Source organism: Spinacia oleracea, chromosome 6 (assembly GCF_020520425.1).
Source record: "Spinacia oleracea cultivar Varoflay chromosome 6, BTI_SOV_V1, whole genome shotgun sequence".
Classification (NCBI taxonomy): Eukaryota; Viridiplantae; Streptophyta; class Magnoliopsida; order Caryophyllales; family Amaranthaceae; genus Spinacia; species Spinacia oleracea.
This window is the reverse complement of record NC_079492.1, coordinates 133,604,738-133,676,409: the sequence shown is the minus strand read 5'-3', so window position 1 is coordinate 133,676,409 and position 71,672 is coordinate 133,604,738. Positions and strand designations below refer to the sequence as shown.

The 71,672-nt window shown below is 37.1% G+C and overlaps 3 protein-coding genes and 1 long non-coding RNA gene across 5 annotated transcripts; 2 read left to right on the top strand and 2 right to left on the bottom strand.

Annotated features, from left to right (window-relative positions):
- Positions 1–9,371: 9,371 nt before the first annotated feature.
- Positions 9,372–13,132, bottom strand: LOC110785345 (uncharacterized). Its single transcript, XR_002532595.2, has 4 exons — positions 12,823–13,132; positions 12,593–12,728; positions 12,087–12,185; positions 9,372–9,672 (listed from the first exon to the last, which is right to left on the bottom strand). It is a non-coding gene; the product is annotated as an uncharacterized lncRNA (long non-coding RNA).
- A 4,337-nt stretch (positions 13,133–17,469) lies between these two features.
- On the top strand, positions 17,470–25,486 carry LOC110785346 (protein SUPPRESSOR OF K(+) TRANSPORT GROWTH DEFECT 1). Its single transcript, XM_021989784.2, has 8 exons — positions 17,470–18,327; positions 20,311–20,416; positions 21,353–21,551; positions 23,465–23,533; positions 23,618–23,692; positions 23,818–23,916; positions 24,064–24,219; positions 24,982–25,486. The coding sequence occupies exons 1-8, from the start codon at positions 17,850–17,852 to the stop codon at positions 25,105–25,107; spliced, it is 1,308 nt and encodes a 435-aa protein (XP_021845476.1). The 5' UTR covers positions 17,470–17,849; the 3' UTR covers positions 25,108–25,486.
- Positions 25,487–27,691: 2,205 nt separating this feature from the next.
- On the bottom strand, positions 27,692–30,933 carry LOC110785347 (pentatricopeptide repeat-containing protein At2g27610). The gene has a single exon (XM_021989785.2). It carries the CDS (start codon positions 30,722–30,724, stop codon positions 28,079–28,081), a length of 2,646 nt encoding a protein of 881 aa, XP_021845477.1. The 5' UTR covers positions 30,725–30,933; the 3' UTR covers positions 27,692–28,078.
- A 23,952-nt stretch (positions 30,934–54,885) lies between these two features.
- Positions 54,886–64,328, top strand: LOC110785348 (protein HIRA). 2 transcript variants are annotated; one of them, XM_021989786.2, is made up of 10 exons: positions 54,886–55,442; positions 55,921–56,196; positions 56,318–56,569; positions 56,683–57,080; positions 57,219–58,206; positions 59,641–59,851; positions 60,297–60,537; positions 62,206–62,328; positions 62,940–63,054; positions 63,444–64,328. In XM_021989786.2, exons 1-10 carry the CDS (start codon positions 55,335–55,337, stop codon positions 63,915–63,917), a joined length of 3,186 nt encoding a protein of 1,061 aa, XP_021845478.1. In that variant the 5' UTR covers positions 54,886–55,334; the 3' UTR covers positions 63,918–64,328. The 2 variants fall into 2 exon arrangements, with proteins under 2 accessions (XP_021845478.1, XP_021845479.1); XM_021989787.2 differs by lacking the exon at positions 54,886–55,442 and having other exon boundaries at positions 56,057–56,196; positions 56,315–56,569.
- The last annotated feature ends 7,344 nt before the right edge of the window (positions 64,329–71,672 follow it).

Below are 71,672 nucleotides of genomic sequence, written 5' to 3'. Positions count from 1 at the left end.
TTTCAATGTAGAAAAAGGGCGTGGTAGTGAAATTATGCATGTATCTTTCCGAATGTTCAATCAGAATTACCGCATGTCTATGAGAGATTTTGCCCGAGTGTATGGTATGAATGTAGGCGGACCTAAGGAACCCCCCGCTCCCTACAATGTTTTGGAATTATGGACCGCTTTAACAGGGGAGGTAAAAGAGGATGTGCAACATCTCCATGCCACTTCCTTCCAACACCCCTTGCTTAGGGTAGGCCAACGGTTCTTCGTGTTGACTTTCTTTGGGAGATTTGAGCCTAATAATGTCCGGAGTACTGAGTTGATGATTTTGGGAAGTTGGGTGTACAGGGGAGCTAATTTTTACAAGATCAATGTAGCCCACCACATGGCCCTACATTTTCAGGCTCTCGGGAAGCAGTCATCCACCCGTCCCATTGTGTTAGGAGGCATGATCACACACCTAGCTATGAGTGTGGCAAATTTTATTCAGCCAGAGACTGGGCATGTTGAGGGTGGTAATGCCATGACACTTCTCTATATGGAGAGGCAAGGGTGGATTAGGCCCTTAAACCATAGTCTAGTGCCTGGAGAGATTCAATGGATGTTTAATGGGAGGCCTCTTTTCACACTACCTAATACTGCTCTCACAACTTTTATCCCCGATCAGGCTAGCTATCTTTATGACATCCCCGTTGAGCAGGTTCCTGTTCAGCAACCTATACATGAGCAAGCCTATTTCAGAGATGCAGCACGGGCTGCAGGCCAGCCTGGTGAGCCCGGCCCCCTAGACCCAGAGATCATATATGCTAGATTCCGGCAACTCGAGGTTAACCAAGAGGCTCTCACTTCCCATTTCAATCGATTTGAGAGTCAATTATGGGGCCGATTTGACCGGCTTGAGAGTCACTTCGAGAGCCGGTTCGATCATTTTGAGAGCCAACTGGCGAGTCGATTTGCCCATGATGGTGGGCAAGGGAGTTCTAGTGCGGGTCCGAGTGGTGGACAGGTGGGTGGCGATGATAATGGTGATGATGATGATATTGGTGACGATTCCATACCCCTTTGAGACAATGAGGACATTGTCCGATTTAGCTTGGGGGGGGGGGTATTTGCTTCTTGTACATATTGGTATGTTTTCCCTTCTTCTTTTCTATTATTGTTTGTGTGTGTGTGTTTATTTGCTTCTTTAGGATAATTTTTGTTTGCTTTGAAAAAAAATACAAAAATACGTGTTGATCAATGAGATTTAGACAATTAATTCCCTATGCCCCTTTGGTTCGAAATTGTATTTTGATGATTCAAGCTGATAAGACAGGTGAGCATATTAGATTGACTGTTTGATGTATGAACTACAGTTGTATTGACTCTTGTCAAAGGTCAACTTTGTCCCACTTTTCATATGTATAATGCTGGATTGTGGTTAGCTGTGAGGTCTTGAGCCTTGATTTTTCAGAGTGCTTAATTCCTGGTGTTGCATTGATCTGAGTTTTTGGTTTTCGACTATTAGTATGCTTAACACACTTGCACTTTGCGTATGATGAAAGGCCATTCTTTAGGAAGCTTTCAGACGATCTTAGATACATCTGTTCCTGCTTTTTCTTTCCCATGTTTAGCCTTGATCGTTTTCTTCAATTAACTCCACAAAATAGCCCTTATTAGCCCCGTTGGTTACTTATCCCGAGTCTAGCTTGGGGGAGCTATCATTTGTTAGTATCGGTTTATTTTGTTGAGATGGTTGGCTTTAAAGGCCTATGTTACTCAAGGTTGTGTTTCCGTGTACTCGGGAAGTTAGCAAAGAAAGAGGTGTATTCATTAGTTGGCACCTAAAAGTTTGTGGCTATGGGTATACAGTTTGTACATATCTAGCTGTTTATTTTCGTCGTTATATACAAAAAAAAAAAAAAAAGAACAAAAAAAAAAGAACAAAAAAAAGAAAAAAAAAAAAAAAAAGATCAAAAATATGTCATTTATTTTGTAGTATTAGAAAAGTAAGGAAAAGGGTAGAAGTTGGTTCATACTTCGAAATCTATTGGTTACTTCCTCCCTTATGGTTATGTTTTGGTTATTGATGAGTTAGTTTTCGGAGATGATTTCTTTGGTATCATTGGTTGTTTTTGCTCCCCAAGTTAGACTTTATTACTCACATATCCAGAATATTCCTTACCCCTTGTTTATACCCGGCCAACGTTACAAGCCTATATAAAGACCTTTTTGATCATTGTGCAATGTGTGTATAACAATAGGTTGAAAATAGTCGTTTATCAAGGGCCAAGGAGCATATGCGCATTTTGAGTCGACTCCGGTGTAGGTCGAGTGCTTAGGAGAACCTTCAAACACACTAGTGTTGTGAGTTGGGAGGGGCTACTACTCATTCGGTAGTATGCATGCTCATAATGGGAAGGTGAGTGAACGGGCCACATTTGGTTCGCTTAGCCCGCCACATAACGAGAATAGTGATTCACTTGGTGTGTGATTTTATACGTATGACTTGTGAGCCTTGCTTGAACTTTGTACCGGTTTGATGTGTAACTGTGGGGATTAGAGATTTCGGTCATGATAATTGCTTACCTTGATTTGACTTGTTTTATCATCAATCTTTTTGCATAGATTTTGGGGTGAGTTAATCGTTTATGTCTCATTGATGCTTTTTGCTTAGGGACAAGCAAAGGTTTAGCTTGGGGGAGTTTGATACACTCATATTTTATATAGTTTTTACCCCCGTCCCGTATGCACTTTTCATCTCATTTGAGCTCTTCGGAGCCTATTTTAGTGCTAATGTGTGTTGTGTAGTGTCTGTTAGTTGCAGGGCTGTTTTTGATGATAATTGTTCTTTGGGGGCCCGTTTCTTATCACTCTTGGATGACTACACGGATCCCGAGGCATTACGGGATGATCTAGATAGCTTCAAAGGGGGCACGGGCGTCAAACTTGGCCCAAAGGAGTTGGGCATGGGCCTCAAGTTCAAACTCAAGGCAAATGCGTCAAATTGAGCTCAAAACCTGTGGCCCCGGTTTTCGAAAACCGGCAGGTTTTGAGAATGGAAGGAAATCTCTCTTAGGTGCGAAACCGGCAGGTTTGGAGAAACCTGTGGCCCCGGTTTTCGCTACCTGATACTTTTGGAACGCCTGACTGGGCCGAAAACCGACCGGTTTCTGGAAACCGGGGTGCCCGATTTTCGGTCCCATTACGTTTTCTTTTGCTTAAGTTACTCCGTAGGATTAAGGGGAGGCTTATATATTTATTTAGTGTTTTTTAGTACGTCTCTCTCTTTCCGAAACTTCGTATTATTATTTTGCTTAGCTCAAAACTTTGATTTTTATTCTCCAAACACTCAACTTTAGATTAATTAAAGATTCAAACTTTCAGTTATCGTTCGTTCTTCGTTATTAGGTATTTCTTTATTTCTGATTTTATTATTCAATTTCAATCATGCTTTTATTTAATATGTTTATTTGGTTTAATTTAAATACGTGTGAGTAGTTGATTTTCTAGGGTTTTGGGAATCCACGAACGAATGTGAAGGGATGATTAATTGTTGTTGATTGTTGGTTTAGCTGTTAATTCCTATTTATTGCCCTTAATTACTTTGCAATTAGATTTGCGCAGGTTTGATTGTATTAGTTTCGCAATATCAAATTAAGATTCGAGAGATGCAATTTGATGTTTAGGCTTGTGTCAATAGGTGGAATTGGGATTAATACGTAGCGAGAGCCCGTTAATTCTAAGTCTATGACTAATATCGATTCGAGAGAGCATGCTAGTCTAATTAACTGTTTTATTGATTATTATCGATTGTTGTCATCCTGGAATGTTGTTCATCGGTGAACCTATGCCCTAGACCTTTTAATATCTGAATTTTCCCTATTTTATTATCGTCCTAGTTATATTATACAAATCAATCCATATTCTTGTTTCCCAATAGTCTAAAATTGCCGATTAATAGTAGAAAGAACATTGTTTCCCTGTGGATACGATCCCTGCTTCCCTTGCTATATTTTTAGTTGGTGAACGTTAGGTTTATCTTTGATAGGAGTGCCATTTAGCCTGTCAGTTGTTTGGGCTACGCATTTAATCACAAATCTATGGGTCATAAATTTGTCTCTAGGAGTAGAAAATGTGCATTTGTTGGTTATCCAAATGGGAAAAAGGGATGGAAAATGTACGATATGGAAACGTCTGAAATTTTTGTGTCTCGTGATGTTAAATTTCATGAAAATGAATTTCCGTTTCATAATGAAAATGATGGCACTTTTAAGGATGACACTGTGATATGCAACGAAAATGTTCCTGTTGATGTTGGTTTTTTGGACGACATGGAACAAATCTTGGATGATAGTATTGCACTAACAGAAGGGCCCACGGCAGAGCTGCGGGAAAATGAACATGATCACACCTTGGTTGTGGACCACGCTGTAATTGAACAACAACCCATTTCAGCTCCAGCCGTGGCCCAACCAACTATTGCTCCCCCAGCAAATCCCTCTTTATCTACTCTTGGCCCACCGTGCTCTCCTTTGGCCCAATCCTCATCAACCCAATCTCCTTCTACACAGGAGTTTGGGCCATCTTCACAGCAGGCCCAGCAGCACTCTTATGAGTTGGGCGCTGATTCCTTGCCCACCGACGCCCCTCTTGGTCTAGGCAAAGGTTTGCGCCTTAAACGACCGTCTTTTCTGCTCAAGAATTATGTCGCACACACTATATCATCACCGGGTCCGTCCTCCGTTTCATCGCCCTCCACTAGCTCTTCAGGTACTCCCTATCCTATAACACATTTTGTGAATTGTGATAAATTTTCAATACGACACCGCATATTTCTTGCAGCTGTAATTGCAGGTCTTGAACCTAGAACTTTTAATGAGGCCATGAAAGATGCTGGTTGGAGGGAGGCTATGAAAAAGAAAATTGGGGCTCTGGAGGACAATGAAAATTGAATGGAGGAACTACCACCCGGAAAGAAAGCTCTTAGTTGCAAGTGGGTCTATAAAATCAAGTTTCATGCAAATGGAACAATTGAGCGGTTGAAAGCTCGATTAGTCATCTTTGGGAATCACCAAGTTGAAGGTATTGATTACAATGAAACTTTTGCCCCGTGGAAAAAATGGTTACAGTTCGTGCCTTTCTTGCAGTTGCGGCGGCAAAAAATTGGGAATTGCATCAGATGGATGTTCACAATGCCTTCTTGCACGGTGACCTTGACGAGGAGGTATACATGAAATTGCCACCAGGATTTACTGTGAACAAGCCCGGTATGGTATGTCGTTTGAAGAAGTCTCTCTGTGGTTTGAAACAAGCCCCTCGTTGTTGGTTTGCTAAGTTAGCTGCATCTTTGAGGAATTATGGTTTTCTTCAGTCCTATTCCGATTATTCACTCTTCACTTACACTAAGGGAATTGTTCAGCTCAATGTGCTTGTATACGTCGACGATTTGATCATTGCTGGTAATGACTCTTCCGCTATCTCTTCTTTCAAGCATTATTTGGGCGACTGTTTTCATATGAAGGATTTGGGCGTCTTAAAGTATTTTTTGGGTATTGAGGTGGCTCGTAGCCCGGACGGCATCTTTTTGTGCCAACGAAAATATACTCTTGATATCATCGCAGAGATGGGCTTATTGGATTCAAAACCGGCAGGGTTTCCAATTGAACAAAATCACAACCTCGCTCTTGCGAATGGTCCTCTTCTTGCCGATCCGGAACCTTATAGGCGACTGGTAGGTCGTATCATTTATTTGTCGTTCACACGCCCTGATTTGGCCTACACTGTTCACATCTTGGCCCATTTTATGCAAGACCCTCGACAAGAACATTGGGATGCCGCTATTCGAGTTGTTCGTTATTTGAAAGGGTGTCCAGGCCAAGGTATTCTTCTTCGCTCTGAGTGTGATCTCACTTTATCGGGATGGTGCGACTCTGATTGGGCGAGTTGTCCTTTAATTTGACTCGACGATCTCTCACTGGCTGGCTCGTTTTCCTTGGTTGTTCCCCTGTGTCTTGGAAAACCAAGAAGCAGCACACGGTTTCCCGCTCGTCTGCAGAGGCTGAGTACAGGGCTATGGCAACCATTACTTCGGAGTTGAAGTGGCTTAAGGCATTACTTCGGAGTCTCGAGGTGGATCATCCTACCGCCATGCCCCTTTTTTGTGACAGTAAGTCTGCTCTTCACATTGCTCAAAATCCCGTTTTCCACGAACGCACAAAGCATATTGAGATTGATTGTCACTATGTACGGGATGCGATACAAGAGGGTATCATTACTACTAGTCATGTATCTACGGATGAACAACTTGCCGACATCTTCACGAAAGCATTGGGCAAGCGCAAATTTTTGTATTTACTCCGCAAGTTGGGCATTTGTGATCCGCATGCTCCAACTTGAGGGGGGTATTACGGTTTATATTCTTGTGTAGTTGGGCTCTATTGGCCCACCTTGTATTTAGGCCTAGCAATAGTACGCAGATAGTCACAGTTGTATATAAACCAATTGAGATGGAAATACAAATCAAGAAAACACAAAACCTAATTAAACTTATCATCTATTGTGGGTATTATCACTGATGCAGAAGCCTATTTATGTATATGGCTACTCTTTGTATATTACGCGGAGTTTGTGTTTATTAAAATGTTTGCTTGTCGTTGATACTCTATTTCTTTTGAAATCTTATGGCGTTGATACTCTATTTCTTTTGAAATCTTAAGGTGTATGTTTAGATAACTTGCAGTCTGAAAGAATTAACTAGATTCCTACACACACAATTACACTTCACTCAATGCTTTTATACTTTCAATCCCAAGTTTATAACCCTAATCTTATCCAAAAAATGTTAGACAAAGATCAATCGAGAGGAGCGCCAAGGAATCGACCTCCAGATAAGATATTAAGAATCAACGCAGCTTCTTTATTTTTTCAGATAAAGTTCAAAATATTTTTTTGTTTTAGGAAATGTTACTGAATGATCAAATATTGTGTTTTTCGCATTCTTCAGATAGACATTTTTTCTCCTGAAATCTAGTGCTTTAATGCATTTTTGCATTGTGTTTAATAGCACCCTCCCTTTATATAGAGTTGGTTTTATAGGATATATGTCTGGTTAGATTTGCTTTTTTTGTATCTTTAAGGGCTCGTTTTGTATTTTTAACTCTGACTTTGGCAAGGTTTTGTTTCTGTTTTTTCTCAGTGCAGGGGTTCAAATGTTTGCTTTTAATACCAGTATGAGGGGTTGTTTAGATAGATGGCCACGGGTAATTAATTTTGCTGAGGGTACAGGAGGGGAAAGGATATACCAAGTTATTAATTGTTTGAATTCTTTAAGGCTTTGTTTGGTTGAGGGGATTTGGGAGGAAAAGAAAAGAAAGAAAATGGTTTTATTATGTTCCCCATGTTGGTTAGATAAATTTACAGAAAATAAAATCTCTTTCCCTTCCCGTCTCTTCCTTTCTTTTCCCTTTCTTTCTTTTCTCTTCCTTTCCTTTACTAATAATGAACCAAACAGGGTTTGATGCTTTTGCAGGTATCCAGTGGTATTGTTTCAGCTTATTTTCGCTCTCTATGCTATTTTCGACTACCTAATAATACATGGTAATATATCTACCATTCTTGTATTTTCTTTTTACTGGCATTATTTTATGGTGTTTGTGTTAGAAATTTGGGTGCGAAAAAATTGGTGGGTATTACGTAGTATATGTCTATGTTTAATATGGAGAGCAAGAGTGAGTATAAGACATAATGTTATATTTTTTCATTCCACTCTCTGTGGCAATGCATACAAGAGATATATATAGGAGTGATGTGCTCTAGATTCTTCTACTCCGATCCCCTCATTTATCTAGATTTTTCTTAGGATAATTCTAGTTATTTTAGTTACTAGATTTTTCTAGGCTAGCTCCTAGATATTTCCTAAGATTATTCTAGATTATAATTTACAATCATGTTTCTAGATTTTTCTACACAATACATTTCATTATTAATATTTACAAGTGTATTATCTAGATTTTTCTAGATTAATATTTTAACAGTTTGTAGTGATGTGTTTCTTATTCCCCTAAAGTTATATTTTGCAGTGGGACAGCCAAATTGTCAGCAGAGGAAGAAAGCCATGCGAACCATAGTTCGACGAGCTTTGAATGATGGAATACAACTGTCGTGAATTTCTGCCGGCATTGTGCTCTAGTCAGCGGCGAGCAATGGCGGACCTACCCTATGACTAGGGGTGGCACGTGCCCCCCTCCTCCCGGGAAAAAAAAACTGTTTTTGTATTTTTTTTAAAACGCAGCTATGTGTAATGGTTTTTTATTTAATTTGTAAGTTCTATCATAAATAAGTTGTTGATGCATTGGTAAATTTGCTGCGCTAGCCATCTCCCTTTGGACTTCATCGGTCCAGGGTTCGAGACTTCTCCAATCAAGTTTTGCTTCACATTTTATCATTTTTTCGTTCTATCTATCTTTTCTTTTAATTTTTTTTTCGTTATTTTTATGATAATTCAATTTTTTTTATCAATGAAATAGCATTACTATAAATTAACATTTTACTTGGTTATTTATGTTTTTTTTAACTTTTTCTTATCCCTTTTATGATAATTCAACATTTTTAATCAATAAAATAATTCGTATATAATACGGAGTAATACATTACTACATACAAATTAAATACAATAAAGTTATTTGAAGGGTTTGTTTTTATAATTTACTAGATTTGGACCTGTGTAACGCACAGTTGAGATTAAATTTGTTTACGGAGTATAACTAATTACTCGTAAATAATAATTTATAAATAGAAAATATATTTTAAGTAAATAAAATTGATTTATATTCGCGATGTGTGTTTGAGAAAATATAAGGTACAAATTAAAAATAACGACTTAGTAAAATTTAGAATTTTTGTAAAACATAATTAGTTAAAATTAACCACTTAAGCATGGTGTTATACTACTTACGTAAAATACAAATTTTAAACTTGTTATTTTTCATCTTATTTTCATTCTTCCGGGAGAAATTGAAGAAAAATTATGTTATAAAAAATTAAGTTAAGTTTAAAAAAGAATATGAATTACATGATTTCATCTCGAAAAGAATCTTTTCCAAGATTGTCATGGTAGAAAATTCTCTGTCAACGATGTTACTGTAATAGCCCGCCCTTAACGAGTTGCTTGCAACTTCAAATTTAACTTGCTAAACAGACTTAACTTCTCAAATAACTTCAAAAATAAAGTCACAGGCTTAGTCTGTCTTAAAGACACTAATTAACTTAACTTTAAGCTTTTAACTATTAAAGAAAAATTCGGCAGCACTTCCCCTAAATATGGACAACTTAAAATATTATTTAGGAAATTACGTCAGCTCTTTCTTTTACCTGCTTCAATTACATCATTCTAACATATAATGTTTCCCAAAAGATCACCAGGGTAACATTAACATTCCATACTTAATGAGTTATTTCTAGGCACACTTAACCTTCAGCCAACAAGCTTAACTTAAATACAACTCTAACACGAATATATAATTCATAATTATAAACCAAAAGCTTTAAGAAGAAATTATACAGCCCATTAACAAACCCTAGAAAACTTAATTACATTTGGCGAATCTATAATCCAACCTTGGACATAGAAGGCCCCTGGAGAACTCTACGCACCTTGAACCTGAACTGAGACTCGATTCTTGCTACCTGCAAAATATCTCAACTCTGCCCCCACCAGGACAGGTTTAATAGAACAAAATCAGGGAAAACGAGTACACATTATCCAACCTAAAATGCATTTGATAGGTGGCTCAAAATAGTTTAGTTTTTGTTTCATGTTTATTTTTGAAAGCACTTCATTTATTCAAATCACATTACTTTGAAACATTGTTTGATAAAAACTACCTAATTCCCTTGAAATTCATTTCACAATTGCACAAATTCATTATCATTCAAATAATAGTTTAGAATACGAAATATTCACATATCATAACACTTATTCATTACGACAGCGCATATATTTCTCCAAAAGTAACCCTTCTCATACCATGAATTATTCCACAAGGTAAAACTCATAATATATATATACATTCTTAACTCAATGCAACACTCATTGTCACAACATTGCCAAGTTTTGCTTCCTAAAATTCTTACAGACACAATCCAAGTGCATATCACATATTCATGAGAAATCAATTATTCAACGCGAAAACCATCGCAACAATATTTTGAATTCATAAGGTTTTCTTTAAGGTATTCTCATAGACATAAATTCAAAGTAATTATTCTTTATGATTCAAAGCTAAGATACATATTCCTTTGGGAAAAGAGAACATGGATAGGGTCGGGTTACCGTAACCTCGCTCCCTATCTTGGTGGGGGTCGTCACCCTCCCAGAAATCATATGCTTGCAAGACTTAACCGGGACATGTCCTTATATACAGAGCGCCATGCTCTAAACATACAGTCATACTGAGCGCCATGCTCTAATCATAACACATGTATGTTCATCACTGGTGTATGTGAGTGTCGTACTCAACCCATACACAGCTTCTTTCCCCTTAACTCGGGTAACATAGATATGATAGTTTATTAAATACTTATTGGCAATTTACTTGAATTTCACTCAAAGACATAATATTTCTCACCGAGCCTTGAATATTCATTTAAGACAGTTCATCAGCTTTAAACTCCCAAATATCAGACACTAACGTATGCCTTAAGGTCTTCCATATCTTGATAAATTAACATACTTCTTTACCTTCATTAATCATCCTCGGGACTTGTCTTACACTAGTTGAGGCATACACTCTCATTGACTATTTCCAGATTTAACTCCTTAGGAATGAATTCATTTGACTTTAAGTGAAATATTGATTAAACTCGTCCTATTATTCAAACTTTATTCTCCTTAACTTCTCCTTAACTTAAAATCACTCCTTATCCTTAGTTATACTCTTAGACCATTGACCACTAATTGACTGTTAGTAATTGATACTCATTTAAGATCCTAACGTTATTAATAGATTATACTTTTCTCAAATTCGAATTCATTCTTTTATAACTTAGTGTGCCTGAAATGTATTTTAGAAAATATTTGGATAACTCTTTATATTAAAAGAATCTTTGCTGTATAAGAAAATTAACTATTGGTTTCTCTTAGAATTACTAGTTTCAAATACTCCTTAATTTAATCGCATTTCCAAACTATTTAACATTCTTAAAATCATTTCGTCATTCCTTAAATAGAAATCCTTTCGTGAAACTTTATTGAAAAACTATTTTTCTTTATGAAATCATTATCATTTAATAGAACATGTTCCCGCTAAGATATATATATATATATATATATATATATATATATATATATATATATATATATATATCAATAATCGTTGTTCAAATAAATATGCTCTTTAAAGATCTTTATCGACATTTAAACTATTCTTAATTTGTAATTCAAGATTGTTGGAATACGTTTGTCTTTTAGGAAACTCAAATTTGATGTGGTTTTATAAAATAAACTTTTAAGAACGCTTCCTAAAGGAAATAAGAAATATGTTAAAACATGCTTTTTTTTAGTTCATATTCAAACGACATTTTTAATTCCATCATTATTGACTTGGTTAGAATACAACGACCCACGATAGGAGTTGATGCAACCTCATGACAATTTGAGTTTGACCTCCATCTAAGCTAACCATTAGTATTCTTAATTATAATTTTCTTATTTTCAAAACTCTATTTAGACCTTTTAATTCATTTACATACCCCACGATTAACCTTATCATTAATTTATTCTCAATTTCAACATCAAGAACTCTTGATCAATTTAATTATCTAGTCTCATACCCTCTTGACTTAAACCATATCTCATATGAATTCCCAATCGACGCCAATATTTATTCAAAAGGATAGAGATTCTTAAAACACTACAATCTAACTTGTAAAGCATAGTTCAATTCAAAAAACGTAATTTAATTTGCAACGTAATTCAATTTCCCAAAGCACAATTTGATTTGCGGAGCACACTTCAATTTGCAAAGCACCATTCAGAATTCAAACACATATACATACATAATAGTTAAACACAAAATATAATTTCAAACATTTATAGAAGGTGGTTGGACAATGTGTACCTTCAATAACCATTCATAAATCCTAAGTTACCTATTCAATCATCATTCTTCGCTTAACTTCATGATTCGATTCCCCTTATTCGTTCTCCATCAAATAACCTCAACAAGAAAGATTTGAATCAATAGCTACTCCCTCAAATCATCTAGAACCTTAATATCTTAAAAGATTTATCGAAACTAACATGGAACATATTCTACCTTAAGAAAACCAAATTGGTTACTAGACACGGATTATATTTGAAATCATATTTGTAATATTTATTTGGTTAATAAAATAATTTTAGAAAACTCAATCACATTTCCATACTAGAAACCCTTCTTTGTGGCAACGTTAATTTGACTTACTAAATTACTTTATCAAATCCTGTTTAATTTCAATATCCCAAATCATTTCTATAAAATCAAAATAATTATTACTGACAATTTTATTCTATAAATTCTTACAATCTAATTGAGCTAGGAAACAAAACCATAGGATGAAATAGAATTGGGGGATTGAGTTATACCTAAGGTCTTAGGGAGGAAGGAGTGAGGCAGAGGAGCAGTAACAACACTCGACAACAACATCAATCAACAACAACCACTTGACACAGCGACCTCACGTCGCCGGTTAACAGCCAACCACGGTCCCTGCGGTGGTGGCTACAATTTAGAGGAGGAGAAAGTTAGGGTTTGGAAACTTGGGGATCTTAATTCAATTTGATAAATATTAGTAAATAAGAATTAAAGAGATTACCAATCGAATAATGTAACAAGGAAGTGAATCCCCGAATTTCACCGTCGTTGGCGGCGGCGACGCGAAACACCAAGGGAGGCAAGGAAGGTGGAAGGACAATTCAACACAAACAACACCCACCTTCAGAAACGCGCCGGCGAGGTAGGACGGAGCACGGTGGCGTGTTGGTGATGTGACGGAGCAGAACAGGGCTGGAGGGAGAGAGAAATGTCGAAGGTGAAGAGAGGGACGGTGAGAAGAGAGGGAGGACGGAGTGTGAGGGAGGTCGAGAAAATGAAAGAGAGAGGGGGAGTCTCCAGACTTTTCTGGAGTATTGACTCCAAAAAAAATAAAAATAAAGGTGACTCATAATCCACCTAAGTGGACAAGTGGCACTAGGGACGGAAAGAAGTTGGCACCAATTGACAAATAAATAAAACTTAAAATTCTAAAATTTAGCTTGGTGATTGTTTTATTTGATTAAAAGTATTTCTAATCAAAATAGTTTGAGATGTATTTATTATAAAAAAAAAAAAAAAAATTAGTATTCTTACTTTCTATAACTTTATTTTAGAAACAAAATCTCAACTCTTTGGACATAAATGAAATCTCTAAAACAAAAATGTTATCTTGTGGCAAGACTTCGAGACTCATATAAAGCTAATTTTAGAAGATAATAATAAACCTATAAATTCTCTTGTTATGTTGTTAATAATACCGTAATCTAGATTTAGTCTTAGAAAGAGAATTTTAAGTGCGATTTTAAGAAGATAAATATTTCTAACACGAGGTCAAAAGTAGCTCATAATCGAGACTATTACAGTTACGGAGTATTAAAGAATCAAATGTCATAACAATAGTTTTAAAATGATGTACACGTACATGAAACATGTACATTACAGAGCGCTATTACTCTAATATATACTCGCTCATATCCATGAAAATTTTCCTATTTAATATTCATGCGGCCGTATTTAATATTGAGTGTTAAAGAGGGAGATGAAGTGGAAAATGTTGAATAAATATATGAATTAAATGGTGAATAATAAAATGAAAAATTGTAAATAAAATAAAATTATGCATGGATGAAAGATGGGGTGACACATGTCATTTAATCATCTATGGTTATCCTTTTTAAATACTAGGTATAGATTTGTAGAGGATCACTCTACAAGAAACCTCATGTCCATACTACATTCACCTCCTGTTGAAACTTTTACCAGTTTAACCACGAATTGCCTGCATGAGTCTTCAGACCTTAATTGTCACAAGGTCTATTCAAATCACTATGGCTAGAGTGTTGCCAACATTTCATAAGATTTTGATGAAAACAGGTTGGATTATTTATGACATCAAAATTGCAAGTGTTTGGAGATTTGTGGGTCTATGATTTCCTTCATTTAACAAGAAGGATTTATTAAGAGTATTTATGTTGTGGTTGTAGGCTGTACTTTACGAAAATTAAATCGGGAAGCTTCCTAAGGAGTATCAAGTACAGATTGGTACGGGAAGTGATATTTTGTGGGTCAACTGCGAGTGATCCGGAAAGTGCCCTAAGAAGAGTGGGCTCGAAATATGTTCATCTTATTCATATGTATGTATTTACCAGATTCAAGAACTTGTGTTATCTGTGTTCATGCAATTGCAGCTAAAGATGAATGATTATGACCCGAAGGGTTCAAGTTCAGCGAACTTGGTTAACTATGATGTACCAGGGTACTCAATGTCTCAATCTATGTGGTTGCCAATATGACATGCTTTGTCAATATGAACTTACCTATGGTGATGGGAGCACAACTACTGGATACTTTGTTGAAGATTTTTCAGTATGATAAATCCTCTGGCAATTCGCAACATGGGAATGGTCTATTGTTTTTGGGTAGTAGCTCATTTTGATAAAAATGATATTTTCCTTTGCAGTAAATAAAAAATACTTATATATAAGAAAAAGAATTCACTTTTTTTTGTACGAAGGAGTTGTTTAATCCTAAATCCACGTTTTCCCTTCCTTTCTCTTCCCTTCATTTACTAATGTTGTACCAAAAACGGGATGTTGGAAGTAAAGCTTGAAAAATAAGTCCGCCCGATGGTCTTTGGAGGGTGCCCGATCGAGCGCGCGTATAATGTGAAAATGGGCGAGTAATTCGCCCGATCGGGCATATACCAAAAGACGTCTTTTGGACGTTGGATTTGGTTCCTCGTGATTCCTTTTGTAAATAACTTTTACATATATTAGGGTAACTTTTAAGCATTTTACGTCAACTTTAACTTTGGTGTACAATATTTATCGTACACCTCATGTAAATAAGAATTTGTGATATGTTTATGTGCAAATTTAAAGGCAAATCAGCAGATGTAGAAATATTATTTGGAATTCAATTGATGAATCAAGTTGTACAGAAAAAGTAAGTTGAAACGACCCACAATTGCTTTGTATTAGAAAAGGGCTTCGGTGAGTGCCTGAGTGGTGGACTTGGCCCATGTGGGTTACTGACTTTGGCTTCAAAGAGCCTGAAAGAGTATACTGAAGGAATATGTATCGTTAACTTAGGGAGATGGACAAAAAATATACTTCGTATAACAAATTAAAGTCCACAACAGATTAATATAACAAATTAAAGTCCAGTAATTAATAAACTTGACAATCACATTAGCTATGTAACGTAGGATTCGCTAAGATTAAGGAATACTAGAACCATACATGTAGTTAAGTACATAAATGGCAACAACTAGTAGTTCCTATGCTATAATAATACTTCATCCGTCTTTTAATACTCGCAACGTTTGGACTTTTGCCACTATTCATATAATCTAATTTGACTATTCTTAGTGCTTTTTATATAAGATAAAACATAGTCATGTGGGATCTTGTTAGATTCGTCTCAATATGTATTTTCAAAATATCAACTTTTTATAATTTTTGCATAAAGAGAATTTAAGATATAAATGATCAAAGTTGTGCATTGGCATGCGTGAAACTAACAAACGTTGCGAGTATTAAAAGACGGAGGAAGTATAATACTAGTCGTATATGCACGCGATGCGTGCGAGAGTATAAAAATTAAAAATTGTGTTGTTAGATTTAATTACCACAAATCATAGGTAAGAAAGCTTCCCATAGCCCATCTAAAAAAAATTAAGCGTCGTCTATATTAAAAAAAACATATAAATAGTGCAACAATGTGATACTCATCCATTTACATAATGAAATAAATAAAAATTTACAGTACTAAAGTAAATAAATTAATGTAATAGTTTTGTACTTGCTTATTTTGCTTACAATGTACTTGGGTAATGGTACTAAAGTACTAAAGTAAATAAATTAATGTAATATTTATTTTGCTTACAATGTACGCTTAATTTTTTTGTACTTTGTTAACACGCCCGGGGCTTTGCATAAACAACATGAGACCTGAAGTTGGACAATATGCAACATCGTATATGTCTAGTATATCAGTAATCGTTGTCCACTTTGAATCTTCAGCAATTTGGACAACTCATCATTCTCTTGTACTACCAGTGTTCTTCTTACATAATGATTGCGAAACCATTCAATGTCGTCCCATGGTGATTCAACTTCTATGGTGTGATTTCGTAACCATTCTTCATCTTCTTCAGTAAGTTCTTCACCATCAGATTCTTCATATTCAGGTGGGTAAAGAAGGGTATGGTGGGATGAGAGGGTCAATAAAGGCTGAGTCAGAGGATAAAACAATTGAATTTCCCGATCAAGGTCAACAGTTAAAATCCATTCGCTACCGGTACCATAGCACCTCTTCTTCAAGGTTTCGGGGAGGCTCAAATTGTAGGATATGTTGTTGCTCAAATCGAACAAACTTCTCCTATCAGATTCCTCTTCACCCTCCTTAAGCTTGACAATACTACTATTGTTAGTGTGGTCGTTGGAAAGCACTAACCATGGAATCTGATTTCGTTGCTGAACCACACACGATTTCACCATAGCAGCAGCACGGTGCCATGAACAACAAACACAAGAATACATTACAAAATCCTTCAAATTTCTAACAAGGCACTTCTCTGCAATATTCTCTAACATACCAGCTGGAAGATCTGACCAAATGATTTGTATTGGCAACCATTTTTAGTACCAACATATGATTTGATACCCATTAAACTTAAATTAATGGGTACCAATCGAGTCAGCTTGTGTCCATAGCCACTTGAAACTTAGAGTTTCTCTGCTCAAATGTTGAATCATTAAAACTAATGTTTCCTAAAAGTAATTGAAAAAGTTACTAAATAATATTTCATAATAAACGTTAATGATTCCAAGTTATATATTTAATTATTCGGAATAAAGATCATATCAGAGTAGTTGACTAAGATGTTAAGGACTTGTATCTCTTCGGAGTATCTTATAGCTCTGGTTGCTCTCATGTTTGAGTTTTTACTATACAAATTTTTTGCGTTAGTATAGATAGATAACCACAACGATTATTAGAGGGTTTCTAAACCTCAAGTGGCTTGTGTCCATATGGACACAAGTGAGTACCAATATAGAATATATTTGTACCAATACAAATTATGTGAATACCAATAACACAATACTCACTTGTGACAAAGACTTCCTCACCATTATTACTCCCTAATTGTTTTCAATACATCTAAAGTAACTTAATTATGTTTTGTTCCCAATTCCTACAAGGATTAACAAAAACAAAGGTTACATAATCCAAAAAGTAAAAGACCAAAACCAATCAAATCTTGGTGCAAAAGAAAGAACCTTCCTAAGTTGTCATTCAACTCGACTCTCAGGCTATCTATCCACCACAAGGGTGCGCGTTGCATTGCGCACTTTCCCCTCAATTTGCCAATTCTTCGTCTTCCTCACGCGTCACCCCTTTTGAATCTTCCTTCATCATCAACCCCCAATTTCTCTCTCCTAGGTTTTGCGGAATTCAATTACGAACGAACAATCGATCAACCACAAATCAAATCGAGTCGAATCTAATTTAATAATCGTCTTTATGCATCCCTAACCCTAATTCACTCGATCAAATCAAATCAAAATTCGATAAAATTCAGCTATGTACAGCAATTTCAAAGAACAAGCGATCGAGTACGTAAAACAAGCAGTACAAGAAGACAATGCTGGAAACTACGCGAAAGCTTTCCCTCTTTACATGAATGCGTTGGAGTATTTTAAGACTCACTTGAAGTACGAGAAAAACCCTAAAATTCGCGAAGCAATTACTCAGAAATTTACCGAGTATCTCCGTCGAGCTGAGGAGATTCGAACCGTGCTCGACGAAGGAGGAGGTTCTGGGCCCGCTCCTAATGGCGGTGATGCGGCTGTTGCGGCTCGGCCGAAGGCAAAGACGAAGGATGGGGATAATAAGGACGGGGAGGATGCTGAACAGGCTAAGTTGCGGTCTGGGCTTAACTCGGCGATCATCAGAGAAAAGCCTAATGTAAAGTGGAATGATGTTGCTGGGTTGGAAAGTGCTAAGCAGGCTTTGCAAGAAGCTGTTATTTTGCCTGTTAAATTCCCTCAGTTTTTCACTGGTTAGTTTGGTAATTTTTGTTTTATTTTCCCAATTTGTTTTTGCATTTTGTGCTTTTTTTAATACTGATTTTGTTAGTTTTGGGATGATAATTTTGGGGCTGATATTTGGGGAGGTTTGATTGTTTGGGATTTGATTGGTTACAATTTGAAGGCTTTCATAAATTTGCATGCTCTAGAAGATAAAATTTGACAATTTGTAGAAACTTTTTGGGCGCTTCATGGTTTAATCAAAATTTGGGACCTATTTGCAGTTGTCTCTGGGAAGTTGGGATATGCTTTGGGGTATGGTTTCCTCGATGTAGTAAGTTGTGTATAAGTGAGATTTTGATATATTCACAATTCAGTAGTATTTGCGTAATTGTGTTGATGGGCTTCACTAGTGATCACTGATCACATTGTGGGGATTATTCTGCTTGATTGGGGAATGAAGGGAAATATTAGATTGCATATAGTCTTCATTGGTTTTAGTATCATGTTAATAGATACCAATGCTTGTGTGATAGCCTGATTGCTCTATATGTAGTTCCTTTTGTTTTTCAGTTTGGGATATAACGTGCTTTTATGTGATAACTCCTTTCGAACTTAGGGTGCGTTCTATTTACCTGATTTTCACCTTTTTTATGAAATTATCTTATTGAACTTATCTGAACTCACATGTATCGGAACTTATCTGAACTTATTAGAACTTATTTTAGTTATAAATTGTACTTGGCCAATCCTAATTTTTCTCAAATAAGTGGAAATTAGGTGAATGGAACAAGATCTTAATGAACTTTTCTAAACTTAACCAAACTTATTATTAGTTTGGAATGGTAATCCTCTTATGAAATTACATCAAATTAATCTTTTGAAGGTGAAGAAATGTGCCAGTGTTTGTAGTTTCTGATACTATTGCGTTCCTTGCAACATTAGATTGCATGGTTATTTAATTTAGTGGTTTGATGGATGCTGAGTGTTGTCCTATTGAGCTGTTTAGGTTCTTGAACTATGAGGGGGTCGGGCACTTTATTTATATTTAATATGGGGGGTGGGGGTAGGGGGAGGAAGACATGAAACTGGCTCTTTTATTGTGTAGTTGTGTGTATGAATGGATAGGCTTCTTTGGGTATACACCTCTTGTGTTTACTGTTTTGATTAGTACGGTTTACTGAAACACACTTCAGTTGCTGATCTTAGAGAAGATTGGGGCAAGGATGGTGTTCATGAGAAGTAGTTTGTTGGTTAAGGCATTTGATTCCCAATTGAGTTCATTGTGCTTGTGCATTGGACAGATATTTTCGTTCTCTCAAGTTTAGGCCATTTAGACCTGCTTTTCAAGTAGGTTCTTGAATTTTGACTCTACTCCAGGTCAAAATTAGTGTTTGGTGAAGTAGTGTTCTTAAGTTAGGTTTTAGTTGTTAGGGTAGTTTTTTTGAGCCGCTGGAATTAAGTGGCTCAGAGGTAAAGGAAGCTTTTGGAAGTGGAATATAGTGCATTTAATCTTTTTAATAATCAACAACTATTTTATCAAACACTGATTGCTTAAAATCAATGATACTTGGCCTCTAGCTTATAGGGATTGATTTTTCTGAATAGACCCGTAGTCATACTTGATTTTTAGTTTTGTTTATTTTAAGTTGTTACCTCTTCATTGATATTGGAATCTCATCACCATTCCCATGCGTGTACCAAGTTTGCTTCCGTCTATTTTGGTGATAGACGGATAGCTCGTGAGTTGTCAAAGGCTGCTGACCGATTCTAGATAAATTATCTGTAATGTGTGATAAAAACTTCTTCTTAGCATTAGGTGTGCGTTTTTAGATTATGAAACCTTAGCTTATCTAATGGTAATTCTTATATGAGGTTTAACCGTCGTGTTCTTTCTATGTTATTGTTTGGTGCTTCCCAGCCGATGTAATGAGATCGTCAATCACTCTGTGTTTTGTTGTTGACATATTGTAGTTGTGAACCAATTATTGATAGCATGGTATTACTCTATATAGGTAAGAGGCGGCCATGGAGAGCTTTTCTTCTGTATGGGCCACCTGGAACAGGAAAATCATACTTAGCCAAGGCTGTTGCAACGGAAGCAGACTCAACATTCTACAGGTATCTGTCGTATATTGTGCATGCATATGTATTTCTTCACAAGTGTTTTTGGTTGTTTTATGTCCTTGGATAAAATTTTCCTTGATTAGTTTGAGGTGGAGCCTGGCATGATTGCTTCAATGCTGTACAAATATTTTTTCCTTCATTAGTGGGGGTTTATTTTTCTGCTAAGCGTCTTATCACTCATACCATTTTATCATATATTCTTAGCATTATGCACCATGAAGTACTTAGAAAATAATGTCAAGGAATACTAAAGTTTAGCAATAGCTTGTCAAATATTTGCCCATCGGATATGTTGCTTGTTAGTGGTTTGACGTGTTTCCATATTATTTCTGCATCTGTTCGAAACAGGAAAACAGCCTCTGTAATAATAGTCTTTAGCAAGTTCCCTCAAATAAAATCTAGTAGGGGTAAGGTATCTCCTTCGGCATTGCTATGTGGGATTAATACTGTGTTGTTGTCGTCGTATTCTGTGCTTTTTATGTAACCCTCTCAAGATCGAGCCCCACCTTGTGAGAACGCAATATTATCTTTTAACAAGTAATTGTAATCACATTGCAATTATCCTGGCATGTAAATAGTCCACCCAGATACATTTTAAGAGCTGATGCAGTACCTTGGATAACGTAGCTTTTAGCTTACCAGAAAACAGACTAAAAGACATGGAGGATCTCAGTTTTATTTGCTCATTTATTGCCTATGGTGTTTTATATCTCATTTCCTTGTTGTGATTGTTAATGTTATCCTCTCTTTCTGCCACTATTTTTTAACTGATGTCTGTTTGATAGCTTTTAGGCTATAGAAGTATTACCCCATCTATATTTTGTTATGTGAGTGTGTCAACTGGAGTCTAGAGCTTTGCAGGCACTACTCTTAGTTTTTGTGAATTAAGTTCTAACTCCCTTCTGTTTTTTCTTTTTTTCTTTTGTCCAGTGTATCATCTTCAGATCTTGTATCTAAGTGGATGGGGGAAAGTGAAAAGTTAGTTTCTAACCTTTTCCAAATGGCCCGTGAAAGCGCTCCTTCGATTATCTTTGTTGATGAAATAGACTCGTTATGTGGTCAACGAGGAGAAGGAAATGAAAGCGAAGCTTCTAGACGTATCAAGACAGAACTACTAGTGCAAATGCAGGTGAACTTGCTTTACATTCAGTTGATTAGACTTTTAGACAAGTCTTTCATTTGGTGAGTATTGTTGATTTGTTATGTGAGTGGTACATCTGTTTTTCTGTTCTGGCATGTGCTCCTTTTCCCATTTCTAAACATTTCATCCTTGTTACAGGAAAATCAGTAATTCAGAATTCCATATCTGAGAGTGTGACTCTTTAAGGCTCCCTTTGTTTTGATGAAAGAGATTTTTCCGAAAAATGATTTTCCTATTTTCCTTATGGTTTTGTTAAGGGGTGGAAACCATTTCCCTTCTAAAAAGAAGGAAAGTCATGTTTTTCTCTCATACCCTTGCATTTCTTTGTTCTCATCCCATCCATCTTCTACTTTCCACTTCCGTTCCCTTTTCTCTATAACTTTTCTTGTAAGGAAATAAACAAAGGAAAACTATTTTACAACTGTGTTTTCCCTTGGAAGATCAATGCTTTTCCATTGAAACAAACTTAGTCCAAGTCATTAGTCAGCGCGCTTGTTAATTTTCAGCTGCAAGTTTCCGTTCTGAGCTGTTTTATGGTGTTCTATGCTGATTAAATTCTCCTACCTTTCTCAGAACATTTCCCTAGGTTATCTGTACCTGTTTGCCGTACGCTGTTGTCTCTCATAGAAAACTGCTTCCAAATGCGATCTAGAACCACTAAGTGGTGAAGTATTCTAGTAATAGAAGATCATATCAGAGAGAAGAACTGTAAGCGATCGAAAATAAGAAGAAACCTTAATGTGGAAAACATATTTAGTTTAAAGCTTTAGGCTCTGTTTGTTTTGACGGAAATCTCCTTTTCAGAAAATGATTTTCCCATTTTCCTTTGTTTGTTTAGTTAAGGGTGGAAAACAATTTCCCCAAAGGTGGAAAACAACTTTCTCTAGGGGAAAACCAACTTTCCTTTTGAAAAGAAGGAATGCCACATTTTCCACTCTAACCTTGCATTTCCTTTGCTCTCTTCTCATTTCCACTTCTTTGTTCAATTTCTTTATAATTTTTCTTGTAAGGAAACAAACAAAGGAAAACTATCTTCCCTTGATGTTTTCCCTTTGAAAATGTTTTCCGTTGAAACTTGAAACAAACGGAGTCTTAGATCTGTGTTTATTGAAGATGATCTCTAGCCTTCTAGGAAAGCAAGGTTTATAACATTAGGGATTTTACTTGGTAGGTTGCTATCCTTGCTGGAGGAACTCACATGGAAGCTGAATATCCTTTCTGTTTACTTTTATTCTCTTCTCTAATTCTGATTTTTTTCGTACTGACTAGAAGAAAGCATCTTAGTGGTATCGGCTTTGAGTTAAGGCCCTAAACTAGATCCTACATACTCAATAATGCAGACATACAGATAGGAATGTAGTCCACATATCGGAAATCACTGTAAACTTGAGAATCCTTTCCTTACAAAAAGTTAAGAGAGTAATGCATTTTGACTCAAGAACTACTATCTTCTTTTTAACTTATTTTTGGGTGTGTGCGCGCGTGTTTGTGTGTGTGTGTGTGTGGGGGGGGGGGGGGGGGGGTGGAGGGGGGGGAGTGGGGGAGATGGGACTATGATCAGTACTAGACAAACTATGTCCCAAAAAAATCGGCGAAATACTCGTGTAATTTTCCATTGTGGTGAATTCACCTTGAATTACATATTCTTTTCTATAAGTCTACTAACCAAGCCCACTTTGAGTCTCTGATGCTAATATATTTTATTAATAATGCTTTCTTCCTCTGTCAGTTCTTTTAAGTTTTTACCTTTTTCTTTAAACATGTATGAACTGAACATCTTAGTCAGGGCCTTAATTTTTACTAAAACACGTTCTTAAATATTTTTGCTTGCTGCATGCTATATTACTGTTTTGTTTAACTTTGGAATTTTTACCAAAAGTTTATGATGTTGTATTCCCTAGGGCGTTGGACACAACGATGAAAAAGTTCTTGTTCTTGCTGCAACAAACACACCATATGCTCTAGATCAGGTACTCCCACTTCCATAAGCCACCCTGTCGATCTTGTACTCGGGGACTGTTGCACCGATTTTTCTAAATGGGTGATTTTTGCAGGCTATCCGGCGACGTTTTGACAAGCGTATTTATATTCCTCTACCAGATCAAAAGGCTCGGCAGCATATGTTTAAGGTTCTTAAATGCTTTCATTCTTCTTTCTGCCTTTTGGATTCGCCGCCCTTCCTGTGTTTGGACTTCGGAGACATGTTATGCATTGCATGCTTCTGCTCATTATATCTTTTTCTTTTGTGAACCAGGTTCATCTTGGGGATACCCCACACGACTTGAAGGAGAGTGATCTTGAATTTTTAGGTCGTAAAACAGAGGGCTTCTCTGGTTCAGATATAGCCGTCTGTGTAAGTGTTTATCAATATCCTGGTTCCTATTTCTTAACTATTTTGGATTTGGTGTCCGTTTTTAGTTATACACTTTTCTGTCTGTTTTTTTTTTCTCTTTTAAATTCAAAGTTTTTTTTTGTGACTTTTTTTATTGCCTAATCACAGGTCAAGGATGTACTTTTTGAACCTGTTCGTAAAACTCAAGATGCTATGTTCTTCTATAAGACAAAAGATGATGTTTGGATTCCCTGTGGACCAAGGCATCCAGGTGCTATCCAAACTACCATGCAGGATCTTGCAGCAGAAGGACTTGCTGCTAAGGTATGTGCTAGATTTAAATATCGAGAATGCTGTCATCCTCGCTTGCTTATAGGAAAAGCTGATTACAGCTTACTCAGTCTGTTGTATCAGTGACCACGAAATACTTTTTATTGGCTGTAACTGTTGGTACTTTAGCAAAGTGGACTTCTAAATTGGTGTCTAACCCCTTGATATTAACAGTGTCATTGTCATAACTTCGTATTTCCTTATCCCTTTCACTTCTCCACAAAATAATTAACTTGTAACTTGATTTTCCAACTGGTAATTGTAACTTATAACATAAGATTTTCCAACTGGTAATTATAATATTTTCCGACTGGTAATTATAACATTGTATTTGCTTATCCTCGGTTCCCTTCTCGACAAAATAAATAAATAAATACTAGGTTCTTGTCCCCAAATCAATTGGGTGTTTGAACTTCAAAGAAGACATTGACGATTCAGAGCATGAAGCAATAACTTGAGGTGCAACTTCTTAAGAAAGTAACATGCTAGTTTCTCGAGTTGATTTGAATGTTATGTGAAGTTTTTGATTTATAGGCTGTAGTTCTGAGGATTTGCATCCATTTGTCCCTGCCTATTTGTTTTAATTAAAAATGATATTTTTACTTACTGAAATCCTTGCTTGCTTACCAAAAGAAATAAAAAAAATTGCAAGTCGTGACAGGTTTATGCTCTTATAGTTGGTGCTTAGAAGTTGAGGGTCAGTACTGTCCAGCCTTATCTGGTTTGAGTTTTAATGCACCTTATTGCACTTTACAGATAGTTCCGCCCCCGATTACAAGAACAGATTTTGAAAAAGTACTCGCCCGACAGAGGCCAACTGTGAGCAAAAAAGACCTTGAAGTTCACGAGAGATTCACACAGGAGTTTGGAGAGGAAGGTTAATTTTTCCGATGGAGGAAGGTTAATTTTTCTGATGGAGGAAGGTTGCTATGTCACCACGAGGAGGTCGCATAACTACGACTTAATTATTTGATATTGTTTCTGATGGACTGCTCTTTCCCTACTTCGATAAAGAGTTATGATGTAATGTGCCTCCTCCTGTATTTCAAGTACACTCTACTATTTGATGCTGAAGAAATTGTTTTTTCTGTGGTTGAAACAAAGCCCTATAATTGTGAATTAAGTTGTTGCTCATTTATTGTGTATCAAAACTCAGAAAGTAGCCTGCTTGGCACTTGATGTTTTACCGTCTTTTGTAAGTAATACATGAATATCCAATAGTTGATTACAAATTTATCACAGTTCCGTTCCTTTGCTTTTACTTCAAAATATTTCAAATGCAATGCGTTTGCCTTTGATTCATCAGGATTATTAAAGAAGCGGCAACCATGAGAGGATTATTGCATGAGGTAGATATGGCAAATACAAGTACCTATTCAAAATTGCATGAAAAGATTTTTTATTGGGTTACAATGTAAAATTAAGGCAAATATATTACCCCATCAAATAATCAAAGGCAAAGAAACAAATAATATAAAATAAAACTAAAAAATTCTTAAATAAGAACTATTAAATGAAAGGTCAAGAGAGAATTGTAAATTCGAAAAAGAAAAAATACAAAGTGCAGAGTTATTAAACAATTTATTTTGAATGATCATGTTTCAGACAACTTCGTTACATACTACTCCGTATATTAAAACAAAGGTGAATATTAGTTATACTTATCCGCTTTCAATATGTGACACAAATTCTAAATAAAAATTAATAGTATACACAATTATTCATTAGTATCCACAATAAGAACAATACCCACCCCTCCCAATCCCTTTCTCATGGGGTAAAAAATAAAATGCATCCATGTTCCATCACCAACCCATGTATCCACACCCGTTTCAAACCAACCCAACCATCTAAAACTAACCCACCCTTAGACTCAACATTTTTTTAATAAGAGAGTTTTGAATTTTAAAACTCTAGTGACAATTTGATTATCTGATTAGAATAATTGAGTAAATAAACAAAATATAATAATATGAAGGTTAGTAGTGAAATAAATGTTGATATGTTCATAATCAATTAGATAAACGATATGCGAGGCGGGCAGGTCCAATCTAAAATTCAATTTCACCCCATCACCGGCGACAAACACATTTTGTAATCCCAACGCCCACCAAAGTTTCCTCCATCCCCACCTACTTCGGGCGGAAGTGTGGAGGATCTCCCAAAAATCCCACCCCATTGACAATCTAGTATCCCTATATTCTATTAATAATTCACTTTGCCTTTCAGCTAACTTTCGAATAGTTTAGATAATTATTGTCATATGGTTGTGAATGTTGTGATATTGAAGTAGATTTTTATTTAAAAGATTAAGGAATTATGAAATGAAAGGATAAGAAGAAAATTATAAAGATGGGAAAGAAAAGATATTAAGTAATTAAACAATTTCTTATGAATAAGCATGTTTTAACAACCTTGTTAAAGACTACTTCGTATATTAATAAACGTTTATTATACATATTCGCAATGACATACATTCTAAATAAAAACTGATAATCCATACAGTTAGTCATTTGTAAAAATAAAAAAAATAAAAAATTAAATACTCCGTACATGCTAAAAGATGTTAAATCAGGGACAACAGAGTTCCAAAATTGATGAAAAAAGATTGCATCAAGAAGTACTTTTATTTATATTTTAGATAAATCATTGCCATATGAATGTTGTGAATATTGTCATATTGAATCGAATTTAGTAAAAACCTATTATACTAATAATAAGGTCTTATATCATGTCATTAAACAATAACGACATGAAACATGTGCATAATAATTTGAACAAATTGCCTCAAACAAAATAAATATTTCGTACAAATAGAGAGATAAAAAAATAAGGGCGTAAATTGGGTGCATAATAACTTTTACAAATTGCCTCAAACAAAATAAATACTCCGTACTAATAGAGAGATTTTTTGTATAATTAAAAATTCTACTTTTTATAAGACACCCACGTTGCGTACTTATTTGTTTTACAACCTCATTTAATAAGTTACTTACTCATCATATATTCATTCACGTTGTATATCTATATTGTATAATGTTGTAAACCGTGCATCGCATTGTGGTCTTTGTCATCACCACATCGATTTTCTGATAATTATAGGATTAAATATTTTACTTTTTATAATTATAGAATCAAATAAATATATATACTTCATCTGCTTTTAAATGATAGAGTGATCTTTGTCATCACCACATCCATTTTTTTTTTTTAATATATTATATAGATACATATATTTGCAGGCCAAACACTTGAGTAGGGGAAAGGTAAAGGTAAAGGTAAAGGTAAAGGTAATACCGGTTTTGGAAATGTTGTTTTTAATCAGAAAGTTTCACGAGACTTGGTTCTGAAACTTGTTTGCATCTATTCACTTTGGAACCACCATTATGAGTTTCCCTGGAGAAGTACTCCGTATACGCTAGTCAATATGCGGAACTGCGGACTGAAGAGTCCAATGCACAGTGCATGCGGACTGAAGCGTATTTAGTGAAATCATATTCATTTCAGTGACAGTGTTTGTAAAATGTGAGCTGGGAATATTATGGATTTACTATAAGGGAATTCAGGCTTTTATGAGCAAGCAGCTCTAAAAAATGTCATCTCCTAAGCTCATACATACTCTGAACTCTGAAGGCAGCTTTGTCAGCTATGTTGTCAATTTGTCATGCTCTGTAATCAGCTTTTTAACCATCTCTAGGCCGTTCTTGCACGCAGCCTTCCGTAAAACAGTTGTGTTAGCTGACACTCTCCAGGAGTCAGTGAGAAAATGAATTCCAGATCAGTCTAAACTTTGATTCCTGCAGTCTTACAGCCATTGTGCAACTATGCACATTTCTTCCCCTTTACTGATGAATCACCAAAAGTCACCACATGAACACAATCCTCCTCTGAAGTGATGAAAACGGTTTGAATCCCTAACAGTTATATCTCGATCCTCAATCTTGGATATTATTTTAATAACAGCATGACAATCCCCACAGACTCGCAGATTCTTCACAATTTGTATAGGAGTGCCAGGAGGGGTCGCAATTAGCCCAAAAGCTATAGCTAGTCTTTCACTGTGTTGAGATAAGATAGCTTCCTTATGCTCATCTTCCACATCATGAAGCACATATGTGGTATCTGGACAATACCCTGCATCCTTCAATCGAGTAGACAACTCTTCAAGCTTTGAATATATACTGTCCGACAATGAATGAGAACGATCACCAGCTAAGAACGAGTAAGTCCTGTTCTTAACTTCAATCCAGCTGTAACCAGCTTCCTTTTTCACTTTTCTGTGATCCATCAACTTTCTTACTTTAGCTCTCTCTTTCCAGTCTCCAGTAGCTGCATATATGTTTGATAGTAGAACATAGGCTGATGAATCTTTTGGTTCAATGGATATCAGGTTTTCTGCAGCAACTTTTCCCACCTCTGCATTTCTGCGAACATGGCAGGCACCCAAAAGACTTCGCCACACTGTTGCCCCAGCAGGAAATGGCATCTGAGTAATGAAATTCATGGCTTTTTCAAGCATTCCAGCTCGACTATAAAGGTCCACCATACAAGCATAGTGTTCCATACTTGGATAAACATGATGCTCCTTTACCATTTCGTCAAAGTACTTTTGACCTTCTTCCGATAGTCCAGCATGAGTACAGGCAGAAATCACACCGACAAATGTAATCCCATCCATTCCTATGTTTTCCCTTTGCATTTCATCAAATACCTCAAGCGCCTTGTGTGCATAACCATGTTGTGCATATCCAGAAATCATCGAGTTCCATGAAACTAAATCTCTTTTCCCTTGCCTTTTAAATAACTTACTTGCACTATCAATGTTACCCTTCTTTGAGTACATTGTAACAAGAGCACTACTAACACACAAATAATTGTTGTATGCATATTTTATTGAGAAAGCATGAAGCTGTTTTCCCTGTTCTACTGCTGCTTCAGGGGCAGCACATGAATTGATGACACTACTGAAAGTATACTCATTTGGATAATTGCCTTCCTCTGACAACTGACGGAATACATTAATAGCTCCTTCCGTGTCTCCTACTTGAGCATATCCAGCCAACATCGCAGACCATGCCACAATATCCTTCTGGCTAATATTTTCAAACACTTTGGCAGCTTCAACTACATTTCCAGTCTTGATATAAGCATCCAGAAGAGAAGTCCCAACATTTGGGGAGCTCATATAACGTGTTTTAACTACAAGTGCATGTATCTGATATGGAGATACACAAGAATGAGCAGTAAGGATAGCGGAATAAGTGAAATCGTTTGGTCTAATTCCCATCCTGTTCATATCAAGAAAGATATGAGCTGCCTTTTCCTTACCCCCATTCTGCAAGTACCCACTAATCATGGCTGTCCAGGAGATGACATTTTGACTTTGTTGCATTGTCTTAAACATCTTGAAAGAACCATCCATGTCACCACACTTACTGTAAGCTACCATTAGAGCAGTCCTTATATTAAGATCAAAGTCATATCCACTCTTAATCACTCGACACTGAAGCTGTCTCGTGAAAGAGGATTCCTTTATACTAGCACAAGCTTTAATAACGGTAGCAAAGATCAGCCGTGTCAGCTGTATGCCTTCACATCTCATCTGCTGAAACAGCTCAAGAGCTTCCTTATCAAGCCCATTTGTCACAAGGCCTGCAATCATACCATTCCAAGAAACAACATCCTTGCTTTCCATGATAGCAAAAATATCTCTAGCCTCTCTCACCATTCCAGACTTTGCATACATGTTAATTAAGGAATTCGCCACTGGATTAAAATACTCAAAACCACTCTTTATCACTTCTGCATGAACTTGACTTCCTTTAACAATCATATCATAATCCGATAAAGCCCCAAATACAGCTGCATAAGTAAATGGATTAGGCCTGATCCCTTCCTTTCCCATCCGAGTGAATACCTCTAATGCTTGTTCTACCGATCCATGTTGCACATATCCGGAAAGCAAAGAAGTCCAAGTAACCACATTTTTCACCTCCATTTCATCAAACACACGCTTTCCATCTTTCACATTATCAAACTTCATATGCATATCAACTAAAGAAGTACCCACACTAACATCCACCCCCAAACCCGATTTAATGCAATGGCAATGTAATTGTTTTCCAACAATCCGATTATTCGAAACACCAGACACCTTCAGTGCGCAAGATAGGCTCGACCCATTATTCACCAAACCTAACCTATGCATTTCAAAGAATAAATTCAAAGCTTCCACATTCTTATTACTGCGAGAATATTCAAAGAGCAAGTGATTGTAAGTAACAACATTCGACTCGGACATTTCATCGAACAGTTGGTGTGCATTATGTCCCAATTGAGATTGATGGTCACCAATTGGAATTTGGGGATCATAAGCAATGCCATGTAAGTGGTATGTATTCTGGGTTTCAAACAAAATTTGTGGGTGTCTCAAAAAAATTGAAGCTTGCTTAAATTTGACTTCTGCAAGTCTGTTGTAAGGAGTTCTGAAGAGAAGCATTGTAATGAAGACCACAATTAGCTACCTATTGCACATCATTTCAGAGTAGAGTAATAGATGATGGAAACCCAAGTGGGCAAGAACACACATACAATCTCCAATGAGTTAGTTGTATACATTTTTCAAGCTTACCCTGTTTTTCACCAAATATTCACAGACTCGTACTGAGTGCCACTCAAACAATTTTTTTATTTTTTTTGGTCATCTATTTCTCTCCTACTTTTACCTTTTACTCCAGTACTATATATCTCTTCTAATTTTAGTTCTCAAAAAAAAAATATACGTCTTTTTTTTTTTCTTTACCTTTTGTATTTTGTACGTGTTTTAACGACTAATTAATATACATTAAAATTCTTCTATTTTTTTATTTAAACAAGACAAATTATATTTATTTATAATGTTTTTACTTTTATCAAAATTCGGATATTGGGAAAATGAGAAAAATTAAATGTCCCAATGAAAAAGTGTGAAAGATTAAATGTCCCAATGAATTTAATTGGTTAAAATAATCATTGGACATAAATTTGATAGAATATCAAAGCATTTATGTGATAATATAAAAGGAAATATAAAGAACATTTTGGAACACCCAAAAATGGAAACGTAAAGAACAAAAGGAGACCGAATGAGTATATCTCTTCAAATTTAACTATGCAACTCTCAGAAAAATGTAACTCTAAAGTTATTGTTATTTTTTAAACGTTATTCAAATCGCAACTATTATTGAAGAAAGAAAATTTGGTCAATGGTGACTTAGTGAGAAAGTCAATACAAAAGTCAAGATGCTTGTGGCTTGCGGATTGTGTCTCGTGTCAAACCTGCTTTCTTTTGAGTTAGCTAAGGACCAAGGTAACTCTGCTAAAGACGTGATGACGAATGTTTTCTAAAAACATGCAAGGACACAAGCCTAGCCCACGTGCCACCGTGGCATGCCTTATTGTGCTAGTCAAAAAAATTGTGGTCCTACGCCTGACCTAAGTACCGACAACACTTACACGATTGACGCTATCTTGCTGCTTCGCGTGCCAACAATAGTCAATTTAAATATGAGGGAAAAAAATATGTAGGGGTACTCATCAGAGGATTAGAACGATGCTTCGTGGATTGTACTTGTGATAAGATATCACGGCCAATTTCGCCAGCCTTGCTCTATTGCATTTTCTTTAGCTAGAAACCAAAAAATTCAAAAATTCTACGGTAAATGACTTGTATAATTGCTATGTGCCACCAATTAATAAACGACGTGTATCGCTGTGTACTATAAACCCAATTAATTATTTAATTAAATTTGTGCAACCTTTAAAATTAATGTTTGTGATTAACTAAATTAGTAAGGACTTTATCAAATTTATTGGAAATCTTAGGATCAACTTTTTTTTCCAACATTTATTTTTCCCAACTATTTGCTTCATTTTCCGCTTTTAACAATAATACTAGCTTTAAGCTACAAATACATGTAGAAGAGAACATAGCTTTAAGCTACAAGCCTGGAAGTAGTTTGGGTCAATCTATATTATTAAAGCGGAGTGGTATAGAATGTGATGGCTCCAAACAACCTCAATTTGCATCTCTCATGCACAATTCTTTAAGGCAATGTAATAAATGTTTTGAAAAAAATAATAATAAAATCAACTTAAATGTCTTCAAATTATTAAATTGGAAACTTGAATAACAAAAAATATATGGATTGCTACTTTTAAAACATATTTTAAAACTTTCTAAATTTCAATCATTCTGATAAATAAAGAATTTTTTTATTTCTATAATTAACTTACTTCTACTTTATTCATTTTAATTAAAGTAGAAAATTTTAGTTAAATGGTAGTAAACCATACACTTTATAACTTATAGGGAGTATCAAAAAAATATAAATAGAGTAAAAATAACATTCAAAACTTCTTCTCCCGTTAAAAAAAAAAGTATTGTTGTATTGCCAAAATTACTAGGCACTTCACCAATATTCGACTCATGCCATTTGTAGAATGTAGTATTTTGTTTTAGTTTTTTTTAATAGTATTGTAGAATATATTGTTATAAGAAACACGTAAGAAAATAGATAATATGATATATTTTTTTCATAACTATTTTTTTTTCTAATTTGAATCTTATTTCTGTCAAATTCGGCCTTCACAATTAATCTTTTAGTTAGATCTTTTATGGTCGAATTTGACCATCTAAAGCAAAATTCATGATTCTTTTTGGACTTTAGTGTCCATTTTTTTCGACACGGCCCACGACTCGACCCACCCTATCTTAATTGAGGCAGGTCGTGTGTCAATTATCCCAGATCCACGACCCATCTACGACCCACCCAAACCGCCACATTGGCCATCTCTACCTGTTAGGGATGAAGGAAGGGCTGAAAAAATCTTCAAATGTCATCATCAAGATTGATTTCCAGTCGGCGATACAAAGTATAAGAAACCTAGAGGATAGCAACCCGAATATTCGGCAAATTTTTCGTGAAATTATCTCAGTGGCAAGGGTCGGGCCACCTCTTTTGTTCTTATTCTTAAAGCAAGTAGAAATACAGTCCGCCACGCCCATTGCTTAGCTACAAGGGCGATGACAGGCAATTTAATTATGTAAGTTGTTTTAGTAGCTGCCAAAAAAACATCCCATCCGTTTCTTAAAAAAATACTACTCCCTGCGTCCCTTAATACTCGCATCGATTTCCTTATAAAAAAGTCCCTTAATACTCGCCCCGTTTCTATAAATGGCACACTCTTACTAATATTATACCATCAATCAATACCTAGTATTTAAAAAGCAAAACCAATTACCATTCATTGCCATGTGTCAGTCTGTTAGGTTATGATACATATGACAATACATAAATCATGCGGAAAAACCATAAAGCCAGGAAAGCATATTATTTACACATAATCATTTAGCATAGTATAGATGCATACACTTTGTAGCGTGCCTTCCCTAGCTGCGCACGAACCGAACAAGAACAAGTCTTTAAGACTCCAAGTGTCGTCCCTCCGTAGATAGTCCACATTACGTCCAAATCCGCCTCAAGATTGACCAACTAGAATCGCCCTTAAGGTGCTTAGGAATTTTCGGCTATTAGTGCAAGAGAGTGGCTGAATTTTCTTTCAAAAACTTACCCTTTGAATACTTCAATCGTGCGTATAAATTATGACCCTAGGCCCTTATTTATAGAGGTTTGGAAAGGGAATTGGAATCCTAGTAGGATACGATTTAATTAAACTTAGAATCCTACAAGGACTCTAATTAATTAAATAATCCTAATAGGAATAGAAATTTAATCATACATCAAATCCTAATAGTTTTAGGAATTATGCATGGACACAAACATACACACGAGCATGACCCGCAAGCATGCAGGCCATGCCCGCGCAAAGCCCACACGCCCACGAAGCCCATGCGAGCTACCGCAGCCCACGAGGCTGCCATGGCCTTAGCTGCGCGCTGGGCCTGCCTTGCGGTAGGCCTGCCGCAGCCTTGGGCTGTGTTGTGGCGCGCCATTGCTTGCTTGGCGATGGCCTGGCTTCGTGCTGGGCCTTCGTCCGGCAGGCTTCGTCCGATGCTTATTCGTACGATACGCTTCCGATTAAATTTCCGGTTCCGGAATTCATTTCCGATACGAACAATATTTAATATTTCCGATTCCGGAATTAATTTCCGTTTCGAACAAATATTTAATATTTTCGTTTCCGGAATTATTTTCCGATTCCGATAATATTTCCAATTCTGACAATATTTCCGATTCCAGCAATATTTCCATTTCCGATAATATTCTCTGATACGTACCATGTTTCCGCTTCCGGCAACATCTACGACTTGGATAATATTTATATTTCCGATACGATCCATATTTCCGTTTCCGGCAATATCATCGTTTCCGGAGTATTCATTTTTTGCTTGTGACGATCTCAGCTCCCACTGAAACCAAGATCCGTCGATTCTGAATATCCATAGATAGAGTATTTAATGCCATTAAATACTTGATCCGTTTACGTACTATTTGTGTGACCCTACGGGTTCAGTCAAGAGTAAGCTGTGGATTAATATCATTAATTCCACTTGAACTGAAGCGGCCTCTAGCTAGGCATTCAGCTTACTTGATCTCACTGAATTATTAACTTGTTAATTAATACTGAACCACATTTATTAGAAGTATGCATTCTATGTTAAGTCTAATAAGTGCGGTTCAGTATTAATTAACTAGTTAATAATTCAGTGAGATCAAGTGAGCTGAATGCCTAGCTAGAGGCCGCTTCAGTTCAAGTGGAATTAATGATATTAATCCACACCTTACTCTTGACTAAACCCGTAGGGTCACACAAATAGCACGTAAACGGATCAAGTATTTAATGGGCATTAAATACTCCATCTATGGATATTCGGAAACGACGGATCTTGGTTTTAGTGGGAGCTGAGATCGTCACAGGCAAGAAATGAATACTCCGGAAACGATGATATTGCCGGAAACGGAAATATGGATCGTATCGGAAATATAAATATTATCCAAGTCGTAGATGTTGCCGGAAACGGAAACATGGTACGTATCGGAAAATATTATCGGAAATGGAAATATTGCCGGAATCGGAAATATTGCCGGAAACGGAAATATTGTCAGAATCGGAAATATTGCCGGAAACGGAAATATTGTCAGAATCGGAAATATTATCGGAATCGGAAAATAATTCCGGAAACGGAAATATTAAATATTTGTTCGAAACGGAAATTAATTCCGGAATTGGAAATATTAAATATTGTTCGTATCGGAAATGAATTACGGAATCAGGAAAATAATCGGAAGCGTATCGTACGAATTAGCATCGGACGAGGCCTGCCAGACGAAGGCCCAGCACGAAGCCGGGCCATCGCCCAACAAGCCAGCGCGCCAAAACGCACCAGCCAAGGCTGCGCCAGGCCCACCGCAAGGCAGGCCCAGCGCGCGCCAAGGCTGCGACAGCGTGTGGGCCTCGTGGCAATGGGCTGCGAGCTTGCGGGCTGCGCGCGCGCGCATGGCGCCCCTCGTGGGCTGCTGTGCGTGCGTGTGTGTGTTTGTGTGCTATACGAATCCTAAAGCTATCAGGTTTCGACATATGATTAAATTCCTAAACCTAAAAGGATGAATTAATTAAATAAGAATTCTATTAGGATTCTAGTTTAATTAATTCGTATCCTAATAGGATTACAATTCCTTTTCCATACCTCTATAAATAAGGGCCTAGGGTCATTATTTGTATATACGATTTCAAGTATTCAAAGTGATTTTTGAGAGCAAAAATTCAGTCATACAATTGCCTACATTAGCCGAAAATTCTAAGTACCTTAAGGGCGATTCTAGTTGGTCAAGCTTAAGGCGGATCCGGACGTGCTGTGGACTATCTACGGAGGGACGACACTTGGAGTCCTAAAGACTTGTTCTTGTTCGGTTCGGGCGCAGCTAGGGAGGGCACGCAACAAAGTGTATGCATCTAAACTATGCTAAATGATTATGTGTAAATAATATGCTTTCCTGGCTTTATGGTTTTTCCGCATGATTTATGTTTTGTCATATGAATCATAACCTAACAGTGGTATCACGAGCCTCTTATTATTTTCATAATCTAAATTGCATGAACATGGTTAAATATTACAAATTTGCAAGAATTAAAAGGGGTGATTAATTTTCGTAATTGTTAATTAATTGCAAATTGCGTTTATTTAATTATACGTACGCAGTTTTTCGGCAGTTTCTTCGTTACTCATCCAAATCGAGTGATTTTTGTGTCAATTCCGCATGTAAAAGGCATTCTAAAATTTTGACCAAAATAGTTTTTTTCGGCCGAACCCAGAATTCTCAAATTCGAAGCCTAACTATGACTTTTCGGAGGTTTTAGTTTTTCGAATGCAAAATTTCGTAAATTTAAGATGTTAAATTAAATATTTGCGATTTGTTGATAAATCTTGAATTTTTTATTGACCTACTGTATATGTTTAACAAGTTTGAATGCCTAGCCTTGTTAATTATGCAATCTAATTTGTAATTATGATTAATTTGTTGAAAATTGGAATAATTTAGAATTAATTTGATTTTCATAATTAGTTATAATTTAATTAGATACCTATGATTAAAAACCACCATAAAAATTATAAATTTATGTTAAATTTTAAATTTTTATGACCTAGACTTGAATCCATGTTAATCGGAAATCAATTAGATAATAAATTTTCGATTTTTCGCCCTAAAATTATGAAATTAATATTATTTATTAATTTGTCATTAATTTTGAATATAAAAATTTTAATTTTTATGCGACTCGCTCATATAACTTGCACGCACAAAGCAATGGACGCTACGTGTTACCCTTAAGGGGTGTTGTATAGTGCGGGCATGCGACGACGAGCAAGGGAGCTCGTCGCCCATGCGGTACGAATGCAGCGAGCAAGGGCATGATGCACGAGCACAAGGCAGTAGCCCTGCCTTGTGTCGTGGGCTGTGAGCAATGGGCGTGTGGGCAGGGGCGAGAGCAAGGCACGGGTAGTCGCGTGTGGGCAGCAAGCGTGCTGCGCCACAGCGCGCATTGCCTCGCGCAAGCATGCGGAGCCTCGCGCGCAGCGAGCGCAAGCTCGCGTGCCACGAGCGCTACGCACAGCGTCGATGCCTCGCGCGCAGCGAGCGCCAGCTCGCATACTGCTGCCTCGTGCGATGAGCGCAAGCTCGCGTGCGGGAAAGGCAGACGCGCAGCGAGCGATGGCTCGCATGGATCGAGCGCTGGCAAGCGAGCGCAGCGAGCGATGGCTCGCGTGCATCGAGCGCTGACGCGCGCAGCGAGCACCAGCTCGCGTGATGCCTTGCGATGGTGAGCAGCAGCGATGCGACGCAGCGCATGGGCTGCGCGCACATGGCCAGCAATGGTTGTGTGCGTGTGGCCCATGGGCGTGCGTTGCGTGGATTGTTGCGTTGCGATTAGATCGTTTTGAAATTTTAATTTGAAATTTTCAGTTTACGTAATTTTAATTAATTTTTAAAATTAATAATTTAAATTATTTTCTTGGATTTTAATTTTGAATATTGTAATTATAATAAATTTTATTTATTCTAATTATTTTACTAAAATTAAAATCATGAATTAATTTAAATACGACTGAAATTAAATTAAACTTTTTGGATTCAATTATAAATTTATATGAGCTTTAAATTTTAATTAAATTTGTATGTTTCCGGTTAGACTAGAAATACATTTTTATGTTTAAAATTAGTAAAGCATATGAATTTATTGGTTTAAGTGGGAGCCCTTTTTAGTCATAAACTCTTGATTAGGTCTACAAATCCTTAAGGTTAAAACAACTTGATTAGAATTAATAAGAACTGAATAATTTGTAGATTATTGGTGCCCTTGATTAATTGCTGCAAATGTTTATGTGATGCATAATGTGTTTTTACTAACCAGCTATGTGGGCCATTCATGATAATGAATGGGTGAATGGTATATATTGTATATGTACTGTTTTGCCGGTTATGAAGTGACTAGTATGGCCCAAATAGGATAGAAAATATGGTCTGCGTACCATTAATTTGAATGTAATTGGTCTAAAGTACCAAAGTTGTTTTTCAATTCAAATATGGTCTGCGTACCATCAAATAGTTGTAATTAGTTTTAATTATAGCTTATCCTATTTGAAGAAAATGGTGCCTCCCACGGAGATTTTCAAGACGGACTTTGAAGTTAAAGCTTCAAGATGAAGTCGGGCCATACTAGATCACATTTATCTTATGCATGTTTTAAGTTATTTATTGCTTTTAAATATGTCTTAAAATGCATGAGATTGCGGCTTGATTATGTTGCATGATTAAGGATTTTAGTTCACTTAAAATCTAACCAACATAGTAAGAGCCTTAAGTTCCAAACTTAAAAATTGAGTTAAAAGGTGCCATGCCAAAATATACACTTGCTTGGATATCCTTTACATCAATCTAGTAATAGTTTTCGCTCAGCGAGGTGTTACTTATTGGTCCTAAAGGGGCAAGGTACACAAATAATTGTGAGTACATGTTAGTTTTGGTGAAACTCAACGATATAAGTAAGGAGTCCTTTTATGTCGTGGAAAAATCGATAGGTTTACCTTATAAGTTCTTAGACGTACCTATCAACCAAGAATAGTTTCTAGACTATTAGCAAAAGGCTTTTACTTACCTAAGATGTTTTAGGATTAAGTCGACAAACTGTGCTTAGTTCTTCAATGATTTTAGGATCTTGGAATCATTTTATTCACACCTGCCGGAACACATAACTTGAATAAAATGCTTAATGAACATTGAATTATGCATGTATGCTAGAATTTAAGTTTATTAAGAGAAACTGTGAATGGTTATTTATTTGTTTATTCTTTTCAATTGTAGTTTTAAATATGGCAAACAACAATTCATTCAACATTCGATCAATTCTCGAAAAGGAGAAGTTGAACGGGAAAAACTTCCTTGACTGGCAAAGGAACTTGCAAATAGTTCTTATGCAGGAAGAAAAGGAGTATGTCCTAGAAGAGGCGATGCCCGAAGCCGCAGGCGACGGGGTCACTCAGGCAGCCCTCAATCGTTGGATTGATGCCAACAAGGATGTGAAATGTCTAATGCTCGCCACCATGAGTGCAGACCTGCAGAAAACGTTCATCAACTCAGATGCTTTCACAATCATCAGTGAGTTGAAGAACATGTTCCAAGATCTGGCTCGAGTCGAAATATTCGAGACTCATAGGCAAATTCTTGAGACCAAGCTTAAGAAAGGCGAGCCCGTAAGTCCACATGTTCTCAAAATGATTGGACTCATTGAGAATATGAGTCGGCTGGATCAGGAATTTTCTCAGGAAATGGCTATAGACACCATCCTCCATTCTCTTCATAGCGGGTATGATCAGTTCAAACTGAACTACAGTATGAATAGTCTGGACAAAACGCTCACTGAGCTTCACGGTATGCTGAAGACCGCTGAAAAGACGCTCAAAAGTGATAAGCAGGATGTGCTTATGGTGCGTGGGGGCAAGTTCAAGAAATCTGGAAAGAAGAGGAATGTTAAGAAAGGTGGCAACAAGGCCAGCCCAACTAAGCAAACTGGCGCCAAATCTGTAAAGAGGAAGGTCAGTCAACCCACTTCTGAATCCGAATGCTTCTACTGCAAGAAGAAGGGGCATTGGAAGAGAGATTGCTTGAAGCTAAAGGAAGATCAGAAGAACGGAACAGTCGTTCCATCTTCAGGTATTTTCGTTATAGACTGTATACTTGCTAATTCAACTTCTTGGGTATTAGATACAGGTTGTGGCTCACACTTATGTTCCAATCCACAGGGACTAAGAAGAAGTAGAAAGTTAAGCAAGGGTGAAGTCGACCTACGAGTGGGAAATGGAGCACGGATTGCTGCATTAGCTGTAGGAACTTATTATTTGTCGTTGCCCTCCGGGCTAGTTTTGGAACTGGAAGAGTGTTTCCATGTTCCAAGTCTTACTAAAAACATCATTTCAGTTTCTTGCTTAGATGCTAAGGGATTTTCCTTTTTAATAAAAGACAATAGTTGTTCGTTTTATTTTAAAGAGATGTTTTATGGATCTGCTAGATTAGTCAATGGACTTTATTTATTAGATCACGACAAACAAGTATATAACATAAATACCAAAAAAGGCCAAAAAGGATGATTCAGATCTCACCTATCTGTGGCATTGTCGATTAGGCCATATAAACTTGAAACGCTTAGAAAGACTTCAAAAGGAAGGAATTCTAGAACCATTTGACTTAGAGGATTATGGTAAATGCGAATCATGTTTACTTGGAAAAATGACAAAGCAACCTTTCTCTAAAGTTGGAGAAAGAGCAAATGAACTATTGGGTTTAATCCATACAGATGTATGTGGACCAATGCATGAGTACAAATGCTAGAGGTGGTTTCAGCTACTTTATCACTTTCACTGATGACTTCAGTAGATATGGTTATGTCTACCTAATGAAGCATAAGTCTGAATCCTTTGACAAATTCAAGGAATTTCAGAGTGAAGTAGAGAATCAATTAGGCAAGAAGATTAAGGCACTGCGGTCTGACAGAGGCGGTGAATATCTGAGCTATGAATTTGATGACCATCTGAAAGAATGTGGAATTCTATCAGAATTGACTCCTCCTGGAACACCACAATGGAACGGTGTGTCGGAACGGAGGAACAGAACCTTGCTAGACATGGTCAGGTCAATGATGGGCCAGGCCAAACTTCCATTAGAATTTTGGGGACATGCACTAAATACAGCTGCACTCACTATAAATAGAGCTCCGTCTAAAGCTGTCGAAAAGACTCCATATGAATTATGGTTTGGAAAGCCTCCAAATGTGTCTTTTCTTAAGATTTGGGGATGTGAAGTATACGTCAAACGATTAATTTCAGACAAACTTCATCCAAAATCTGACAAATGTATCCTTGTGGGCTATCCAAAGGAAACAAAGGGGTATTACTTCTACAATACATCTGAGAACAAGGTGTTTGTTGCTCGAGATGGTGTCTTTTTGGAGAAAGATCACATTTCCAAAATGACAAGTGGGAGAAAAGTAGACCTCAAAGAAATTCGAGTCGAACAACAAACTCTAGAGAATGCTCAAGATGACATTCAGGATGAAACTCAGAGATCTTTAGAAGAATCTGGTGAGAATCATGGTCAATCTAGAAATGTTACCCCGCGTAGATCGCAAAGATATAGATCTCAACCGGAAAGGTACTTAGGTATTTTGACGAACGAGAGCTATGACGTTCTATTACTTGAAAGTGATGAACCTGCGACTTACAAACAAGCTATGACGAGCCCTAGCTCCAAGCAATGGCAAGAAGCCATGCAATCTGAATTAGACTCCATGTCTGAAAACCAAGTATGGGATTTGGTCGATTTGCCAGATGGCTACCAAGCCATTGGAAGAAAATGGGTTTTCAAACTGAAAAAGGACAAGGATGGGAAACTTGAAGTTTTCAAAGCTAGATTGGTTGCAAAAGGTTACAGGTAAGTCCACGGTGTGGATTACGATGAAACCTTTTCACCAGTTGCAATGCTAAAGTCTATTCGGATAAAGTTAGCAATCGCTGCATATTACGATTACGAAATATGGCAGATGGATGTCAAAACTGCTTTCTTAAACGGCGTTTTAACAGAAACTGTGTTTATGACACAGCCTGAAGGTTTTGAGGATCCAAAGAATGCTAAAAACGTATGCAAGCTAAAGAAGTCAATCTACGGATTGAAGCAGGCATCCAGGAGCTGGAATATACGTTTTGATGAAGCAGTCAGTGACTTTGGTTTCATCAAGAACGCAGACGAATCTTGTGTATACATGAAGGTCAGTGGGAGCAAAATTGCTTTCCTAGTATTATATGTCGACGACATATTACTTATCGGAAATGACATTCCTATGTTGAACTCTGTCAAGATTTGGCTTGGGAAATGTTTTTCGATGAAAGATCTAGGAGAAGCACAGTACATATTGGGAATCAAGATTTACAGAGATAGATCTAAAAAGATGATTGGACTTAGTCAAAGCACTTATATCAATAAGCTGCTTGATAGGTTCAAGATGGCAGACTCCAAGCGAGGCTACCTACCCATGTCTCATGGAATAACTCTAAGCAAGACTCAGTGCCCAAAAACACTTGATGAGCGTAGACGAATGAATGGGATTCCATATGCATCATTGATTGGTTCAATAATGTATGCTATGATATGTACACGCCCGGATGTTGCGTACGCACTCAGTGCTACGAGCAGATACCAGTCAGACCCAGGAGAGGCGCATTGGACTGCTGCCAAGAATATTCTGAAGTACCTGAAAAGGCACAAAGATGACTTCCTGGTCTATGGTGGAGATGATGAATTAATTGTTAAAGGCTATGCGGACGCAAGTTTCCAAACCGACAAAGATGATTTCAGATCACAGTCTGGGTTTGTCTTCTGCCTCAACAGAGGTGCAGTAAGCTGGAAAAGTGCTAAGCAAAGCACCATTGCGGATTCTACAACTGAAGCGGAGTACATTGCTGCACATGAAGCAGCAAAGGAAGCTATATGGCTAAGGAAGTTCATAGGTGAACTTGGTGTAGTCCCCTCCATTAAAGGACCAATAGCCCTGTATTGTGATAATAACGGAGCTATTGCACAGGCAAAGGAGCCTAGACACCACCAGAGAGTCAAGCATGTACTTCTTAGATTTCACCTTCTACGAGAGTTCGTTGAAAGAAAAGAAGTCGAGATAAACAAGATTGGAACTGATGACAACATATCAGATCCATTGACTAAACCTCTGCCGCAGGCGAAGCACAACTCGCACACTGCAGCTATGGGAATCAAGCATATTGGAGAATGGCTTTGATATCCCTGTTTAATGTTTTAAAGTTTTAGAGTTTAAATCTTTGTAAAACATTATTGGTTAATCATTCACAATAAATGAAAAGAATTCATTTTTCCATTTAATTTGTGGTTTATTAAATGATGAGTCCCTTCAATTTGACGATATATTCAAGATAGACTGTCAGGACCAGTCCTGTGACTAAGAAATGTCTATCAAGTGAACTTGAATGTCAAAGGTTGAAAATGGTCCCTAGTCGGAGTTTTCTATAAAATTGGACGCATAGAAAACGTTAGACGATTAGAATGCAAGATGACTAGTAGTTCTGTTTCTTGAACTATGTGGACATGGCAATGTCATAATCATTTGCATAGATACTTACTTTGGGAAGACTAGTATCGGACAAGACCTATGAAACTTTACTGTAAGAGATGAAAATCTGTCATAAGTAAATTTCATTAAAATTATTAGACACTAAATCCTCAATACCTGAGTGATTTGAGATTACTTGTTTGAGAACTGGTTGCTTTGACGTTGACCAATCGTCGCACCGTAAAAGGAGGCTATAAAGGCAACGCTCAGGTAATCACCTATCAAACGAAGTCTAATCTCAAGATCGCAAGATTGGGATTGTCCTCCCATAAATCGGGATGAGATGCTTAAAAGTTGTACAAGGCCACTCGGAGAGCTAGAAACTGTGAAATGCATGGCCGTGCTCGGATGAATCATAGGCTATGATTATCTGTTTATTTGATCAGTTGAACTCTGAAACCGAGGAACACCTCTGGACATAATAAGGATGACAACTCTTACCTTATGTTCAAGAGCAAGCATCGAGCGACAAAGGAATTAGGAAATGCACACTTGTCCCTAAGGACAAGTGGGAGACTGAAGGAAATAATGCCCTTGGTCCAAGTATGCATTCTATGTTAAGTCTAATAAGTGCGGTTCAGTATTAATTAACAAGTTAATAATTCAGTGAGATCAAGTGAGCTGAATGCCTAGCTAGAGGCCGCTTCAATTCAAGTGGAATTAATGATATTAATCCACAGCTTACTCTTGACTGAACCCGTAGGGTCACACAAATAGTACGTAAACGGATCAAGTATTTAATGGCATTAAATACTCCATCTATGGATATTCGGAAACGACGGATCTTGGTTTCAGTGGGAGCTGAGATCGTCACAGGCAAGAAATGAATACTCCGGAAACGATGATATTGCCGGAAACGGAAATATGGATCGTATCGGAAATATAAATATTATCCAAGTCGTAGATGTTGCCGGAAACGGAAACATGGTACGTAACGGAAAATATTATCGAAAATGGAAATATTGCCGGAATCGGAAATATTGCCGGAAACGGAAATATTGTCAGAATCGGAAATATTGCCGGAAACGGAAATATTGTCAGAATCGGAAATATTGCCGGAAACGGAAATATTGTCAGAATCGGAAATATTATCGGAATCGGAAAATAATTCCGAAAACGGAAATATTAAATATTTGTTCGAAACGGAAATTAATTCCGGAATCGGAAATATTAAATATTGTTCGTATCGGAAAGGAATTCCGGAATCGGGAAAATAATCGGAAGCGTATCGTACGAATTAGCATCGGACGAGGCCTGCCAGACGAAGGCCCAGCACGAAGCCGGGCCATCGCCCAGCAAGCCAGCAAGCCACAACGCACCAGCCAAGGCTGCGCCAGGCCCACCTCAAGGTAGGCCCAGCGCGCGCCAAGGCTGCGGCAGCGTGTGGGCCTCGTGGCAATGGGCTGCGAGCTCGCGGGCTGCGCGCGCGCATGGCGCCCCTCTTGGGCTGCTGTGCGTGCGTGTGTGTGTTTGTGTGGTATACGAATCCTAAAGCTATCAGGTTTCGACATATGATTAAATTCCTAAACTAAAAGGATGAATTAATTAAATAAGAATTCTATTAGGATTCTAGTTTAATTAATTCGTATCCTAATAGGATTACAATTCCTTTTCCATACCTCTATAAATAAGGGCCTAGGGTCATTATTTGTATATACGATTTCAAGTATTCAAAGTGATTTTTGAGAGCAAAAATTCAGTCATACAATTGCCTACATTAGCCGAAAATTCTAAGTACCTTAAGGGCGATTCTAGTTGGTCAAGCTTAAGGCGGATCCGGACGTGCTGTGGACTATCTACAGAGGGACGACACTTGGAGTCCTAAAGACTTGTTCTTGTTCGGTTCGGGCGCAGCTAGGGAGGGCACGCAACAAAGTGTATGCATCTAAACTATGCTAAATGATTATGTGTAAATAATATGCTTTCCTGGCTTTATGGTTTTTCCGCATGATTTATGTTTTGTCATATGAATCATAACCTAACAACATAACCATATCTACTGAAGTCATCAGTGAAAGTGATAAAGTAGCTGAAACCACCTCTAGCATTTGTACTCATTGGTCCACATACATCTGTATGGATTAAACCCAATAGTTCAGTTGCTCTTTCTCCAACTTTAGAGAAAGGTTGCTTTGTCATTTTGCCAAGTAAACATGATTCGCATTTACCATAATCCTCTAAGTCAAATGGTTCTAGAATTCCTTCCTTTTGAAGTCTTTCTAAGCGTTTCAAGTTTATATGGCCTAATCGACAATGCCACAGATAGGTGAGATCTGAATCATCCTTTTTGGCCTTTTTGGTATTTATGTTATAAACTTGTTTGTCGTGATCTAATAAATAAAGTCCGTTGACTAATCTAGCAGATCCATAAAACATCTCTTTAAAATAAAACGAACAACTATTGTCTTTTATTAAAAAGGAAAATCCCTTAGCATCTAAGCAAGAAACTGAAATGATGTTTTTAGTAAGACTTGGAACATGGAAACATTCTTCCAGTTCCAAAACTAGCCCGGAGGGCAACGACAAATAATAAGTTCCTACAGCTAATGCAACAATCCGTGCTCCATTTTCCACTCGTAGGTCGACTTCACCCTTGCTTAACTTTCTACTTCTTCTTAGTCCCTGTGGATTGGAACATAAGTGTGAGCCACAACCTGTATCTAATACCCAAGAAGTTGAATTAGCAAGTATACTGTCTATAACGAAAATACCTGAAGATGGAACGACTGTTCCGTTCTTCTGATCTTCCTTTAGCTTTGAACATTCTCTTTTGTAATGGCCTATTCCATTACAATAAAGACAGCTTGATTTGGACTTGTCCTGCTTTGATTTAGCATTGCCCTTGGACTTTCCACTTTTCTTGAACGGTCTCCCTTTAGCCTTGAGTAAATCTTTGGCTTCACAGTCCAGTATTATCTCAGCCTTTCTGACAAGGTGAACAAATTCTGCAACTGTTTCTTCTCTTGGTTCACTTAGGTATAGTTGCTTGAAGCGACCAAACCCACTGTGTAGTGAATTGAGCAAGATAGAGACTGCCATCCTTTCGCTTATTGGTGTTCCTAGTAGACTTAGGCGATCAAAGTATGAACGTATAAGATCCACATGGAACCTCAGTGGGACGCCTACCCTCTGTTTAGTGCGAAGGAGCTGAACATGTGTTTCTTGGACTTCCATCCTATAACACCTGTTGGGAGAACTAACCTTTAGACCAGACATTGATTCAATCAACTCATGGACGTTCAGGTCCCTGTCCTCCGTGCTTCCACGACAGATATCCCTCAGATTCTTGATGAGCGTAAAAGGTTCATAAGCTACAAACCTTCTAGCCCATTCATCAGGGATATTGTTCAGCATGAGACTCATAACCTTTTTGAGATCCGCATCCCAGGCGGAAAATCTTTTAGGGGTCATGTCTCTGGCATAGTAGCTTGGCATGGGATGTAATAGTACATACTCAAGTCCATTGAGTCTGATTATTTCAACTAGCTTAGCTTCCCATTCAAGAAAATTCGATAAGTTCAGCTTGACCATAAGCTCAGAACCCATGATGATGTTTTGATTGTTGTTTGCCATAGTTAAAACTACAATTGAAAAGAATAAACAAATAAATAACCATTCACAGTTTCTCTTAATAAACTTAAATTCTAGCATACATGCATAATTCAATGTTCATTAAGCATTTTATTCAAGTTATGTGTTCCGGCAGGTGTGAATAAAATGATTCCAAGATCCTAAAATCATTGAAGAATTAAGCACAGTTTGTCGACTTAATCCTAAAACATCTTAGGTAAGCAAAAACCTTTTGCTAATAGTCTAGAAACTATTCTTGGTTGATAGACACGTCTAAGAACTTATTAGGTAAACCTATCGATTTTGCCACGACATAAAAGGACTCCTTACTTATATCGTTGAGTTTTACCAAAACTAACACGTACTCACAATTCTTTGTGTACCTTGCCCCTTTAGGACCAATAAGTAACACCTCGCTGAGCGAAAACTATTACTAGATTGATGTAAAGGATATCCAAGCAAGTGTATATTTTGGCATGGCACCTTTTAACTCAATTTTTAAGTTTGGAACTTAAGGCTCTTACTATGTTGGTTAGATTTTAAGTGAACTAAAATCCTTAATCATGCAACATAATCAAGCCGCAATCTCATGCATATTTAAGACATATTTAAAGCAATAAATAACTTAAAGCATGCATAAGATAAATGTGATCTAGTATGGCCCGAGTTCATCTTGAAGCTTCAACTTCAAAGTCCGTCTCGAAAATCTCCGTGGGAGGCACCATTTTCTTCAAATAGGATAAGCTATAATTAAACTAATTACAACTATTTGATGGTACGCAGACCATATTTGAATTGAAAAACAATTTTGGTACTTTAGACCAATTACATTCAAATTAATAGTACGCACACCATATTTTCTATCCTATTTGGGCCATACTAGTCACTTCATAACCTGCAAAACAGTACATATACAATATATACCATTCACCCATTCATTATCATGAATGGCCCACATAGCTGGTTAGTAAAACACATTATGCATCACATAAACATTTGCAGCAATTAATCAAGGGCACCAATAATCTACAAATTATTCAGTCCTTATTAATTCTAATCAAGTTGTTTTAACCTTAAGGATTTGTAGACCTAATCAAGAGTTTATGACTAAAAGGGGTCCCACTTAAACCAATAAATTCATATGCTTTACTAATTTTAAACATAAAAATGTATTTCTAGTCTAACCGGAAACATACAAATTTAATTAAAATTTAAAGCTCATATAAATTTATAATTGAATCCGCTTATTTAATTTATTTTTCAGTCGTATTTAAATTAATTCATGATTTTGATTTTAGTAAAATAATTAGAATAATTGAAATTTATTATAATTATAATATTCAAAATTAAAATCCAAGAAAACAATTTAAATTATTAATTTTAAAATTAATTAAAATTACGTAAACTGAAAATTTCAAATTAAAATTTTAAAACTCGACAATCGTGACATGACGAGCACTTGGGCTTGCGCCCAAGCCCCGTCGAGTGCACGACCCATCGATGTCCATGGCACAACGTCGCAGCAGCCACGCGCAAGGCAGCAAGGCAAGCCACGCTTGCGCGCAGCCTGCCTGCCCATAGCATCGCAGCAGCTACGATGCTCCTCGCATCGCTCGCTTGCTCAATCGCTCGCTCGAGGCCACGCGTTGTGGTGCGCAGAGCAGCGATCGCTGGGCGACCAGCTCTCGCTCGCTCGCGCTCCCACAGCGTGCCATTGCTTCGCCCATCGCCCGTCGCGCACAGCGCTCGACACTAGGCAGGGCTGCTGCCTTGTGCTCGCGCGCCATCGCCTTGCTCGCTGTATTCGTACCGCGTGGGCGACGAGCTCCCTTGCTCGTCGTCGCACACCCGCACTATACAACACCCCTTAAGGGTAACACGTAGCGTCCATTGCTTTGTGCCTGCAAGTTTTATGAGCGATTGCATAAAAATTAAAAATTTTATTTTCAAAATTAATGACAAATTAATAAATCATATTAATTTCATAATTGTAGGGCGAAAAATCGAAAATTTATTAATTAATTGATTTCCGATTATCATGGATTCAAGTCTAGGTCATAAAAATTTAAAATTTAACACAAATTTACAATTTTTATGGTGGTTTTTAATCATAGGTATCTAATTAAATTATTAACTAATTATGAAAATCAAATTAATTCTAAATTATTTCAATTTTCAACAAATTAATCATAATTACAAATTAGATTGCATAATTAACAAGGCTAGGCATTCAAACTTGTTAAACATATACAGTAGGCCAATCAAAAATTCAAGATTTATCAACAAGAATCGCAAATATTTAATTTAACATCTTAAATTTACGAAATTTTGCGTTCGAAAAACTAAAACCTCCTAAAAGTCATAGTTAGGCTTCGAATTTGAGAATTCTGGGTTCGGCCGAAAAATATTAATTTTGTCAAAATTTTAGAATGCCTTTTACATGCGGAATTGACACAAAAATCACTCGATTTGGATGAGTAACGAAGAAACTGCCAAAAAACTGCGTACGTATAATTAAATAAACGCAATTTGCAATTAATTAACAATTACGAAAATTAATCACCCCTTTTAATTCTTGCAAATTTGTAATATTTACCATGTTTATGCAATTTAGATTATGAAAATAATAAGAGGCTCGTGATACCACTGTTAGGTTATGATACATATGACAATACATAAATCATGCGGAAAAACCATAAAACCAGGAAAGCATATTATTACACATAATCATTTAGCATAGTATAGATGCATACACTTTGTAGCATGCCTTCCCTAACTGCGCCCGAACCGAACAAGAACAAGTCTTTAGGACTCCAAGTGTCGTCCCTCCGTAGATAGTCCACAGTACGTCCGGATCCGCCTCAAGATTGACCAACTAGAATCGCCCTTAAGGTGCTTAGGAATTTTCGGCTATTAGTGCAAGAGAGTGGCTGAATTTTCTTTCAAAAACTTACCCTTTGAATACTTCAATCGTGCGTATAAATTATGACCCTAGGCCCTTATTTATAGAGGTTTGGAAAGGGAATTGGAATCCTAGTAGGATACGATTTAATTAAACTTAGAATCCTACAAGGACTCTAATTAATTAAATAATCCTAATAGGAATAGAAATTTAATCATACATCAAATCCTAATAGTTTTAGGAATTATGCATGGACACAAACATACACACGAGCATGACCCGCAAGCATGCAGGCCATGCCCGCGCACAGCCCACACTCCCACGAAGCCCATGCGATCTACCGCAGCCCACGAGGCTGCCATGCATGGCCTTAGCTGCGCGCTGGGCCTGCCTTGCGGTATGCCTGCCGCAGCCTTGGGCTGTGTTGTGGCGCGCCATTGCTTGCTGGGCGATGGCCTGGCTTCGTGCTGGGCCTTCGTCCGGCAGGCTTCGTCCGATGCTTATTCGTACGATACGCTTCCTATTAAATTTCCGGTTCCGGAATTCATTTCCGATACGAACAATATTTAATATTTCCGATTCCGGAATTAATTTCCGTTTCGAACAAATATTTAATATTTCCGTTTCCGGAATTATTTTCCGATTCCGATAATATTTCCGATTCTGACAATATTTCCGTTTCCGGCAATATTTCCGATTCCGGCAATATTTCCATTTCCGATAATATTCTCCGATACGACCATGTTTCCGCTTCCGGCAACATCTACGACTTGGATAATATTTATATTTCCGATACGATCCATATTTCCGTTTCCGGCAATATCATCGTTTCCGGAGTATTCATTTCTTGCTTGTGACGATCTCAGCTCCTACTGAAACCAAGATCCGTCGATTCCGAATATCCATAGATAGTGTATTTAATGCCATTAAATACTTGATCCGTTTACGTACTATTTGTGTGACCCTACGGGTTCAGTCAAGAGTAAGGTGTGGATTAATATCATTAATTCCACTTGAACTGAAGCGGTCTCTAGCTAGGCATTCAGCTCACTTGATCTCACTGAATTATTAACTTGTTAATTAATACTGAACCGCATTTATTAGACTTATCATTGAATGCATACTTGGACCAAGGGCATTATTTCCTTCACAGTCTACTTTTGGTTGCCATTTGTCAGTCTACTTTTGGTTGTCATGTGTCACTCTACTATTTTGTTTGCCATGTGTTTTTCAACTCTCTTTTAACTGGTCAGTGACCCAATGCACTTCTTGCACTTCACATTCTCTATTTAATTTTTTAATTACAATTCCTCTTGGGCTTCATATTCTCAATGTAACATACTTCCTCCATAAATTCCTTTAAAGTCTATCACTTAAATAATTAGATATTTTAGTTCTAAATTTAAAATTCTTAATTTTGATGTTACCTTTCCAATTTAGATTTTACTGGCTTTAGGAAATTTGGTTAGAATCATTTCTACCTCAAAGCCAAAAGTTCAAGATTTATTCCCGCATGTTACTAAAAAAGGTTTCGCATTAATTTTTTATTTCAACTTTTCGTATTATTGATAAACCATATAATTTTTGCTCTTTTAAGGAGAAGGTGTTGTAGAGGAATTGAAGAGTAAAGGGACAAAGGGCGTGGATGATTTTGCAGCATTTCCCTATTGTAGCTATGCTCGCCATCCGCTAAGTATAAATTATTTTTTATTTGTTGGTCATGTAAATGAAAGAAAATTTTCCCTATTTCATTAGGATTTTTTTTTAATCATACTCCAATATCTACAACAAAGGATTAGCAATCTTGTGATAAAATTCCTCTTCTAATTTCCTAAAACCAAGGTCAATTGTTACAACTTTGTACTTCTCATTTTGAATTTTTTGCTTATTTGATTATTTGAGTTCGATGCTTTATATTAGTTTTTGAGGGAATATTTCAATGTTTTAATTTTAATGTAATACCGTTAATTATAGGAAAACGTTGGCTTTGTTTATATAATAAAGGATTTTTCCAAATTGACAATACATGACTTGGACTCAGTTGAGATGGGTAGCAAAGAATTATATGTTGTTGTAGAAATTGCAAGATTTGGGAATATGCGAGAGATGATATTAATATGTTGTTAAGGATCTCTTAATTTCCTATTTTTTCGTGTTTTGGTTCACTATCTAGACGCATTGTTTTAAATATGACAAATTATGAGATTCATCAACATTGTTGAGTTAACATGCGAAACATGTGAATTGTGAAATTTAATAAATTTGATAGTGATAAATGCAGTACTTGCAGCGGCTACACACGACTAAAACGGGCGATATTACTTTTGGATTTAAGCAAAACACAATTTGATAATTTTATACTCTAAACTTCAACGCGAAAATCGGTTAATCCCTTAACAAACCACGTGGTCTATATTCATACGTATTGAAAGTAAGGTGTTACTTATAATGTGTAGCAATGTCTTTTGGTACAATACTATTTTGTGGATAGAAAATTTAGAAAATAAAAAGGTTGCAAATGTATGTACGTATTGTATACCATTGTTAACGCTAATATATATAAAATAAATTATCAAAAATTACATTTTTATCATTTACTGGTGTCATACATTACCTTATGTTATGCATAACCCGTACATCGTACGGGCCAAAAAACTAGTTTTACTTAATCAATGACCCACTTATACTCCGATTTCCTAAAAAACATTAAAACATTTAACCCCCACTCATCTTCAATAAAGTTTGACACATTTCCCACTAATTATATTAAAAAATTCTCCAATATCAACTGCCACCTAATAAATTAAATAGTCAATTATATTGCCAAAAACTTTATGCCGATCAAACCGGGGCGAGTATTAAGCGACAGAGGGAGTAATAATTATGGAAGCATATTTCCCCAACCTTATTCTTTGATTACTCCATGACAAATTGAAAGCCTTTTCTTGTCTACAAAGGAAGAATTTCTCCGTCTTCTACATCTTCAACCATAATAATTTTGGATTAGAACAAGCGTATCTATATTACTAAAGCAGAGTAGTGAGGACTGTGAGGGATCCAAAACCTCAATCATCACCTCTCATGCAAAGCTATTTAAGGAAATGTAATAAATGTTTTGCAAAAACACAATAAAATCAAATTAAATGTCTTCAAATTTTTAAATTGGAAACTAGAATAACAAAAAAATTATGGATTGGAAATTTTAAAACATATTTTCAAAGTTGATAAATTTCAATTAATCTAATAAATATAGAAAACATCACATTTTTATTTTTTAATTTCTATAATTAACTTACTTCTACTCTAATCATTTTAATAAAAATAGAAAGTTTTAACTAAATGGTAGTGCTTTTTTTTTGTGTGTGTTATCGCCCGGTTCACCCTTAAGGCTAATCCAGATTCAGGGCGAGTTCCGTGTGAATAGGTTTCAGTCCCCTTCCAATTGTTGTTGCGGGGGATCGAACACGGGGTCATCCCTACCAAGTTCAGCCACAATCACCACTGAACCAAGATGCAATTGGTAACTAAATGGTAGTTAACCACACACTTTGTAACTTATGGAGATTTAAAAAATAAAAAAAACTAGAATAAAAGTAACATTTAAAACTCATTCTCTTTAAAAGGAAAAGAAAAAGAAAAAGAGAGTAGTGTTGTATTGCCAATATTACTAGGCTCTTCATCAATATTCGATTTATGTCCTTTGTAGAATATATTATTTTATTTTTTGAAGTATAGTAGAATGTGTTTTTATGAGAAAGTAGATAATGATTTTTTTCATAACTATTAGTTTTATAATTTGAATCTTATTTCTGTCAAATTTGATCACATATTAAACAACCAAATGACACATAAACATTAATGCCAGTCAGTATAATATATTTTTCCTTTTATAAAAAATAGCTACAACCATAAAATCATACAATACTATTAATTCAGAAAAGTCATTACCAACGGTTATAAAATAAATTAGGTTATTATTAGAGAATGACAATGATAAATCCAAGGAAGAATTTCACTTCTTCCAAGTTCTTCCAAGGAAATCAACTTTAAAAAAATGGGGATTTCCTTGGAAGAAATAAAATTTTCCTTGGATTTATAACTTCCCCACATTTTATCTTACACATCTAACACCAATTTAATTATCTAACATCGTTGAGAGTACATTATATAGCAAATAAATGTGTACATCCTTGATTAATTTCATAACTAAAGTACTTCATTTTTATTATCATTCCCATCCTACGGAGTATATAGTAATTCGTAATTTTTTTTTTAATCTAATACTATGCATTATTTTAATAGCATTTTTATTTTATAAAAGTCCTATGCATTAGCACGGACACAAACTAGTATGTATTAAATGAGAGATCCAAAACTTGCGCAAGATCTTGATTGCCCTTGGTATCTTCACCGCATCAATGAATTGAAGAGAAACTATAAGAACACATTTGGAAAAGTGATATAGGATCGGATTTCAATGAACGGTGGTGGTTAGGATTTGTAGGTATATTTATTTGCATTTTTTTTTATATTTAATGCATTGGATAATTAAGGATGCGCATTATCCTAAATATAAATTTAAACTGAAAAATTTATATCAAAGCATTTAAACTGTTTTCTGCTTGTTGTAGTATTGATATTTTTTAAAACATTATAATTTCAAGTCTTCATGAATTTTGTTGGCTTATGCATTTTATAAGTACTCTTTATCTAATGAATTCAACCTATACATTTAATTAGGTATTACGTACCAAAATTAAATATAGCAATGTTCTTTTTGGTCATCTTATCCAATTGAACAACTAACGGCTAACCATTATATAACCGCCTAATGCAAACATATGGTCAAAACAGGTAATACAAACAATTAGTCAATTAGTTTAAACAATTAATAAAAAACGCTACAACAAACCGCTATTTGCCAAACATGACCAATTAGTGAATTAGAGCAACCCTCAAGAGCAGAATTTACTAATGTGACGGCAAAAAGTTTGTACATTTTGTAACCCTTATTGGTTCTTGCTTCCTTTCGATCTCTACTCTCTCATTGTTTTGCATCTCCCTCGATCTTCTCTTTCTTGTCAAACCTTCCAATTTGCAATCAAAGTTTCACTTTTTTTTTAAGGTCTTTACTCTTTCTTTCAAGTTTCACTCTTTTCACCCAAAAACCTCCTCCTTCTCGACCGTTACAGAGAAAAACCCAGCAAAAGAGAAGGGAAAAAGAAACAGAAACAGAAACGAAAAGGGGAAGAACACTTCAGCCTCAAGTTTCTTTCTTCACCGTACCCACCTAGGGTTTTTGCATTCCTAGGTCTAGGGTTTTTTCTGGGTCATTTCAATTTGTAGTAAATCCCAATTTTATTAAAACCAAATTCATGGGTTTTTGAGATTTTTAGCAAATTAGGCAGTTTTTTGGGTAATAATTAAGTAGTTAGTAATTAATAAGATGATTGCTGAAAAACCCAGTTGGATTAGGCATGAGGGTATGCAGATTTTCTCTATTGATATTCAACCTGGTGGCCTTAGGTTTGCTACTGGTGGTGGGGATCACAAGGTGCACTCTATTTCTCTCTCTTAATTTCCCTAATTTACTATTTTTTTCATTGCTTGGTCGAGTTCTGTAATTTCAGTTTCATAAAGTGCAAATGCTGAGTAAGATTACTGTCTTTGCTTGGGAAATTGTACATTTGTGAGCTTTATTCTCCTGTGGATTTCTATCTATCATGTAACAGAATTCAATTCTGGAACTTGTTAGCTTGTTGTTTGATTTGATATGTGTTATAGTTCGTATTCGATTTTTAGTCAGACTGTGTCGCACATTGGTATTTCTGTGATATGTGAACTGCCTCGACTGTATAAAGCGCGGTTATACTATTGTGCTGTACTTGTTTGTGAAGCCAGTTGTTGGAACGTTGTAAAGTTCTTTCCTTTGGTTTCCTGAATCTAAGTTGGGGACTGATGAAAATGTTCATTGTCTGGTCTTTGATTTGGAATATTTGGATAATCTTTTTTATGTCGAATATTGTTGCCAGGTAAGAATATGGAATATGAAATCTGTTGCTAAAGATTCTGAAAAGGACGATCAAACACGCAGGAGTCTTGCAACTCTCCGTGATCACTTTGGTTCAGTTAATTGTGTCAGGTGGGCCAAACATGCTCGGCATGTTGCATCCGGGTCTGATGATCAGGTGATTTTAATTCATGAAAGGAAACCTGGTACCGGTACCACTGAATTCGGTAGTGGTGAGCCTCCAGACATCGAAAATTGGAAGGTTGTAATGACTCTGAGGGGACACACTGCAGATGTGGTAATTATACATGCTTCCTCTCTGGAATATAATTTTTTTATCATAACAGTTTGTGTTTGGCATACACTTTGTTCATACACTGAGTCTGTTTAACCTGAGTGTTTTTTCATGCATGAAGTAGGTGGATCTTAATTGGTCTCCGGATGACTCAATGTTGGCTAGTGGAAGTCTGGACAATACTATTCACATCTGGAATATGAGCAGTGGAATGTGCATTGCAGTTCTTAGAGGACACTCTAGTTTGGTTAAAGGTGTTACTTGGGATCCCATCGGTTCTTTTATAGCTAGCCAATCTGACGACAAGACTGTTATTGTTTGGAAAACAACTGATTGGAGTCTTGCCCATAAGACAGAAGGCCATTGGGCCAAATCCGTATGATATCTGACCATTCTTGAAGTTCTCTTTTCTATAAACTTTTTCGTTGATCATCCAAAATATATTTGCAGTTAATGTGTGATCATTTACGAGGATTTTTTTTTTTCCAGCTTGGGTCAACATTCTTTAGGCGGCTTGGGTGGTCTCCTTGTGGCCATTTCATAACCACAACTCATGGTTTCCAAAAGCCCAGGCATTCAGCACCTGTGTTAGAAAGAGGCGAATGGGCTGCTACTTTTGACTTCTTGGGACATAATGCCCCAATTATAGTTGTAAAGTTCAATCATTCGATGTTTAAAAGGAATTTCTCCAATGCTCAGGATGTTAAAGCTTCATCTGCTGGATGGGCTAATGGGACTTCAAAGGCTGGAGGAAAAGACTCACAGCCATATAATGTTATTGCCATTGGTAGTCAGGATCGTACTATAACTGTCTGGACAACTGCAAGTCCTCGCCCTCTCTTTGTGGCAAAGCATTTTTTCACACAAAGTGTTGTTGATTTATCTTGGTAATGCCTTGTATCCTTTTCAGTTCTCCCTAGTTCGATCTTTGGAAAATTTTCATTTAAGGTTATAACTGTTGTTTCTGTTTAGCTGTCATTACCCATCACTGCTCTGCCTCTCATATCATTTTCCTTTTGAAACAGGAGCCCTGATGGATACTCACTTTTTGCCTGTTCCTTGGATGGCTCAGTAGCCACCTTTCATTTTGAAGTAAAAGAAATTGGTCAGAGGCTAACAGATGATGAGTTGGATGAATTAAAGAAAAGCCGTTACGGGGATGTTAGGGGCCGACAGGCTAACTTAGCCGAGAGCCCTGCTCAGCTGTTACTTGAAGCAGCTGCAGCTAAGCAAACCTCAAGCAAAAAGGTTACCTCGAATGTGCAGCAGGAGCAAGTAATTTCTAAGCCTTCGTCTGATTTGGGGATCGTGACAAAAGTCTCTGAGCCCCATCTTGATAATGGAAAGAAAAATGGAGGAATTAGCTCTGATGGTTTAAATAAGGTTGCTGCTTCTGCTCGTGTTTCTAGTCCTGTGAAGCAGAAAGAATACAGGCGGCCTGATGGTAGAAAAAGGATCATCCCTGAACCAGTGGGTGTGCCTCCCCAGCAAGAAAATATAACTGCTGTGTCTCAATCTCAAGCCCCAGATCTATCTCTAGCATCTTCTGATGGCAGAAAGGATGGTAGTAATGCTAAAGTTAGGAGAACCCTTGAAACCGGCTCGGATGTGAAGGAACGTAGTGGGGTCACGGCAAAGGCTTGCTTTAGTGATAGTTTGGTCATTGAAAGAGTTCCAGCTGCTTTAAGTAGAGATGAGCGTATTGTTGTTGAATCTTCTAGCAGTGCAAAGGCCACAAGTTCTTTAGCAGCTTGTAACACTACTCTTGCAATAAAGGTTGTAGATAAGAAGGAGGGTACAGATGCAATGCCACTTACATTGGAAGCTCGCCCTAGAGAGCATGCTGTTAGTGACATTGTTGGAATGAGTAGTATGTCATTGGTGAAGGAAACAGAAATTATTTGTTGCAGAGGATCCCAAACTTTGTGGTCTGACCGTATTTCTGGGAGGGTTTCGGTTTTGGCTGGGAATGCCAACTTCTGGGCTGTAGGGTTTGAAGATGGTTGCCTGCAGGTAATCAAACTTTTCAATAGACGTTTTTTGTATTTGAAGAACTTGGCAATATATATTCAGTCTATCCTGTTTATCTTCAAGTGAATCTGTCGTCAATCATGTAATTCAAATTGCAAAAGTTGATAATCTCAGAGCTTTTGAAATAGATAACATTCCCATAATATATTATATCATCACATAAGTCAAAGATGATACAAATATTGCGATAGAGCAGGACTGAGTGGCTTACACCATGATATGTTGTCTTTAATCAACTGTTAGTGGCATAGGAGAAGTTGTAATTTACCTGTGAGGAAATATGGGGTAAAAAGCTCCCTGACTAATTCATGATACATGATCTAATAGTTGACTGGGTCCTTTTCTTACAAGTCTTTCCTTATGCCTCTTAGATATCCGCTATTCCCTGCTGGAAAACTTAAGAGATCCACCTTCCTGGCTGCAAACTTAAGATATCTGCACACTTTATTTAGAAGGTCCTCTGAAGTTTGTAGCTATGACCATTGCATTTGGGAAGGTTAATATTAAATTACTGTATGCTTCAGTAGTTAAGTGGAGGTAGACTACTTGGAGGGCAATGTGGATGTTTCACATATATTCTTGCACTGTTGGTGACATAATATTAGTGGAAGCACCTCATCATGGTGAAAGTAGAACTGTTCATTGGGGATGATGGGAGCGCTTACAAGGTTTCATTGGCTTAGGGTGATACAAGGGAGAAGAAGACACACTGGCCAGGGAGCACTTATCCACAAGGGGTTATGGGAGCACTTACAAAGTTCAATTGGCTTAGGGTGAAATAAGGGAGAAGCAGTATTCTCCTTTAGGCTATATTTGGTGTCTTTGGCTTGATAGAAATTTTTAATTGTTTATTTGGTTTTTTTCATCATACAGGTCATCTTTGGGGATTAGTACATGCCTAGCATCCTTATGGGCCACGGAGCAACAGTGGTTAGGGCATAAAATTAAGTTCTTACTGCAAAGTTGGTGTAATTTGTCACTAGACTAGGAGAATTTCTTATCCTGTTCGACTGTACCTCCACTCTTCTTTTAGTACAATTCCTTACGTGTCCAGGCCAAAAAAAAAAAAAATGCTAAATGCTGGATCCATAGTTGTGTGATCGTTGTGGTTTTTAGTTTTACATCAGCTGATATAGGATTCCATATTTCATCTGGTGATCTCTAGTTACTTTTTGTTGTTGACAGAAGAATGATTGTTATTGCCCTGATTGTTTGTTTTACCTGTGCCCTTTCCTTGATAGCCCTATGTATCATGCCGAAATATGTTCACATAAATGGTTTTTGTATTTAGCTAAATATTTGAATAATTATCCTAAGTTGACATTAGCTAAACTTCATCTTTGAAGTCAAAACAACATTCTAAATTTCTAATCCAATCTTTGTTTCTGGGTGATTCTGCTCATTTTGCTGGATAAGGTGTACACAAAATGTGGAAGACGTGCCATGCCAACTATGATGATGGGTTCTGCCGCGGTGTTTATCGATTGTGATGAATGTTGGAAATTGTTGCTTGTCACAAAGAAGGGGACTTTGTATTTGTGGGACTTATTTAATCGAAGTTGTCTTCTTCAAGACTCATTGTCATCATTGATTACTGCAGATCCAAGGGCATCCTCTAAAGACACAGGTAACATAACATAATCTCTATTATTGTACTTCTTTAATGAAAGGAGAACTTAATGAAGTATGGTAATTTTTTCCTATCCTTAGGAAAATTTATTATGTTCATTTCCGATGGAGCCAAAGATTCATTTGTTCTTTTGGTTGTGGGATGTAATGGGCTAAATCAAAATGGCTCTTAAAACCTATTCGCTTCTATTCCATGAAGTAGAAGATGGTCGTCCCGTTATCGCTTTTGGGTTAATTGGAAACCTCTCTGCAATTGCAGGGGTAAGGTTGTGTACACCCGACCCCCTCTCACCCCGCTTCTCGTGGGAGCCTCTTTGAGGCAATGGGGTAATGATAATGAATGACTTCTTAGGAAAATTTATTGTCATTTGTTCGAGAGGTTGGTCTGAGTAAACCTTGGCAAATTTCATTTAAGATTCTGACGCTTTGCATGATCTTTTCAGCTACTATTAAAATAATTTCCACCAAGTTGTCAAAGTCTGGTTCACCTCTTGTTGTATTAGCCACTCGCCATGCCTTTCTCTTTGACATGAGTCTGAAGTGCTGGCTTCGAGTAGCTGATGATTGCTTCCCTGCATCAAACTTTGCAAGCTCCTGGAATTTGGGTTCCTCTCAGAGTGGTGAGCTTGCAACACTACAGGTGGATGTAAGAAAATTCTTGGCGAGAAAGCCAGGTTGGAGTAGGTAAGTTTTTAAATAAAAAGTGTTAAAAGTTTCCTTTTCATTTTAGTTATATCAGCCATTGTACAGTCATATCTTTGGCTGACAGCTGGATATGTTTCTTTTTACTACCAACACAAAATTTATACTCCGCACCTTTTTTTAATAGGATAAGTAGCATCATGAGTCTGTTTAACATTCATATGTGGGATGCACTTTTGCCTCGTTACTGTGTGTAGGCGTTCACTTGATTGTATGATGGTCTTGGAATGATAGCTCTGAATTTCGTTTCTACTTATCTATTGATCTATAACTAAGAACTCAACCCCTTAACTCTAGTTCTCTCCCATATCTCATTGCCAAACCACTCAAAGGAAAAAGGGGTATGAAAAGAACCTTTTGAGAGAGCCATAATGCAATACAATGTTTTTTACATGGAAGAGAAGTATTCTTGCCACTGCATGAGGAGTCACGACATAAGAGGAGTCAAATGACATGGTTCCCCAAATCTCATTGTGATGATTGTTGGGTTGTTTTGTGATGGCTCTTTACTACTTGTTGTGAAGATACTGGAAAATATATTGCATGTAAGAACTTGAAGAATTTTGGTAGATCACAACCAGTCATATAAATATTTCCTTGATGAGTAGGCAATTAGGCATTGGTTGTTGGTGTGTCTGACATGCAAAAGTGCTGACCAATGGAAGATATCATTTGTGTCTGTGTGTCAGTGTGCGTATGTAATTTCATTGTCTGGAGTTAACTCTGATACTAAGAAATATGGGAAGGGGTAACTTAATAGACATAAGCTGCAGCTCATGGGTGCACATTTTGGATTTCGGAATGATTAGTTAGAAATTCCTTTTTATGCCGGTGTAGCGTGTTTTAGAGGAGTAGTTATATGTTGATACCTCTTACTTCTTTTACTACATAATTCTCTTTCTCTTTGTGCTTCTCCTTATCCCTCTTTAGGGCCAAAAGAATGGTGTGGAAAAAAGTGAAAGAATTTCTGGTTTGCTGAAGAATGAAAGAATTACATCAAGAATGGTTTTTTTTTGAGCGAAGACTCTTTCCATCAAGAATTAACAGCTAATTTAGAGGATGTATATATGAAGAGAAGTGCTGCAGTGGGAGCAGGCAGCAGCACTTGTCCGTTCTTTTTCCCTTTTTTAAAAATATGGCAGTTCTTGTCTTTTCTTGATTGGGTGCATTGTTTGATACATGATAGGCAGAGCACATAATTATTTTTCTTTACTCTTTTTCATGTTTGGTTAATGTCCCTTGGTTCGTTGTTACTATCATTCCATTCATTCGTATGACTTTTTAAAATAAAGCACCCAGTTCAGTTTTTCAGAAACCTGTTCTGTTTTAAATGTATTTCATTAAATTGTTATTTCTATTGAACATTTGGTTCTGTTACAAGTGCCTAAGCTTGAGTTCAAGCTTAATAATGGGATTTGGAATCCAGATTTTCTGTTATGCGTGAACTTCTGAATACATGCATCTTCGCTCTTCAGACATCATAACTGGTTTGGATGATCTAGTCCATACATCCTGCGAAAGGAGTATGCTTTGATGCTTAAATTTAGGGGTGATAGGAACTCGGAGTTGTAACTAAAAGAATCGATTAAAAGGCTAAATTTGTTGCTTAAGAAAAAAGGTAGTCTGTTTCATATTTTCTGGATTTTGTAGGGTGGCTGATGATGGTATGCAAACTCGTTCACACTTGGAGGCTCAGTTAGCATCAGCTTTGGCATTGAAATCTCCAAATGAATATCGCCAATGTCTTATGTCATATGTCCGTTACCTTGCCAGGTTTGTTGGCTTGCTGCCTTATAGGTTTGCTCTAGTAGAGGTTTTAGTTAATTACATTATTTCTCGAATTTTGTTTGTTGTTTTTATGCTCTTTCATCACCTCATTCATTCATTGTACTCCTTATCATTGAAAAGTAAGGTTAAAGTGGATCTCGCAGCTTTTACTGTTACATGCTTTTATTGTTGACAGTCATTTTATCCGTCTGTAAAAATATACAGGTAATGGTTATTCTGAGGGATGTGCTGCATTCGTTTTAGGGAGATGAGTTGTTTTATGTAAAGTGTCCACTGGGGGTCTTTGCTGACTCTTTTTTAAAATTTTCTAATGGTGAAATTCAGTTTTACATGTCTGGTTTCTGCCTTTTGGTATGAATGTACCGATATGTTAATACAAACATCTACATCCAGTTAGGTTTCGCTATTTTCAATCCTTAAAGATATGTTTTAAATTAATATGGCTTCTGGATAAATTGGGGGCTATAAGCAGGGAGGCATTTGTCTAGTTATGCTGGTTTCTTTATGGACTTTATTTAGTTCTCTCATGTCCATTATGCTATCATTCACATTAGTGTTACAAACTGTGACATCCCCCCTTGTTTCTGGATTTACAGAGAAGCTGACGAGTCTAGACTACGTGAAGTATGTGAAAGTTTCCTTGGACCTCCAACTGGGATGGGCGGTGCTGCAATAACAGACTCTAACATCGTGTGGGATCCTAGTGTTCTTGTAAGGCTTTATTTTTTGTTGTTGCATACATGATTTTAATGCCAGTTGTCCTCTTATTGTCCCACCCCCAAAAAGGTTTAAAAAACCCAAAGAAAAGGTCAAAGTTGTAGCCTTTTGAACTGTCTATCCAGAGATCTATGAGAAGGCGAGAAGGGTGTACTTTCTATCCCTTGTGTATAATCATTTCTCAATATTTTCCTCAAAAACAAATAAACCTGAAGTATGAAACTTGAAGGGCACTTCATATTGGTACAAAAACATGGAAAAATTCTCATAAATTAGCTGAGCTTGATACTTGGACAGTTATCCGTGTCTGGTACAAGTACCCTGAATTTTAAAGGGTGATATCTTAATTTCATTTTGCTGATGCATTGGTTGGTGGGTTGCAGGGATTGAAGAAACACAAACTGTTGAGAGAAGACATCCTTCCAGCTCTGGCGTCAAACAGGAAAGTACAGAGGCTTCTGAATGAATTCATGGATCTTCTTTCTGAATACGGAAGTGCTGAAACGCATATGGAACAAAATAACTCAGTCCTGCCAATGACAGCAACACAGGCTACAGTCCGAGTAGACATGATCAATGATCAACCTGTAGCAGATCAAAAAACAGATCTAGTTCCTAGAAAACCAGAACAAGAGGATATTGAAATAGATAGGTCTGCTGTTTCAACAGATAAAATAAATCAAACAGTAGAAGAAGACCGAGTGACCATAATCCAGAGAAAGGATGATGTGAATTTAGTGATGAACCAGTTACCGTCTCCTGTGGAGGCAGGTAATGTAGACACACCAAAGGCAGAGAAGGTAGTAGTGGCTCTTCCTGCCAAGGGTACGACTCTTAGCGTTATTTCATCACAGTAGTTTTAGCCGGTATGTATTTTTCGAGGTTGTTACACATATTCGGATATAACTCATATATGATATGGATGTCATCGGGCATGTTATGTTAGCAGGGAAACAAGGGGAACGTGTATATAGAAACGGAAATGAATCATTGCTAGCAAGTCTATACTGAGTGTCTCCCATGTTGGTGCCGAAATTATTGATGTTCTTACACGGGCAATTGTCCCTGAGCTTTTGTAGTAGTCCTCAATTATCAGTCATCATGTAAATATATTAAATCCCAAGCTGGATAAGTGTTCAGCTATTAGTGTTTTTCTTAATCTTTCTGTTATCTTTATAATCCCAGATTGCGAAAATTCGGAACACTCTATGTTTTAGTTAAAAACGTACATGGATATTTTTCTTAATTCTTTCAAGTGTGTTTTTCAATTTAAATCGGTTATGGCCCAAATTATACAAGAAGGCATTCATCGTATGCTCTTATTACGGAGTGTTATCTTTATTCAATGTCTCAAGTATTCTCATGAATCTCAATCAATATCTAGAGTACATAGATGTCATACTTCAACATTTAACTAGAACAATAATAAACCTGTGTAAACTCTAATTCCCATTAACACTAGGATAGAATTGTATTTTATACTCCTAATTTTATTGTAACATCCCCTTAAGGTGGAGCATGAATATCCCAAATGTTTATTTTGCCTATAAAAAAACTCAAATTGTGTCTTCTCCAAATCTTTGGTGAAGATATGATGGGTAAACGAGACCCTTTCCCTCAGATCTTGCTTAATGGGCTAAATCTGTCAAAATTTTTTTTGAAAAATTAATGGATTTTTCATGAAATACCCCCGAGTTTTGCCTTAATTCACCAAACGCCCATCAAGTTTCAATAATTCATAATCCCTAACAAATGACTTAATACCCCAAATACCCTTCCACGCCATCTTTAATTAACTCAATTATCAGCTAATTAACTCACCCATTTACCCATTTTTCCTAATTAACCCATCTTCTTCCTCTCACTTCTCCCGCCACCACCCCTTCTTCCTCTCCCTTCTTCCGCCACCACATCACCCCTGTTTTCTCCCTCCTTAACCCCATCACTGCCGCCACCACCTCGCCCCCATTTTCCAAATTATGATGCAATATCCCTCTGCAATTAAAAAAAAAGTTAGTTACACTCCCAATCACCTTGAAAACCCAATCAAACGGAATAGTATTTTGTATTTTTCTCTCTCTCTAGAATTGAGAGTGTTTCTCACGTCACGTGAGTGGTCAGCCCAAGGGTTCTTGGTGGTACTGTAGCATGCAAGGTCATTCTTGAATTCAAACCTTTCCCATTCTTCATCAAACCAATCAGATTGGTGCATCAATTCAGGTCCCCAATAAATTTTCATGCAAAAGTGGATTGTCTTTCCATATCCCTTCTAGATCTGTTCATCCGAAATTCTTCCAAAAATCTTTGATACTCGTGATGCCCAATACAATTAGAGCAGTGATTACACTCAAGTTATCTTGAGCTCCGGTTTTTCTTTGTTCCTAAGGTTTTTCAAAACCTTTGTTCTTTCTGCCTCCCACGTGGTATTCATGCATTTCAATCTCAACAGAAGTTGAATCATTTTTCCCCTATATAATTGGGGATTTATTGCTCTGATTTTTCATTATTCACTCCTCTTTCCCCTCTTTCCATTTGGTTTCTTTGTTTTTTCAGTCAATTTTCTTTGTATCTTTTTCTAATTCCTTATCACTCCTTGAAAACTCAAAATGCTTAATAATAGCCCTAAAAATAGTAATCATCAAAACCCAAGATCGAATGGGGGTGTTCATCATAATGGATTTGTGCTACCAAATCCGTATTATAGAATGGGACCTCTAGTTGTTCCTCCTCTAAACTTTAGCACACAAGCTGGATTAACTTCAATGCATGTGCAATTGGGGTTTTTGTAGGAATTAATCCACCCTCAGAAGTCTTTGTGAAGCACATTGTTTGTTCAAGGTGGATCAGAAGGGATGAAATAAGGGTGCAAAGATCTGGACCTTATTTTCTGTTTGAATGCAGAAATCGCTATGAGTAGGAGGGGCTGATTAGCCAGCAGACGACTTTCTTTGATGGTCGTATTATCAACTTTAGAAGGTATCATTCTACTTTAGTTCCTCGGCAAATCTTGTTTAGTACGACTCTTTTGTGGGTTAGAGTGTTTGGCTTACCTCTACCCTATTTGACTGCTAGCTGGGCTAGGCAAATTTTTCCTCATGTTCGTATGATAGATATTCTAGAGCATAATGAGAATGGTCTTCCTTATAATTCAGAGCTTAGAGCTCGTTTGTTTGTTGATATTTCTATTCCTTTGGTGCCGTTATGTTCCATTGGAGGATGGTAGGGTCATTTGGGTGTATTTTAGGTATGAAGGGGTCTTCAAGTTTTGCAAAACATGTGGCTGTGCAAGTCATTCAACTTGTAGATGTGTGACTCAGCTAGAAGTGGCAGTTAGGAATCTAAGAAGACGTCTAGATGCTGTTCACGAGGAAGGTCTAAGAGTGTTGCATGGCCCATTGAATTATCCATTTTATACCAACAATATTATTGGCCTTGCTGATCGATTCGAAAACAGAAATTCTAGTTTGAATTTGTTAAGATACGGAGAACGGAGGACATTCCATTAGCTGAGAGATTTTGGGAAATGAATCCGGATCAAGATAATGGTAGCTCAGAGGATAGTCCCACTTACTCTCCTGGTGGTGGGAATTCTGAAAGATACTTCACAGGATCTGAAGACTTCAATGACGAAGACATGCAAGAAGGAGGGGAAGCAAAATTGCGGTCTCCGAAAGTGGAGAACATGATTGTCCAGTCGCCAGGGAGGAGATTTGGACTCTTTAACGATCCACATGCCCAATATGTTCAACCTAGAAGGCCGATGAGTCGAACTCCAGGGAGGGTTGAAGGGAATGTTGGTGAAAATCTAAACCCTAACTCTAACTCTAACCCTAATCCTAATTTAATCAGCAATCCAAACGTGAGAAGTCCAGGTGTCATTGGTCTAATAAGAAGTGAAGGGTCATCGGGCACAGTTTCAATCCCATTTCGAAGTGGGCCATACTTTGATATAAAGAGAGCAGTTGCTTCTCTTAACTTAGATGTGGAAAGGTTACCTCCAATAACAACAAGTTTTCGAAGTACAAATTTTGAAGTTGGTGAGTCCTCAAACCCCCGAAGAGCTGAAACTCGTAGTGAACCATCAGGCAATCTCTTTCATACTTTGGGAATAGAAGATTGGACGGCGATAACGTTCAGTACAACATCAATGTCATGGATTCCAGAGGGAGCTGAAACGGGTTTATTGCAAGATGTTACAAGGCAGAGGGTGAGAGCTCCTTTGCCCACTCAGTTACCGGATCCAAGTCAATGACACCAAGGGTGGTGAGAGAACGTGATAATGTTGGCAGATTGAACTCCACATCTAGGAATTTTATGGAAGCTAGCATAAGGCTAGCTCAATCTTTATGTTCGTTGGGATGTTATCAGCGTGCAACAAGGGTCTATCCAGAACCCCATGTGGCAAGATCTTCCTTTGTTCTAGTTTCTCTGAATTCTTTTGGGGGCAATCTTCCCAATCTCCCACTTACTGAGTTTGATCCTCCTAACTCCCATGTTTCGCCTTTTAGTTCTATTAATCTATCTGTTTTTTTATAATGATGATGTGGAGAGTGCTCTGAGGAAACGCAAAGCTAGGAAAGAGACCAAGGAGTGAGGTCATGTGTGGAATTTCTTGTCAATGGGGAAGGTAGTGAGAATAATTTGGTTAATGACATTAGAAGGAGTGACTTCCAGTTATATTGGGTGGGTTCTAAGAAACAAAAAACACTTCAAAGATGGTCAGAGAAAGGGGGATTTAATTTGTGGAATAAAGAAGGTACAAGTTCAATTAAGTTTGTTTCCAAAGCATTTTCAGATGTGGATATGGCTAGATGTTGGGGAGTGAAGGCCAACAAAAGGTTTGCAGGTAAAGGTAAAAAGAAAGTCTCATCAGGTTCTCATCGAAAGGGGAAAACAAAATTACGGTCAGCTGAGTTATCAAAGAGAAAGAAGAAGAGATATCAACCATCATCTTCATCTTCGATGTCAAGCAGAGTTAAAAGGCAAAAGAGTGAGAAAGTTTTATCTCGCTTTAACTCACAATATGGGGAGATGGAAACTGATCTTCAGACAACAATTATGGCTTCAGTGGAGGGGGAACTCAAGTTGTTTAAGGAGGCTGAACCAGATCAGCCCCCAAAGTAAATATGAAGATTCTAGCCTGGAATTGTAGGGGTCTTAACAAACCACACACCCCTGCAGTTCCCTATCTAGTGTGGTTAAGTAGAACCAAGTTACCTAGTTTCTTTTTCTTTCCGAAACCAAGATGTCTTCTGTGGATGTGGCTTGTAAGCTTAGTGTTCTTAACCCTACTTCCTCTTTTGGTGTAGATTCGACTGGAAGTAAGGGTGGTTTAGCTGTTTTTTCTTGGACAGGGGCATCTGTAAGCCTTGTGTTCTCTTCTCAAAACATTGTACTTTGTAGCATTTTGGAAAGTAATGGAATATGTAGGTATGTTGTGTATGTGTATGGAGAACCAAAGGTATAAAATAGGCAAAGAGTTTGGGATTTTCTGGCTCACTTGATCCTAGCTTACCCTCATTGTATTTTGATTGGGGATTTTAATCAGGTAGGAAATATGGATGATAAACTGCGTGGATCTCCTATAATCAAAGGGGAGGGGAGTTTCAATGATTGGTTAATTGACACAAATGTGTTGGATGTGCCTTTCTCGGGACCACGTTATACTTGGACTAACAAAAGAGAGGGAAGGAAACTAGTTTTGGAAAGACTGGATAAGGTGTATGTTTCTCCTAGTTGGTTTGATGAATTTCCAAATGGTAGAGTTTTTAATGAGCCAATTGTGTGCTCGATCGGATCATGCTGCAATATTGTATAAGTCTGATTGTGCCACAACTTCTTCTAATAGGCCCTATCAAATTGAGGCTTGGTGCCTACAATTTCCAGAAGTTAAGAATTTAATTGCTTCCTCATGGAATGATGAAAATAGTGGCTCAAACATGTTTAGATTATCTACCAAATTGAGGTCCTTAAGCAGCAAACTCCAACGATGGTGCTTAGATAACAAGAAGATGTGGGGGGTGAATTGGAGGGGGTTTCTAGGAGTATAAAAAATTAAGCCTTAGATGTTTCCACAATTGATCAAGGTGTGAGATATGTGATCAAGGTGTGAGATATGTGGAAAAAAATTAATGAGTGGCTCCCTAAGTGCGTTTTAGAGTACCAATATTGGCGTCAAAGGATGAAGGAAAATTGAATCAAATTTGGAGATTGCCCGACTTCAATGCTGTATCGTAGGGTCAAGCAAATGAAAGAAGGAATGAAGTGTTGACTCTAAGAGATGCAAATAACAATTGGGTAGAGGGTCAAAAGGAGGTAGATGGATGAATTGTTGGATCGTTAAAGAGTGTGTTTAACCCTGAAATCCAAAACACACACTTAGAGGATGTGGACCTTTTGCTACGACAACTTGACCTTCCTAGGCTTCCGGAAGAAGGTCAGGCCATGTTATCTGAGAAGATCTCCAACAAGGATATTAGGAAATAATATCACCATGGTGGAAGACGCCTGTAATTTCCATAACCACCAAAGTGGTAACGACCTGAATAGACACTGTATATCTTACTTGTCTCAGAGTATTAGTTACATATATGCAACATTAAATATCAAACTTGTTGCATAATTGATTGATGTTGTCTTATACTTGCCCCGTTCTTATTTAGTTGACACAATTTCTTGAGCTGATCAATGTTTATTTGTTAGAGCAACTCCAATGGTTGTATCTAGAGATTTGCTTGCAATTTGCAAAAGTATCAAGCTACTAGCTTAACCATTGAAATGATTTTGATTAAATAATTTGGCCAAGAAAATTAGCTTGGACGGAAAAATCTGCCCAATTGGAATGCATGTTATAATTAAAATAAAGGTAAAATTAATCAAATGATTAATTGAAAAGTGAACCTAATTTAATAGCAAGCTAGTTTGGTAAATTAGCTTGCCATTTGGACACAAACTAGCTAGAAAATAAATTAGCTTAAAACCTTAGGTGTCATGACAAGCTAATTTAACAATTAGCTTACCAATTTACCATGCATTGAGGTTGCTCTTAGAAATGTAGAACCAATGTTTGTGTAAGGACATAAAAAACTTTCTCTCTCTACCCAACAGTCTCTCCCCTACTGAAACCTAAACACAAAGTCTTCCTCCTGCCGCCGGTGGCCTAGGCAACGGCTAGCAGACTGATATTTAGGGCCATAAACTCAACTTTGGTAGTCGGTTAGCAAGGTCGATTCTCAGATCTGAGTCCTTCTCTTTAGTGTCCTATTTCCAGATCTCGTTCGCTGCCGTCGGAAAAGTCGCCGGTAAAGGAAAAATTCGAGTTAAGGTTTCTTTTTTGGGAACAATAGGTGCTTCTTGAGGGATTCAGATCTGTTTATAAGGGGATTTTGGCTTCTATAAATCGAAGCTAACCCCATCGCCGCCGTCTTGTTGTTTCGGAAAACACCGATCTTGATGGTAAAGGTAAAGGTGGGGTTAGGCTTTCTCTTCGGTATAGGAGTTCGTTTGGCCTTTGTCTCGTACGGTTGTTTGTCTAGTTGAGTTTTATCCTTCTGTTAGTTTATTTAATTATTTTGGTGTTATCTTAATTATGTCATTCCTAAGTATGTTTTATTATTATTATTATTATGCTTCCTTATGCTCTGTCAATTTGTTGGCTGTATGTGGTTGCATTAGTTTATGAAAGGGGTTCTTTGTGCGAGTTTTGGTGTGTGCTTGTGTCATGGTTGGGATGACCAAGTTTATTTTGACTTGGTTCAGTTGAGTCTTTGTTCTAGTCGAAAGAGGGTAGATGAAGGGTGCCAAGGTTTAGGTGGTAAGCTTTGGCAGGTGTCGGGAGTTCTAGCTCAAGGAGAAGGTGTTTCCCTGGTTGGGTGCGGGCAGGTGAGAGGAAATGGTCTTGGAGACAAGAGTACCTTCAAAGGTAAGACTCCAAGACCTATGAAGATGGAAGAAGTGTCTACTTGGTTTTGTGGAAAGGAGATGATGGTTGAAGCCTCTGATTTTTGTAATCGGAGGTCCATGGTCATTGTTAGTTCTTGTTTCGCAACAATGGAAATTGTTTCTTTCTAATACCCATATCCGAAGGAGGCTCCCCAACTGGTAAGTTTGGGGGGTTCATTGCGCTCCAAGTTTTGTCGAGTGCTTCCGTTGTGGGAAGCGTCTGTGTGTACCCACTCTAGAGGGTACCGAGTCACTAGAAAGAGTGGCTCATGGTATGATATTGAGCCAAAAATCCCATTTGTGTATGACTTCAGGTCATTGGGATTGCTCATTAGGCAAGTTAAGTGTATTGCCTACAAATTATCTTCTTCCACATCTTCCATCAAAAGTTTGGTCCGGTTTGTCAATCTCGTCCCAATGGTTCCCTCATCTCAATGGTCCCTATCCGACGTAAAAGGAAAGCACAGGTTACAAGATGCATGATCAAGGCCCCCACCAAGTGTTCTTTGTTGCAAGTGTTAGTTTTTTTTTTCTATTCTCCAAGTATGTAAGAGCATGTCAAGCTGAAGGAGTATTTATTTGGTACTTAAATGCCAATATTGTAGTAGTATAAAGACTACCCAAAGTCTGACATCTAATGTTAGAGAATGGAGGTAGTCTGTTTTGTGTTT

Coding starts and splice junctions, on each gene's coding strand:
- LOC110785346 (XM_021989784.2), top strand. CDS start 17,850: ATGTACAGCAATTTCAAAGAACAAGCGATCGAGTACGTAAAACAAGCA. Junction 23,693..23,817: donor CTCGGCAGCATATGTTTAAG/GTTCTTAAATGC, acceptor TTTGTGAACCAG/GTTCATCTTGGGGATACCCC. Junction 23,917..24,063: donor GTTCAGATATAGCCGTCTGT/GTAAGTGTTTAT, acceptor GCCTAATCACAG/GTCAAGGATGTACTTTTTGA.
- LOC110785347 (XM_021989785.2), bottom strand. CDS start 30,724: ATGCTTCTCTTCAGAACTCCTTACAACAGACTTGCAGAAGTCAAATTT.
- LOC110785348 (XM_021989786.2), top strand. CDS start 55,335: ATGATTGCTGAAAAACCCAGTTGGATTAGGCATGAGGGTATGCAGATT. Junction 56,570..56,682: donor AAGGCCATTGGGCCAAATCC/GTATGATATCTG, acceptor TTTTTTTTCCAG/CTTGGGTCAACATTCTTTAG. Junction 58,207..59,640: donor TTGAAGATGGTTGCCTGCAG/GTAATCAAACTT, acceptor TTGCTGGATAAG/GTGTACACAAAATGTGGAAG.